Source organism: Periplaneta americana, chromosome 13, assembly GCF_040183065.1.
Source record: "Periplaneta americana isolate PAMFEO1 chromosome 13, P.americana_PAMFEO1_priV1, whole genome shotgun sequence".
Classification (NCBI taxonomy): Eukaryota; Metazoa; Arthropoda; class Insecta; order Blattodea; family Blattidae; genus Periplaneta; species Periplaneta americana.
Window position 1 is genome coordinate 34,343,830 of NC_091129.1, and position 72,089 is coordinate 34,415,918.

Here is a 72,089-nt window from a genome sequence, read left to right on the forward strand (position 1 = left end):
CTTACCACCTTATTCTCAAACACCCTTAACCTATGTTCCTCTCTCAAAGTGAGAGTCCAAGTTTGACAACCATACAGAACAACCGGTAATATAACTGTTTTATAAATTCTCTCTTTCAGATTTTTTGACAGCAGACTGGATGATAAAAGCTTCTCAACCGAATAATAACAGGCATTTCCCATATTTATTCTGTGTTTAATTTCCTCCCGAGTGTCATTTATATTTGGTACTGTTGCTCCAAGATTTTGAACTTGTCCACCTCTTCAAAAGATAAATTTCCAATTTTTATATTTCCAAATATTAACACAGAAAAAAAAAGCAACAACTACATGCGATTGTTAATAGGGTTGCGTGAATGTGTTAACATTCTCTTTTATAAAGAAATCAACTTGTGCTAGCGGCGTTGGAAAGGTCTTGTAAAATAAATCGGCAATGAGAGCTATATTATTCGTTGAACTGACTGTTAGTTCCGGTGAAAATGCCAATAAAATTATTTTACGTTATCGGATTTTATATACAGGGATATTAACTTGATTTATTCTTCATTTTCTTTCGACTTCGTAGTCAATAAATGGTAATGACTAGGCCTGAGAAATATAAGGCGTTGTACTACCAGTGCGCTTCGTGCGTCTCTGACTTTGAGTACGTCTCAGAGTTTGGATGAGTTAACGCAGTGTCTTTCGTTCGTTTGAAGTCATGCTTATCATCACGGTAAAGCCTTGGTTTCTCTGAACCGACGCATGCGACGTGCGAGATGCTAGGCCGCCGCTGCGAACCATCTTCGCAATGACGCTGCGAGGCTTGTGGTTTCTCAGGCTGCCAGATCGCGTGGATCAGTCGCTGAGCGCATGGTGGATCTCTTCACCTGTTTGCTAATGCTAGAAGAGGAAAATAATTATGAAGAGGAAATGATCCTGATCCTGCATTCTTTTTGGTGAAGACAATAATATCTTCAAGAATAGGAAAAGCAAGGGTGCTTACAATATTCTTGTAAACCTCCATCTGATTGATAGAGAAACAAAATTCAAAATTTATTTTGGAGTCTCAAGGAACCTCTTCTATAGAATTTTGTATTTAATTAACCCATTAAAGCCCAAATTATTTCTATTTAAAAAAATTAAAAGAATGTATCTATTTCATAAATTTAATCCATAAGATGTCAAGAATATATTTTGTTTCTTCTGCCGTGCACCAAGTAGTTGAATATCACCCTGTCTATAAATAGACCGCTGGGCACTTATGATATCTGCGTATTCATTTGCAATAAAGTAAATATATTTATTTATATTTTATATTTTATAACCAGACACATTTACACCAATATAAATAAATTAATGATGGTTTTAGTATTTAATGCAACACTACAATGCTGCAGCAATAATGAAATACACTTATTTTAGTAATGTCTGTCTTTACCGAGTGTGGTAAGGCTTAAATCATCTTTGACAGAGAGTTACATCACACTTTTTGCGGAATGTTACTGGTCTGCATTTACACGATTCCATCAGGCAGTGTTTCTGAGAGGGTCGTTTTGCCATGAACTGACCTCTATTATCAAACCTCATATCAAATTTCACTATCGAGGTGATGAAATAGGGCGCCCCATTCTCTTGCAATTCGAAAACATCTTGAGATATTGAACAGCCGAGTATCATCGGAATTCAAGTACTATATTCATATCCAACTTTCTGACAACAATTTTTTTCCACGGATTAAAGGGCATATTTGCCTGCTAACCAGTTATCATCCTCCAATCAACCTTTGTACTTACTGTAGTTCTCTATTATCTGTGATCAACACCGTGGATTAACGGTTAGCGCGTCTGGTCGCGAAACCAGGTGGCCCAGATTCGATTCCCGGTCGGGGAAATTTACCTGGTTAAGGTTTTTCCGGGATTTTCCCTCAACCAAATATGAGCAAATGCTAGGTAACTGTCGGTGCTGGACTCTGGACTCATTTCACCGGCATTATCACCTTCATCTCATTCAGACGCTAAATAGCCTAAGCTATTCATAAATCGTCCTAAAATAAACTAACCTACTTCTTCCGGCTGCGAAACGAATCACGTGGAAGGGCGTTGTAATATTTTCTATTTAGCTTTAATATTGCTATATGATAGCTCAGCACACATCAGGGAGGTTTAAACTCGGTTGCTTGATGGGGACATCTGAAAATTTCGACCGAGGTTAAACCTTCCTGAGATATGATTGCCGGTTTTTTTTTTCACATTTTCTACAGATTTACGTTTCCCTATGCTATTCTACTATTAGATTCACGGTTATTTGCATCCAGTAGACACTATCTCCCTACTCCATCATCATCATCGTCATCATAATCACTATCCTCATTATTAATTATCTTGGATTAGGCCTTCTCGTCTGTTCCGCTTCATACTGAACGCTGATTAAAAGCTGGTCTCTCCACCGCTTCCGACGTTTTGCCTGAAAATTTAGAGTATTTGAAAATATCCTCAGACTAGGGCATTAGTCCCTCAATGAGTGAGTTTCGTGGTGGGACTGTTACCTTAAGGCCTCTAAACCTGCCTGCTTCTCTATCTAGTTATGGCCCCATAGCCAGAGGATTCCGGTTTGTAAGGAACGGAGTGAAACGGACCCACGCTCTCATTCTCTCCCGTTTGCTATAACATTGAACAATAAGAATTTTGCTCCGACTTAAAACAATGTGTTCCTTATGGTTTTGTGTGCGCTGAATCTGAAAATGCATCTCTTTCCTTCGTATCACATAAGGGTTTTAAGACATACTATGATTTCACTTTTCGATAAGCCTTGTCCTAGGAAACATGTGGCGCGGGTTGGAGGTTGTAAACCAAAACTAAAGCTAATGCATTTTATGAGTTTATAACTTATTTCCGGTTTCTTATGGTTGTTGGCATTTTATTATGTACTCCTAATAAATAAACAGACATTGATTGGTCCCTTCTATTCAGTAAATTTCAGAACAGTTCAACGTGAGGTATACGCAATGAATAAACAAGGGGGTGGTTTTCAATATTTAAAAGAAAGGTTTACCAGTTTGAGTGAAGGTAAATTAAAATAAGGCATTTTCATCGGTTCACAAATTCACAAAGTTATGGCTGACTCTTTGTTTGAGGAAAAACTTTCCATTACAGAAAAATGGCATGACGTGCTTTCAAAGATGTATGCTGAAATTTCCTTGAATTTCTATGGCAGACAACTACATAGAACTTGTGGAAGCCATGCCACGTGCATATGAGAAAATAGCGTGTAATATGTCTCTCAAAATACACTTTTTACATTATCATCTGAATTTCTTTTCTCCTAACTTTGGAGCGGTAAGCGAGGAGCATGGGAAAAGAGTTCATCAAGAAATATCTGAAATGGAAAGACGATATAAAGGAAGATCATCATCCAGGATGCTTGGAAACTATTGTTGGTTCGTTGTAAAAGACAGTATCGGGTCTATTTGTAAACAGAAGTGATCCAGAAAATTCGTTTAATAGTTCAAATTTCAAAATTTTTCTCATTATATGCATGAAATATTTTTATTGTTGTTCTATTTTAAACTATGTAACATCATGTTTGTATCCAGTACACATTTTTCAAATATTATGAGGCGTTTTGAATCCCAATTGTGTTGCCATTTTACCAGAACCAGTGAAAAATTAAAAACAAGTTTTTCATAAAAAAAATTCAATTCATTTTCCGCGGAAAATGGTACGTGATGGGGCAATTTGGATTTTAAATTCAGATTTAGGGTAACATATTAGTAATATTCACCTATTATTGTTTCGGAGCAAGACAAGAAGTAAAAATTTGTTGTTCATTGTAACCACAGATTGCACTGCCCCGGGGACCACGACGTGGACGTGAATGGAGGTTTTCCCTACTCAACATATCTAAATTATAATAATTTTATTTTCCTATATACTTCATTATTTTCTTCATTTATCTTTTTATGTGAACTCTCATATTGATCTTCAACTTCTCACTCCCCTTTTTTCGCCTATGACGAAGATAAAACCATTCTCCGAAACGTTGTGAATTCATTTACAATTAAGCAATGTAAAAATAATCTAATCTACATCTCTCCTATATAACCCACCCTTGTTTCTTCCCTCTAGATGCAAAGCTATTTTCTGAAGCCTCGCAGTGCGCGCTTCGCACAAATTCGGCCGGACGAATCTGTCCGAGGCGACGCAGCGAGACCTCTCTGCGACGCTGCACAGATCGCGCATCTCGCAGCTGTAGAAACCACTCACTATCTCTAGTGTAGTCCAGATTTGTGCGATGCGGGCCTTGCACCTCGCACCTCGCATGCGTCGGTTCAGAAAAACCAACCCCGGAGCTGCGTACCATTTTCGCAATGACGCTGAGAAGCGTGTGGTTTCTCATCCTGCGAGTTCGCGTGAATCAGTTGCTGAGCGCTTCTTATGTCCAATGGATTTCGCCATCTTGCTACTTTTGAAAGAATAAGCCAAAATTATCCTGCATTGTTAGTGGAGAAGACAGTGTTATCTTCATTACACTATTTGTCAACGCTATATGTATCTAATTCTAATATTTTTCTTGTGACGAAATTGGATATAGATAAACTGAAGAACGAAGAGAAAGAAGACAATTTGAAGCAAGTTTTCAAGAGAAAGCCACTAAATTAGAATCCACACCTGAAAATAATAATGAACCTGAAAATAATAATGAGTACTGGACTCGTTTAAAAAGCTGTAAACCAGGGTTGTCAACGCGCCTGCACTGCAAGCTCTCAAGAACCTGCAAAAAATTTCCTTAAGAGCGATGATTGCACTTTATCTTGCTGAAATGTGAATCTTGTTGGATTTGTATTGCTTGCAGTATGAGCACGTAATATAGGCGATTTAACATCCCTGCTGTAAACAGATAACAGATTGGTTGGGTCAGGCTGAGAAGAAGCTACCTACTAAAATATGCACTGGAACGAATTGTGAACGAGAAAAGAAGTTCGGAGCAGAACCAATTATCAGATGATACACACCATAGGCATAAGATATTTGAAACATATGTGGAGACTAAGAGGAAGGCAGAAAATATGGAAGCTTGAACAATGCTAGATTTGCAATGAAAGATCTGCCATTGGGAAAAAAAACTGTCAGTGAATGAATACGGTTTTACTGCTACATGCACAGTATTTGCGATCAGTAGATTGTCTTTTTCTACTCTACCTAGGCAATCTAATTTCAATTTTTTTCGAGATACGTTAGTATTTTCTCCATATATCCGTTCTTGTGAACCCTCATGTTCGTTTTTCATCTCTTACATATTTTATATTCCGCTCTTTGCAATCTATTGTTGGTTAGTCAAGTAGAACAGGTGTTTGTAACGACTCCGATGAGTAGGCTACTCTTCTCACCTCTTCCTTTTCTCACCTGAATAGGAAGATAGAACCCATCATCGAAAAGTTGTAAATTCCTTTAAATTTAAGGAGTGAAAAAATGTGAATTTACAACTTTTCTTTACCACCCACCATTATTTCTTCTCTCTAGATCCAATGCCATTTGCTGAAGCCTCGCAGTGCGCGCTTCGCACAAATCCGGCCGCGCGATTCGGTCCGAGACGACGCTGCGAGGCCTCTCTGCGAACCTCCGCAGATTGCGCACTTCGCAGCCATAGAAACCACTCACTATCTCTCATGTAGTCCAGATTTGTGCGAGGCGGGCCTCGCACCTCGCACGTCGCATGCGTCGGTTCAGAAAAACCAAGGCTTAAGTTAGTCCTCAGCATTTGGGTGGTTGAAAGCCACTCCTTGGACTTCGAAACACAACTATCTGCCAAAGAAAAATGTAAAGACATGATTTTCTTTGTTAAAGAAAAATTGAACTATTTTAAAGGCACTTTATTTTTGTCTGTAGAAAATACACTTAATATAACATTGTCAAGTATCAGGCTGGCCGTCCACTGGAACCGAATTCGGCCGAATAACAACTCAGCCGTTTACGGTCGTACACGGCCGAATGATCCCACAACAAGAGAATGCATTGGCGCGCGTCCATTACACTCGCCCTATTGGGCCGTTTGCGGCCGAAGACTGTCGAATAACGATTCGATCCAGTTCAGATGGGATTTTCCGGTCTCATTCGGCCGAACAGAGCAATATGTGGTAACTGTTTCCATAAATTTCGCCATGAACGCCGAAAAATTAATTAGATCTTGTTTTTTTTCCATTAAACAAGTGAAATAAAAATTTTAAGGCTTAACAAATTATTATTGTTAATCTACTGCTTACCTTAAGATCACTGACAAACGTTTCTAAGGTGGTAGGCCTACTACTTCTCTGAAATTTGACCATTTTGAAATTTATGGACAAATTACATTTAAAATATATTGAAATGTATCAACATTGATCCGATAGTAATCGAAAAACTTAGCACTATCTTATAAAAGTTTATTGTACCAGAACAATGGAAGGAGTCCATAATTTGACCTATTTTTAAGAAGGGGACAAGACCAACGTAGTAACTTTCGAGGAATACCACTCTGCCACGTTCCGCCTGGCGCCCATGTGCTCCGTGTTCCAAGCAGAACTATTTGCCATCTTGCAAGCAGTGAAATGGTGCATTACCAACGGGATTGACTCATGTATTCACAGCGACTCTCAATCTGCCTTACAAACCATTGACGATAAATACAACTTGCATTCCATAGCCGTCGAAATTAGATCCCTAATACTTAAATTTGAAGGTCGTATTTGCTTAATGTGGGTGCGCGGCCACACAGGTACTGAAGGAAACGAAAGAGCGGATACATTAGCGAAGCAAGCAGCCTCAACCAACTCAGAATATAAATATTCCACCTGTCCTATTTCATACATTAAGCAGAGGATCAAGCACACAATTACACTCAAATGGAATACATACTGGAACTCTAGTGTTAAAGGCTCTGTGACCAAGAAATTATTCTTTCCCAACGTACAAGACAGAATATGTTGCAGTGAGTTCTCAACCGACTTCTTTTTCACTCAATTTATGACCGGCCATGGAAAATTCGGTTCCTACTTTGAAAGATTTAGGATCAAAAGTGCAGAAGAATCTCTGTGCATATGCAAAGAGAATCAGACTGTTGAACATTTGATTCTTCACTGTCGAAAGATAAATACACTTTTTAAGATATCATATTTCGGACTGCACACCCCTTTACCATTTACTTAGGAAAAAATGTTGTTACAAACAATTCACAGAGTTTATACACCACATCCACGCAAGATTGTAGCTATTAATTGTATGTAAATTAATGATGATATGAATCCTAATGCATTATCTAAAACAAGGTGTCTCTCTTTGGGACATAATAATAGTAATAATAACAACAACTATGTTTGTATTATAGATTTTACTATTGTTCAGTATTTGATGACAGATATATAGTTTGTAACCGTAAGTAATTTTATTTTTATTTCTTTACTATCGCAAACCAACTATATAATAGGTGTTTTATTCGTAACTAAGCCAATTTTGTGCATTATCTCTTTACTATTGCTTAAAATTGTGTATACAATCACGAATTTATGTAATATTCTTGCAATTTCTCTACATCTTCCATTATAATTTCTAATTTTATTTAATTTTGTTTTAACTGAAAGTAATTATTGCATAAGGTATTTAGTATTGTTTACTGTCTATTAATTACTGTATTTATATTGTAACTATGACTCAGGCCTACTATTAATTCTTTAAAATTGTGTATTATCTCTACATAAAGCATTTCACATGTAACAAACTACAACCCTAATGTACCAAAGATAAAATAGGGCTTCAATATTTGGATAACAATAATAATAATAATAATAATAATAATAATAATAATAATAATAATAATAATAATAATAATAATAATATTCTTTTGAGAAAGTTAACTCCATATGTAGATGAAACTATTGGGGATCAACAGTGCAGTTTTAGACTAATAGATCGACTATTGATCAGATTCTTTATATTCGACAGATATTGGAGAAAAAAAGGGAGTATAAGGGTACAGTACATCAGTTAGTCGTAGATTTAAAAAAGGCATATGACTCGGTTAAGAGAGAAGTTTTATATAATATCCTTATTGAATTTGGTATTCCCAAGAAACTAGTTCGATTAATTAAAATGTGTCTCAGTGAAACTTACAGCAGAGTCCGTATACGTCAGCCATTAGGAAAGTTCGGGTTAACAGAAAGGGTTTGGAATTGAACGGGTTACATCAGCTTCTTGTCTATGCGGATGACGTGAATATGTTAGGAGAAAATCCACAAACAATTAGGAAAAACACAGAAATTTTACTTCAAGCAAGTAAAGCGACAGATTTAAAAATATATCCCGAAAAGACAAAGTATATGATTATGTCTCGTAACCAGAATTTTGTAGGAAATGGAAATATGAAAATTGGAGATTTATTCTTCGAAGAGGTGGAAAAATTCAAATATCTTGGAGCAATAGTAACAAATATAAATGACACTCGGGAGGTAATTAAACGCGGAATAAATATGGGAAATGCGTGTTATTATTCGGTTGAAAAGCTTTTGTCATCCAGTCTGCTCTCAAAAAATCTGAAACTTAGAATATATAAGGTAGTTATATTACTGGTTGTTCTGTACGATTGTGAATCTTGAACTCTCATTTTGAGAAAGGAACGGAGGTTAAGGGTGTTTGAGAATAAGGTTCTTAGGAAAATATTTGTGGCTAAGAGGGATGAAGTTGCAGGAGAATGGAGATAGTTACACAACGCAGAACTGCACGCTGTATTCCTTACTTGATATAATTAGGAACATTAAATCCAGACGTTTGAGATGGGCAGGGCATGTAGCACGTATGGGCGAATCCAGAAATGCATATAGAATGTTAGTTGGGAGGCCGGAGGGAAAAATACCTTTCGGGAGGCCGAGACGTAAATAGGAGAATAATATTAAAGGATTTGAGGAAGGTTGGATTTGATGATGGAGACTGAATTAATCTTGCACAGGATAGGGACCGATAGCGGGTTTGTATGATAGCGACAGTGAACCTGTGGGTTCCTTAAAAGCCATTTATATACGTATGTACTTTTTAGTAGGTTATTTAACGACGCTGTATCAACTACGAGGTTATTTAGCGTCGATGAAATTGGTGATATCGAGCTGATATCTGGCGAGATAAGCCGAGGATTCGCCATAAATTACCTGGCATTCAACTTACGGTTGGGGAAATCCTCGGAAAAAGCCCAACCAGGTAATCAGCCCAAGCGAGGATCGAACCCGCGCTCAAGCGCAACTTCAGACCGGCAGGCAAGCGCCTTAACCGACTGAGCCACGCCGGTGGATGTATGTATGTATGTATGTATGTATGTATGTATGTATGTATGTATGTATGTATGTATGTATAAGCATGTAGCACGAGGACATACAACTGGTAATTCACGGCCGAAGTGTCGCTCCAATGGACGATCGATCGGCTCTTCTGCCGGTTGTCCGGCATTCGGCGATATATACGGCCTAACAAATATTCGGCCGTTCACGGTGCCAGTGGACGGCTAGGCTCAGTCTTTTCATTCACTATGTTAATATGATGGTGTATTATGTTTTTGTTTTACATAATTTTTAATTTCATGTATTGCTGCAGTGAATAACAAACTACATTTTCAAATTTTCAAAGCTCATATCTAGAGAAACCTCGTTCCACTTCTGCAGAAACAATGGAGGCATATTTGAAATATTTCACAAGCATTATTTATCTCAAAATCTGTATCATTATTACAAATTTCCTCATTTAAAATTAAGTCACAAATTTCGTCTTCGGCATCTTGCTATTATTCTTCTTTACAGGACGTTGAATGTTGCCTGTTACGAATAGCAGTATTCGGTCGTAATGTAACCGATCAACTGAAGTTCACTGCTGAACGAAACACACGGAAATCCCCCACCCCAACCCAAATTACGTACTGGTACCTAAAGTCAGAGGCACATGAAGCGCAATGTAACGGCATGTAATTCTTAGTCCTAACAATGACTATGAAATGGAAACAACCTGGTTTGTATTGTTTTGTTTGATCGTTTTTCAAAACGTGCCATCTTAAAAATGTGAAATACGGTGAAAATAAATTCCTTGAAGCTAACAGTAATTACAAAATATGAAATTGTAATTAATTATCGAAAATTTCTAAGTGCTTTTTATTTAGTTATGTACATATTTTGGACGAGTTTTGCATGGTACCATTATCTTTTTCATTATTCTGGCAAGGGTTAGACTTTTGGGTTAGACTTCAAATGTCAATGTAGGCTATGTCTCTTAGTCATTTCAAATTTCTTTTTCTAGCGGACTATCGGGTAATGATTGATGTCTATACTTTCTATATTATCTTTCTATATTTGTTACTTTTAAATTTTAGTAAAATAGAGTATGCCTTAAATTCTTGGCAAATGCCCTCATTTCTTAATTTGTCTACGAGGGAAAAAACCTTAATTTCCAATTTCTTTCCTCCTCCTTATATGCGACGTCTTTCATTTGATTCGCTTTCATATGGAAAGTTCTTATCCACTTGACAATTAGACTATTTTTTCTTTTCAGTTGCTAAGTATATATAGTAGCTGTAATTAATACCTTACATAATATGCTTGCAACCTGGTTGAGTGGGAGAGAAGGCCTGAAGACCTTGACTGTGCCAGGGAAAATAAAAAAAATATTATTATTATTATTATTATTATTATTATTATTATTATTATTATTCTTTCTACTTGCGTGATTGACAGTTAATTGCACAAACGACTACTCTGTGAACCATGTTTTTAATAAGAATTTTCTGTCGTAGTGATACTACATACAAATCCAAGATATTGACATTTTTTATTCAATTTCGTCCAAAACCGTCTCAAATTACAATAAAACGTGCAGATGCTTCTCTTCATTGAATTCCATAGCCTTAGTAAATCACTGCTGGTTAATCACAGAAAGTGTAGAAAGTCTTCAACGAATGAATTTCGAGCTCCCCATCCTTTCTCATAACCATTGCAGTGCACTTCGCAAGATGAAACTCCAGTCGGGATGGATTGACCCTCAGAGTTAATTTATTCACCGTATAGGTTGCCGAAAACGCTTGGCATTCCGTCGAGGAGTAAGCCTACTTCTTCGTAAGTTCAGTTGGCGCTTAAAAATCCAGCAGACTCGTCTTCAGTACGCAACAGAGAATTCGAAATGTAACCTCATTTCAGAGGAACTGATTTCGTGTTCCTTTCCTTGTATTTATGTTTAATTATTTTCATGAGTAATCTTGCGCCATACAGGAAATTTATAGTAATAGTTCAGATAGGCTGATCAGACGTCCCCAATTTCCGGGGACAGTTCCCGGTTTTGAATTGTTGTAGCCGGGAACCATATGTCCCCATTTTGTCCCCGGAAATTAATTCTGTCCGCAGAAGCTTTGATTTTGTTTCAATAACATTTTACACGTAAATGTTTAAGGATCGTGATGGAACTGCTGCGATTTATGAACATTTCTGAACCCTTCTCAATATCAGACAGAAGAAGCAGCGAGCACAATATGAGATATTCTTCACTGTACGAGAAGAATACATCATCTTTGTCTTTGGTCATCCTAGCATTCGCGTTGAGCAGACGCGTTAGAACTGACGCAGCGTCCATTTCTAAGTAGTTAAAAAATGAGAAATTTTGTGACAAACCAACAGGTGAAAAGTGGTATGATGTTTTTCAACATTAAATTGATTCCGTTTGGAAATCTTCTCAAAATAGTGTCATTAATCATGTGTCTTCCAGGCAGTAATTCATCAGTTGAAATACTTTTCTCCACAATTAACTCAATGTGGACTGATGAAAAGTCAAGAATAAAAGTTGAAACAGTTAAAGCTTTGTTTGACCTACAAGTGAAAACAAATTTTCATTCCTCATTTGAAGAACTCAGTGTGAAGCTATATGGGAATGAACAGATCCTTAAAAATATACTTTCTTCAGACAAGTGCTTGTAAAATATGTGTGTTAGAGTTCAGTGTGTACATTATTATGTGAAAGACTTCCATGCATGCGTCAGTACTGAAATTGAATTCTTAGTGGCTATAATTATCTGTATATAGGAGTTACGTGTGTTTATGCAATTAATTCAAAAAGTTAAGATACTCCACACATTTAGTGCGCAAAGTTCTATCATTTGATCTACTGTTGCATGTATTTTCTCCCACTTTTCAACGGAGAGTGACTAAGTAAGCGTTTGTGGTTTTTCTTGAAATTGCCGATGTCTCCTGCTGGACCATAAAAAATCTGGTCAGCCTAAGTTCAAATCTTTCGTAGAGTGAGATAGGAACAATTTAGATCATTCGAGCCTTGAATGTAAAAGACCAAGACGACTAGAATAATAATGCTGACGGTGATGATATTGATGGTGGTGGTGTAGGCCAAATGATGATGATGACGATGAAATATATTCTGCATGACGGCTTGAGACACAATTACTACTTTGGTTAAAATCACATAAATGAATTAACTTAATAGTTTGAACAAATAACATGTTTGAGAGAAGAAATATAAAATATGCTTTGGAATTTGTAGATTTACATAAGGTCTTTGCTGATGGTAATGTTAAGAGACAGGTTTTGCCTCCTCTACTGTAGAGTTCAAAGCCACTCGGATTGCAGTCTACAATTAACAAGTTTTAATATGCATATAATGCGAAACGAGAGTAACACACTTGAAAACTCTTAAAGCCCATTCACAATGAAAATTAAACATAACCGTAACGTAAACACAGAAGTTTGCGCCCAGGCTACCAAATGGGATCATTCACAATGATTCACATAAGCATTGACATAAACATTAACGTAAGACGTTAACATGAAAGTTTGCAAACTCCAAACTTTCATGCTTGTGCTTACGTGATTTGCAAACAGAACACAATCGTGGAGCGCTGAAGTATACGGCAGAATATGAGGAAATGGCGTCGTTGTTATGTTTCCATGGTTACCAAGAATGTTTGCTATTATATTGTTTATGTTCCCTTCGTGAATGATGGTATGACTTCTTGATTTTACTGTAACGTTAAGTTAACGCTTACGTTATGTGTAATTTTAATTGTGAATGAGCCTTTACTGTTCAGTCAGTTTTCCGAAAGAAATCAAAGTATCTGTCTGAGAGATGGATAAACACTTGACGCAATCAGTTTTCAAAATGATTGAATTTACCGTTGCCTTTTTAATAGGCTATTTAGTTTCATTGGCATTATTAGTGTTATATGATATTTTGGATTCGTCATGAAATTTCCTGAAACTCGCCTTACAGTTACGAAAGATAGAGATGAATAGAGATAGCTTATTGTGTCCCGTGAAGGGCAAAGACCTCCTGCTAGAGAGAAAGCTCTAACTTCTCCAAGGCAGTAAACTTATCCGCGTTAGAAGTTGTACTTGATTTTGTATTGAACTTTAATAATTGTAGTGAACTTTAGTTCATGATATTGTCTGATTGTCTTTGTACAGTTTTATTTCCTACACACTGCTCACAAGGGAACCGTCCCAGGTTGTGTAGCTGAAATTTAATGAAAATGAATATTTAAGCTAATTTTCGTTCGTTGGCAAATGTAGTGTTAGTCGTTCGTTTCGCTTTTTTCTCGTTTACGAAATATAGCCTAATGACTTGAAAATCGATGTTACTTATACCGCTTCTTGCCCGCACTCGGATCCTCATAGTTCCTCGACACCGTATCACAGCACTCGTATTAATGCTCTAGTCAATTTTTTTCTCCTAATTCACATTAATACAGTACTCTCGCTGAAATACAAATACAATTTAAAATATTACTCATCTTAAATATGAGTGTGTATTGCAAAAATCTTGTAGTTTTTGGAGGGATGATTTGTATTTTAATTGCCTTACCATGTAAAGTATTGTCTACGCCTTCAAAAGAAAATATAGTGTCATCTATCTGACCACTCCATGAATCCAGAAGTAGTAGTGTCTTTCTTAACATCCGGAAGAAATACATTTGTTAACCATCTTTTTTTACTTGGTTATTTAACGACGCTGTATCAACTACGAGGTTATTTAGCATTGATTGGTTTGGTGATAGCGAGATGAGGCCGAGGATTTGCCATATATTACCTGACATTTACCTTACGGTTGGGGAAAACCTCGGACCAAGTGGGAATCGAAACCGCGCCTGAGCGCAACTCTGGATCGACAGGCAAGTGCCTTAGCCGACTGAGTTAAGCCGGTAGCTCTTAACCATCTTCTCACGTGATATTTTTGTCAGTTTATCGGAACTACTTGCGTCGAACACGACCTTAAATGACATATCATTGTCTACACGTTGTTTCACTTTCGGTCAAATTCCCCTTTCGATTTTTGAAAGCATAGTATGTACAGTCATGTTCCTAGACTTCCAGCTGCATACCTACGAATTTCGATGGTATATGAATGAGTGAAAAATGCCGTGAATTGCACTAATACTTTATTAATGTGAGTTAAGAGAAAACAAATAGACTAGAACATTAATGCGAGAGCTGTGATACGGTGTTCCGGAGCTATGAGGATCCGAGTGCGCGCAAGAAGCGGTATAAGTAGCAATGATTTTCAAGTCAATACATTTTTTAAACGAGGAAAAAGCGAAACGACCTGGGACAGTTCCCTTGTCAGATGACTCTCGAGGTGTTTCAATTCACTTCTTCTTCTTGCTACTCAGGACCACTGTTGGCCTTCTCGCTCCTTGAATAAGTCCACCCATCTTCGCTTAGGTCTACCCTGAAGCCGTTTGCCTGCACGGGGGTCTCACATGGTAGTCTTGTAAGTCCATCTGTTGTCCCTCAGTCTTGTGAGGTGGCCTTCCCCTTTGTTTTTTTTTATTTTAGTAGGTTATTTTATGAGGTTTTATCAACATCTTAGGTTATTTAGCGTCTGAATGAGATAAAGTGATAATGGCGGTGAAATGAGTTCGGGGTCCAGCACCGAAAGTTACCGAGCATTTGTCCATATTAGGTTGAAGGAAAATCCCAGAAAAAATCTCAACCAGGTAACTTGTCTCTACTGGGAATCCAACCCGGGCCACCTGGTTTCGCGGCCAGACGCGCTAAACGTTACTCACACGAGTGGACGCCTTCCCTTTAAAAAGCTAGGAAAAAAATTCAACAAGTAAGGTAAACCATATATTAATTGACAACCTTATAATGATTGGCCAAGTGAAAGTTATTTTTCAATTTCACGCTTATTTGTAAACGTATTTCTTGTTTTTCATTATGTGTAGCAGTATTGGTTTTCGTTTGCGGTTACAATTCGTTTTTCTTTCACAAGATATAAGTAGGCCTACTAGTAGCAATGATGGATTGTATATATTGGTGTGCACATTTTCTTGAATTTGAAGATGTGTCTTAAGATTTTGTTAAGGAACAGCATACGACTTCATCATTTTCAGAAAATGTTATTTTCTTGCACAATAAATTGCTTTGCGTAGTCATTGAAACAGTTATTTAAATCAATGTAGAAATTTTACGCGATAGGTAATAGAGTTTACTGAAACTATTGCATTTACTAGTAGTAATAACTAGAGCATCCCATATTATGCTTTATTTTTTCATAATTATGCTTTATCTTTTTTTTTTCAAATTATGCTTTATTTTAATTTTTTTAGCATAAATAATACATAATAATATCTTCTATACCAATAAACTTAAGTCAAATACTGTTTATGTATAACATCAAACTGATTTTTTTTGTCACTAATGTTAGATTGCAGGATAGTTATTAACCCTTCTACTACCGTGGGGTCAATGGTGACCCCAGACATTAAACAAATCGTTCGTTCGTATCTCCTTCAAAAATATTTATATTTTTTGCCCCTTTTTGACTTTTATTTATTTTAGGTTAATGACAGTCCTGTAAAATATTCCTCGTCTACCATTTTCAGTTTCCGAAATATTGATTTAATTACATCTAGTACCTCGGGGTCAGCATTGATCCCAAAACGACATTTTGTGTGGTTTATAATTTATTGCGGACAAACCACTCGTTATTAACTCTTATGCTACCTAGTGGCATATTATGACAATCTTTAGTCCATTTCTTAATTTTTTCGGTAAGATTTCACTAATACTTCAGCAATTAACTGCCTTTGTTTTGCGGTCTGAGCGACTACATTACGGCTGCTGTAGGTCTAAATCTGTCCGATCATGAAGTATGAAAATTTTGTTGGAACAAAATGATGCGATTGTAATGCTACGTTGTTGACGAACGATGACCAGAACCTTTCTGATGACGATGGCGAGGTTGACGCCATCGAAAGTCTTGTAGATGGTGATGCCTCGAGTACAGCTCGACCAAGTTAAGTCTACGAGCCGAGAGAGGAAGTTGGAGACAGTTCTGTAGGGAAAGGAGGCGGTAACGAGAGGAGACCAGTACAGTCTCATATGCCAGGAAAGTTTTCCTACTGCGCTTCAGTTCATAGAGCGGTAACAATTTAAGACGCTTTGAAATAGACTGTACTTCTACTTCTGCTTGACTGTGAGGTTTGGCGTTCTGATTGGCAAGCGTGGGTGTAGGAGAGAAAGTTGCATGAGGGGGGAGGCAGCGTAACTGTTGCCTTTATCTGAAGACAAGGACAACAAATGCGTGCGCTCCGTAGTGTATTTTAAACGATATGCACACGTTGAAATCTGAGCGTCAAGTGACCTATGTGGCAACTGTGTTTTACCTCTACATTCCATCCCGATATCTCCACTCGCAGACTTGACTTCGACGAGCAGTAGTTATTGTGCATCAAGTATTGAGTCCTCTTCTGACAGTGTGGATGAACATTTTGACTGCTGCTGTGCAACTCATTTTCAAGTCATGGTCACTGGCGTAGCCCAGGCGGTAGCGCATTTGCCTGCTGATTCGGAGTTGCGCTCGGGCGTCGGTTCGATTCCCGCTTGCGCTGATAATCTGGTCTTTCCGAGGTTTTCCGCACCCCTAAAGCGAATGTCATGTAATATATGCCGAATCCTCTGTCTCATCTCGCCAAATATCATTTCGCTATCACCAGTTCCATCGACGATAGATAACCCAGTAATTGAATAATTTCAAGGGAAAAACAGTTCCGGGCCGGGTAACGAACCCGGGACCTTTGGCTAAAGGCACCAAAGTTCTACCAACTGAACTACCCAGGAATTCAATTGAGTCGGTGTCTGGTAGAGTTACTGGGTAGCTCAGTTGGTAGAGCGTTGGTGCATTTAGCCAAAGGTCCCGGGTTCGATACCTGGTCCCGGAACAATTTTTCCCTTGGAATTATTCAAATCATCTTCACAAGGAGCTATACCTGAAAGCTAGGTTTGCATAATACACGTCACTGTTCGTTAACAGAAAACTACAAGAAGTGACACAGAGTTTGTGTGCACTCAGTGTTGGTTATTTAACATTTGTCAGCCCACTTTGAGGTCTGTGGATATAAATGGTGTCTGGTAGAGTACCTGGGTATATCAGATGGTAGAGCGTTGGTGCGTTTAGCCAAAGGTCCCGGGTTCGATACTCGGCCCCGGAACAATTTTTCCCTTGAAAGTATTCAAATCAGCTTCACAAGGAGCTATACCTGAAAGCTGGATTTGCAACCCAGTAGTTGATACAGATCGTTAAATAATCTAGTACAAAAAATAAGTCATACCCTTACTGTATAATATCCTAAAATAGAATAAAGCCTTCTAGTTTATCAACGCTAGCGCGTGTCCCTATCACTAGGTGCTCTCGGGTTCAATTCTCAGTGTTGACTGAAATAATAATAGCGGTGGATAAAATCGGAAGATTAGGACTTTTATCGGTGCACTTCTGCTCAAGTTGTGCAAAGATTACATGTCAAGACCGTTTGATATGCAAACAATATAGTAATTGATTGGAGAAATGCTTCGAAGCACATATGAAAAAGTTTGAAATATGTATTACCTCTCTACACATCAATATCAATAATTGTATAAAAATGTTAATATTGTAGTTAAATAATTATTTTATGCAAAAATTATGATGAAAGGAATGGTAAAGACTAATTTTGTGCATAAATGTAGTATTGAAAATGTATTTTATTTATTTACTTATCTTTTCAATTTTTTTTAATACTGGGGTCAGCATTGAACCCCATGGTATTCAGTGTCACAAAAATGTCTGGTATTACAAGGGTTAAGTTTATAAAAGAATACACTGTAAGCAATCTAGTCAAGAAATTAATGAAAATATAGTCATCCTTTCACTGTCACTCGCACTCTCCAGATGAACAACACACTCTTGAAGATGATTTTGATTAGTTGCAAGTTGTGAGACTGTAGATTTTCTCCTGTCTGACATGACCGTTTAGAGTTCAAAATCCAACTCAACTCTCAACTGAAGCAGATGATGGAGGAACAATAATTGCCTTCATTGCCAGCTGATTTAGGATAGGCATCTTGGTGGAATGTTTCTGCCAGAAGGATAAGGCAGAAGTTGAAGACAAATTTTCTCCATGTACCATTGCTGCATATGTTGATATTTCTTCCACTCGAACATCAGTGGCAGAGAAACTTTTCAGTTCACCTGAAGTAAAAACCGAAGAAACCTGCTCAGGAACAGCTAATGTTGGATCTGAATTTTGAACTTCCTTCCAGATATTTATAGCAAGATGACGTTCATTCATATATCCTGCCAATTTTTTACACGTTGCACCTGAACTTTGAACCATCTCAAGAACTGATGATAGAAGAGGCCAGACCTTTCTTGCATCCTGATTATCTGATTCCAAAACCTGTACTTGATTGCAGAGTCCGTCAGAAATTTAGATATAGCTCTGAGTTGAAGTACAAGTTCTTTGTTTTCAACCAGTCGCTTTAAGTTTGTTACAGCAGCACTGCCTTCACCATCTTCCAAATAAATGCAATGTTTGACTGCATTGAAATTGATGCAATGATATTTTCCTGCCTTAAGCCATTTCTCCCAACGAGTTATTACAGGAACTCGAGGTAGATTTTTAGTAGGTTATTTTACGACGCTTTATCAACATCTTTGGTTATTTAGCGTTTGAATGAGATGAAGGTGATAATGCCGGTGAAATGAGTCCGGGGTCCAGCACCGAAAGTTACTCAGCATTTGCTCATATTGAGTTGAGGGAAAACCCCGGAAAAAACCTCAACCAGGTAACTTGCTCCGACCGGGAATCGAACCCGAGCCACCTGGTTTCGCGGCCAGACGCGCTAGCCGTTACTCCACAGGTGTGGACACTGGAGGTAGAACAAATGTTCCTGCGTCTTTTAGGCAGTCCAGACATCTGTCCCTTCTTGCTGGAGTTTCGCTAAAGGAGCCTTAACAGCTGCATTGAATTCATCAACAATTTTAGTGAAAATCAAATGTCTTCAGCACAAAGATGCAATACATGAGTCCCACATGTTGAATGTAAAAGTTGATGTGCAACTTCAGCCAGTCGCCTGCAAGCAGAAAGCATATATGGTGCATTGTCTGATATTAAAACAATAAAATTGCTTCTTTGAACACCAATAAGATCTAGTGTATGAAATACTAAATTTACTCTAATACCGGTATCGCAGTGTTAAACAATTTTGGTTTTCATAAGACGGGGCTTTTTATTCACAACACCCAGTGAAGCAACAAGAACATTCACCACCTTACGATTCTTTATTTTCATCATCAACCACTAGATAGACAGAATTTCCACTAGATAGACAGAATTTCTCTCACATTTTGACTTAGTTTCCTGAAAGTCGTTTTCAGCACACTTTGCAAGACAGCTTCTTAGAGTGGTTTTACTGGGAGCCGGCTGCGTACATGTAGCTGTTGCTATCCACTGACGAAATCGTTGGTTACGAAAGACATTCAATGGAATACCAGCAGAAATGAATGCTTCCACAAGATCTTTCATATTATCCTTGGATTTTTTCATACGTTGCCATACTTGAAGTATCGTACTGGCAGGACCACCTGAAGTTGAAGCCTGCCTGTTTTCGATATCTATCCTTAAAACTTTTCATATGTTTCTGCACAATGGATTTTTTTTTTTCGAAATTAATAGGCCCTACACTTAGAACATAAGGTACACAAAAGTTTCCCCTCTTCAGTTACAAATTGTCTGTAGGAAACTTACGAAACCTTTGTATCGCAGTTACAGATGTTTTCGGCATGCTGGAATCAAGTAGATGTGAACCCTCATGATTCAGAATGTGAATTGGCCATAAAACCGTTAACTTGTACTCTGTAATGTTATTTTAATTGTTGTCCTGTTCCTTACAGAACTACAAATATAACTGTAGTTAAGAATTTAAAATATAACTTAAATTCTTAAGTTTGAAATTTCCAATGTTGAAAAAGTAGGTTCTCGTTGTTAATGTGAGTATTTTTAATATCAATTGTTGGTCACAGTTATAAATAGTGCATTGAAGAAGGCAGTTCATTTTTCAAGAATTGTGATCTATTTTAAAAATTATGCTTTTATGCTTTATTTTTAAAAATTATGCTTTATTGTGCGTTTAACATTTGTTTCATCGAGACAGTTTGATAACCTAAATCATGTTTGGGTAGCAACCATATGTCTAAAGCACTGTTATGCTTTTTATGCTTTTGGGTTGCATTAGTAATAACTAATGATATAATAAACTAGTATTTTCTAAAAACAGGGTCCATAATACTCGGAATAGCTTCACCGAATCTTGGATTTCAGTACAGTGAATTCAACTACATTGATATACAGTCAGAACTATGGACATTACTTTTGGGCAGTGAAGTATCTTCAGTATATCCTCGCTATCTGCGTATCTACATCTGTTTTTCTACATATGTATTTGTTATAAATGTCACATTTTATACATGCTTCTTCATTAGTTATATCTTACGTAAGTAATCGACTAGTACACTAATTTGATTCTGTTATGTATTAGGCCTAACATTCTTTCATTTTTCTCTTACATGATCTGATCGCGGATATTTTCTCGTGTCTATATATTTCCAGGACAATTGACTATGTGCTAATTGAATTCAGCGAGGCGTGACAAGTACATTAGAGACACGAACAATTCTGATGTGAGACAGACCTGTTACAGATGTGCTTTTAATCTTCGTTAGTTCCTTTGTATCCCTTACGGAAGGAAGGGGATATTATTGCTTTTATGTTGAGCACAGGTGTAGCTTAGCAAGGGAGTCTACTAGGGGCAATAGTGCACTTGTTAATGGACTTTATTACCGTTAAGTAGCTTCCATCAACGACAACGTGGGGCTTCCCTTCCCTCCAGCCTTAGGTTGCAACTCTCCCCCACATTTTGCGGAGCGACATTTTGCAATTCCTGAACAGTTCAACATTTTAACAGCTCGGAAGCACTTCACCTTTCAGAATTTTCATTATAACAGGAAATGTACTTATCAGTTTCTCTTATTTGGGGAATTAGAGGAAATGTGGTATGCAAAGAAATTCTGTAACAAGTTTTTTTTATGAATCTTCAAAAGTGAGAGAAATCTGAGGCTGTGATTTCGAATCCTTCTAGGGCATCGGTGTTTCTCCTTTGTAAATATGGTGCCTAGATAGTCATAGTTCCATGGACGTCATAAAATGCGAGGTTCGCTGGTTCAAACCCTGTCAAATAAAGAAATTATAACGCTTGGCTTTTTTCACATCTTAAAGCTTCAATGCTAACGCAAGATCTATGGGATACAATAAATGAAGTGACAATGAAAAAATGTTGGTGAAATTCTTAACATGACTTCATTCGAAAGGGAAATAAAGCTGGGGTCTCATGGTGGAAATTTAGAGCACGTCTTTGATAGAGAATTACAAGCAGGGTTACCAACTTTTCTTGAAGAAAATACGGGAGATTAAGTAATCGACAAATTTTCACATATAAAATTGACAGATTATTCCGGTCAGTTACTAAAAGCAACTTTATTCTACACTTCGCCAGCTAGGCTTAAATTAAGACTATTTTGAGACAGATTTTGTCTCGCGTAATATTTGAAGTCAACTACAGTTTTCAGCTCTGATTTGATAGATGTGTAATGCTCCTGTTTCGAACATCTGTCAATTATTCATGAGGTGAAACACCCTCTTTGAATGAGTATTTCCACTTGATATGCTTAAAACAAAACTAGCCGTTTTTCCAAACTTATAACATTAAAAATATGGTATTGATTTTAAACGGGTGAACACTAAAACCCATTCTTGGCAAGCATTACTTTCTGTAAAGACTGTACATTTCAATGCATATCTTGAACAACAAAATTTATCATATATACAATCATCATTCACGACAAAATGAAGTGTTTAAAATAATGATTTTTATATTATGCAAAAATAAGAGAAAAATGCTCGAAGGGAAGGAAAATAAGGAAGCCGGGAGACTGTTGAAAATTAGGGGCAAATAGGGAGATCCCGGGAAATACAGAAGGGTTGGCAACCCTAATTACAGGTAACATTCGTCCCCCATATCTCACCAACGTTGAAATTTGAAGGTAGTACACTGGGCTGCAAAAGAAATGTCTAGTCGAAGTCGTTATCGATTTGAAATATCGTGTTAAGAGGACTTCGAGGACAATAGAAATAGAGATACACAGAAGGCATTACATATTATTATAAACTCTATTATTAGTTTGTTATCATTACATCATTCAGCGTGTTCATGTAAGTTCTTAATAAACTGTAAATTTTATATTTATATTTATAATAAAATTGATACTTTTTTGTTAATACAATATGAAACGTAACTGACCGTATAGGCCTCCATATATATATATATATATATATATATATATATATATATCGATTGCAACAATGACAGCATCCACGATTAATAAGGTAAGGCTAGGGCAGTCATGTCAATTGATGCCCATAGGAGCAAGCGCGCGCTTTAGAGCTCAGGAGAGCCTGAGCGCTTTAAAGCAGAAAGGAAGGAGACAGACGAAAGAGGCAGTATATGCCGCTTGGTCGAGTTATATTCAGGGTGACCAGCACTGATTCAATAGATAAAGGAAAGAGAACTTAGTAAAACTGTATCCATGTTAATTTTTTTATTTGTCTGAGAAGTATAAGTGCATTATAAGAATGTAAATTTTAATTTTAATGCTCATTTTTCACAAGTTTGATTTTTTAATTCAAAAGAAATATTTTCTCAACTCTTTTTATAGAAAAGTGAAATTTTCAGATATAGGTCTATTTATTTAGTAGCCTTACGAATGTTATCGTAAATCTAATATACCGTATATACATATTACTGAAGATAGTTATTGAAAATTTTGAAAATATTCGCATGGAAATTGTTTGTAGGGAAATGAATTAACAAAGCAACTGCTGTTACATCATAAGCAAAAGATACGTGCCCATGTATTGTAAAAATGTCAGCTCTATAGCTTCAGCAGATTTCGAGAAAATAATTTAATATTCTGATGATAGGAAGTTGCTCACCAATATCACCTTAAAAGCATAATGCGATAAGAGTTTTGTTATGGAATATTAGTTATACTTATAACATATACAGCACCTAGGTAACTTTGCTTTATACTGTAATATTGTTTTGATTGGTTTATTGATTACTTTTGTAAGGCTAAAGGTACCATCAAAATCAATTCCAACTTATCATGTATACTCAATCTCTTTTTTTTTTTGGGATATAACTTTATGAATGATGTGTTTCATCCATTTAGTACAGTATAATTGTAGTATTATGGAATTTTTGTGAATATTCCTTCTTAACTCTTTATTATGTTATCAACATTTAAAACACAACTGCAATATTAAGAAATTGGTATTAGTACTTTCGTTTGATAGACAATGTAGATAATATCAAACAGAAAGAAGCCATATGAAAATAACGACATAAAATTTCACGTTCCGTCTGAAGTTTGTGCACCACTGTTTTTTTAATCCAACAGGCCGCTTATTCATATACACAACGCTTCCTCTTTCCATTCTAACGCTTGATGACCGCGCACGACGTCAAGGTCAGAAAAATGCGCTTGCTTTGACATCACTGAGCTAGGGAATAGCATATGAACTGTAGTTTCACGATTTTCGTGTCGTATTCTTAGTAATGTTGTAAAATAAATATATTATTATATGAATAATTTAAAATCAGTTCATAGTAAATAGTAATGTGAACGATAAAAGTCGTATTTATAAGTTTTTAAAAAACTAATCTCAGGAAAATAGCTTTCCACTTCGCCATGTTTACTAAAGTCCTCGGAAAACGATATAATTTCGCATCGGCATTTCTTTTGCAGCTCAGTGTACAAGGCCTTCATGTCAGTGACATAATACTGCGTGTGGCTAATTCCACTGTACACCTAAGCCATATCGTATTACTGTATAAGAGGCCTTCAAGTCGGATATATATGCAGAAATAAGCACTGAAATAAATAAATATATACATACATACATACATACATACATACATACATACATACATACATACATACATACATACATACATACATACATACATACATTTAAACATTTTGTGCTAGAAAGTACATAATTACTGCTCAGCAAGTATATTAAACTTCAAAGAAATATAAAACGAAAACATTCGTAACACGTTTCTGAGGCACTGTTCTCTACTCTACCGTCAGGCGAAGAACCCTGTAGAGCAGGGATGAGACGATATTAGCTCCCAATCATGGTAGAAGAGCTCGACCTTGATCATGAGCGCATAGCGCATCCACTACATAGCGTCGTAACGTAGATATCAGGGATGCACATGCAGCGAATAAAGGCAGGAATTATTACAATAACTTGCGTTACAAAATTTCTGGCTATGTAATAGGGCTAATTACTCAGTTATTTAATATACATGTACATATATGAACAAATCGCAAGAAATAGGAAAAGTTAATTTTATGTAAACCATTTTATTGTTAAGAGCAATTATTTACTATGGAAATACTTCACTTCATTGGTTAGGAGAAGCTAATAGGGTCTACCTGCTCGACGTGTGTGATCTCTAAGTACTTTTGAGTATTTGTTGAAAAAATAATAATGACAATATTGATTGAAATAGAGTATATTGATTGTGTGATTGTGAAAATGTAGTCCTTACTCTCCAGTCGTGATTATGTAATGAGTTTTCTTAGAGTGATTTGTGAGATGCACGTAACACGAAAAAACAAATTGATTAAATTAAGATATTGAGAGCCATCGTAATTTTTGGGGCCAATCATTTAAGGAGATATGTATGACTTTTAAAACTTCCACAATTTTGGCCAAAATTTGTGAAATTTGAACTATATAAACTGATCTATAATAATATCATCTGTACAAAATTTGGTGCAATTAGGTCTAATAGTTTTGAAATTATATTTTTAAGTATATTTTATACTGACGTTACTAAAAAAGCTCCTTGCATTAAAGCTTTCAAAATGTTTAGTTCATATTTGTTCAAATTCTTGAAAATAGTTATTGGAATAAAAGTGAATTAGTTTTTTGAGCTTAGTAATAGTATAAGTTAAAGTGCAATTAAAGATAAAATATTATTTCTAAATTAAAGAAACTCGTAGTCTAATAAAAGTAAATATCCAGAAACAAGCAACAAATAAAACATCAACAATACATTTAAAATAAAGAAATAAAAGGAATCTAGATACAATCTACTGACACAAATGTAAATTAATTTACCTTCGATGTCAATTCCGAAATCAATTTATTTCTTTCTTCTCCTGAATAATGCCTATATATATATTTTTTTCATGTTGCGTCTCATAATGCCGTTTATGTTGCTTTCTTTTTTGCAAATGATATTTTTTTTTATACAACAAACACTGAACTTCATCACCATGCTCGAAGCATAAATATTGTATCTTCCACTCTTCCTTGAAAGCTTTAAACGCTTCCGTTCGTCATTATGCGCTGTGTTCTAAGATCTGTACATCCTTTAGCAATGTTTACAGGTAAAAGAGCTCCGCGCGCGCAGAGGGCATAAAAGAGCTCTCGCTCGAAATTATTAGTCACCATCGCAAGATTGCTGTAGAGCAATCAAACAGTTTTTTTTGTGTAATGCTTGTAACATTAGGGATGAGATTACAGGAGAATAAAGGTTGTTACACAGTGCAGAACTGCACGCATTGCATTTCTCACCTGACATAATTAGGAACATTAAATCCGGACGTTTGAGTTGTTCAGGGCATGTAACACGAATTAATAAGTTCATAAACTCATATAGAGTGAACGGACGAAAAGCTCTTGGAGATAGAAAAAAAGAAGATTGAAATTCTCGAAAAAGAGAGTGAGACAGAACGTAATGGTGACCATCACTTTTTCTAGAGTCTTTTAACTTGTATGGCTCAAATTCCTTTAATCCGCAAACTAAGGCTAAGAAGCAGGATGTTGGAAGACCTTGGGAGGAAAGACCTTTGGGGAGGTCGAGATGTAGATGGGAGGATAATATTAAATTAGATTTCACGGAGGTAGGTTATGATGGTAGGGATTAGATTAATCTTGCTCAGGATAGGGACCGATGGTGGGCTTATGTGAGAACGGAAATAAACCCCTAGATTCTTTAAAAGTAAGTAAATTCATGTAACATTACTTTGAAGAACTTGCATGTGAAACTTAGTAGACAAAACCTAATATTTTTTTAATGTAAATGAAAACACTTTAATTAAATAAACTTAAATACATAACAAACCTAGTCATTAGTTGACTGACTTTAAAAAATATATAAAATAAACACACAAATTAAATATTGTAACCTATATCCTCTTTTACTTGTAATCTACATAAATGGTCTCATACAGCGATGAAGATAGGTCTTGATGGAGGAATAAACATCTTAGAAAATATATGGTTGGACATATTATTGTACGCTGATGACTAGGTAATTATAGCCAGATCTGAAGAGCAGTATACAATTTGCAGAGAACAGCAGAAAAATTTTACGTGAAAATATCCCCTAAGTTATTTCAAAGGAGTGTATCAATGAGAAGTAAGATCTACATTAACAATACTATAATTAAGTACGTAAATATATTAAATTATTTAGGCTGTGCAATATAATATCTGGAAGAAAAAGATATGTCATTAAAAATTTCAAAATTTATTAAAATTACTGGTGTAATAAATGAAATATTTAAACCATCACAAGTTTAACTATATACCAGACTTAATATCTGTACGAAGTTTAGCTCGTTCAGTCTTAGGTTATGGTAGTGAAGCAGGGACACACAGAAAAATAGATGGAGGACTAGAGGACGATTGACATTGCTGAATTACGTTTCATGAGACGGACAGCAGGATATATACCTTTTTAGACCATCAAAGAAATGAAGACTCCAGAAACTGAAAGTTTAACTAATTTTGCAATACATTCATAGTTATAGAACTGAATGGAAATATCATGTGGATAGAATGAAAAACTTTAGATTTTCCAAACCAAATGATCGTGGAAGGCCTAAAAGAAGACGGTTAGAGATCGTAACGGGCCAATGAGACCCAATACTTGCACGTCGATGACGATGATGTTGATAATTAAATACTTTTCTACATACAGGGCTTTTCAAAAAGTAAGATTAACTGGCATGGAGTTGATTAAGGATGGTATTTAGAGCACAAACGTACTCTGCCATAATAGTCTATTTGCTACCGTTTCACAGATACAGAAAGTCAAATATTTCACATGAATTTACAATATTCATATTAATGTTCTTTGGAATAGGGTCTCTTTGATATTCAGTACTCTTTATTGGAGAAAATAATGCTAAAAATGATCTTGTTTGTATGCAAGGAGACCTGAGCGCGTTCTATAATAGCGATGTGCGTAGTTTGGAATAGTCCATTCTGTTCTCTGATATCCGCTACAGCTATATTAATTCTATACATCTTGATTACACAACTTTTAACACTGTATCACTTCGGAAAATGTATGATAAGACTTTCTTGTATTAAATTCTAACGTACCTTGTTTACATGTTTCGACCTTTTATGGGTCATCCTCAGAACTGGTCGTTGTTGGTCTTGGCGCCTCTTGTTTTGTTTCCTGTGAGGGTGTGTTCGTATGATATAATGTAGAATAGAGTGTGTGTGTTCTGAAATTGAGTTGTGTGTTTTCGTGTGTCCGTATATTTCATATTGTTCTAGTGTGTTTAGTTTCTGGTTTTTCGGTTGGATGTGTAGTATTTCCATGTCTGCGTTGATGTCCCTGTGGGTGTGGTTAGTATTTGTGATGTGTTCTCCATATGTGGAGGTGTTTTGTAATTTTGTTATGGCTGTGATATGTTCTTTGTAACGTGTTTGAAATGATCTGCCTGTCTGTCCTATGTAGAAGTTGTTGCAGGTGTTACATTTGAGGTTGTATACGCCTGTGTGGTTGTATTTGTGTTGTTTGTGTGTTGAGATGGTTTTGTAGAGTGTTATTTGTTCTGTATGCGATGTTGTAATTTAATTTCACACTAACATACGAAAACAAAAACACACATAAAATTGCAACCTCATTCAAGAAATTAAATTGCAACATCGCATACGGAACAAATAACACTCTACAAAAATATCTCAACACACAAACAACACAAACAAACAAATGCAACCATACAGGCGTATATAAACTCAAATGTAATACTTGCAACAACTTCTAAATAGGACAGACAGGCAGGTCATTTCAAACACGTTACAAAGAACACATCACAGCCATAACAAAATTACAAAACACTTCTACATATGCAGAACACATCAAAAATGCTAACCACACCCACACAGACATCAATACAGGTATGGAAATACTACACATCCAACCAAAAAGCCAGAAACTAAACACACTAAAACAATATGAAATATACAGACACACGAAAACACACCCCAACGAAATTATCAACACACAACTCAATTTCAGAACACACACACACACACACTTTGACTCTACATTATATCACACGAACACACCCTCACAGGAAACAAAACAAGAGGCGCCAATACCAACAACGACCAGCTCTGAGGATGACCCATAAAAGGTCGAAACATGTAAACAAGGTACGTTAGAATTTAACACAAGAAAGTCTTATCATACATATTCCGAAATATATTAATTCGTTTCAATAGAACGTCTCTGTAGATAATCTCTCTAGCGTACAGCTTTTTATTTCATACAGCTCCATAAAAATATATCGAGGGGCGTTAAATCAGAGGAACGCACCAACCAAGCCACACGACCACCTCCCTCAGTCTATCGCTTTCGTCCAACCAATGCTGTACGGGGAATGTGAAATGCACCGATGCGCCATACAGTTGATATAGTCGGAGGCACCGATTTTGGCAGATGACCTCGATGACATTTCCAGTAGGAGAGCCAATATTGTTTGTGTAAGCTGCGGGAATGAGATGCGATAACATTCTGAGTCATTCATATTTTCATAACAGCAGCTCATATCAATTATCCTTATTATGAAACACACCACGGTACAGTCCTACTCAAAGAATGCCTTTAATAAATGTAAATGACTTCCGTTCGCAATGATTTTACAATACGTCTCCTACATTTTCTAAATTAAATTAATTCTTAATTAAAAGGAAAAAGCATTGCATTGCGCATATATATATATATATATATATATATATATATATATATATATCCTACCCTTACCAGATCAATATACAACATCTGTCCAGTAATAATCTAGGGATCGTCTACTGGTGGTGCGACAATTCAAGTTAATAAAATTACGATTCTTCTTAATAATCAAAATATAATTTGGTTAACTGGATAAAATTGCATGCTGCGGAAGTTAGATTTATATAAGAGTATAATTAATAGAATTGTAATGGATATTACAAGGGCAATAATTTCTTCACACGCACATTGTGAATAGAACAAAGAAGAAAGCATTTTAAAATATTCGAAATCGTACAAAATCCATCTGCCAAAATCCCTGGCGCGACCTATACCACATAACTTCGTTTACATCAGAATTCAGGACCAAACTTAGAGCGTGCCAACTTTAGCTAGTAATGTTCAACTACGCAAATTGTAGTGAAATTCAAATGAAATGTTTGACCTGCTGTATCTGTGAAACGTCAGGAAATAAACTGTTATGCCACTGTACTGCTGCCTTCTGAGCTAAATAAACTCAGTAAAAAAACGCTTATTGAGATCCTCGTGAGTAAAAGTGTTCCCTCGATGTTAGTGAAGTAATCAAATTATTTAATAAGCTCCCTATAAACATTCAACTACTTCCTGTTGAAAGTTATAAAACAAAATTGTACAGTTGGTTAATTAAAAACCCACTTTACTCAATAAATGAGTTCTTTGAAATTGACGTACATTTTTAAACAATGCAGTTTTAAATGTTATGGTTGTTGTTTCTTATTTTTTTTATAATGAGATTTTAAATGAAACCTAGTGGTAAATCAATTTACATTTAAATTTCAATGTATTAATGAAGAGAGCAAATTGCACTACCTTATGTTGCATTTTTAAAGTTTATTATTAGCCTCTGTTTGTAGTATTCTTAATTAGTTATTAAACATATGACAATTAGTACTTGATACTTTCTTTTATCTAGTAAATATAGTACTTTTAACTTTATATTATGTAAATTGATAAATATCTACATTGTTTTTATAATTAAATTTTTATTTTGTGTATCTATGAAATGTATTGCAGTAAGATTGTAACATTTGACAATGTCTATAGTGAAGTTTTCCATTCAATGACAATAAAGATTATTATTATTATTGTTATTATTATTATTATTATTATTATTATTATTATTATTATTATTATTATTATTATTATTATTATTATACTCTTACGTCAAAAATAACACCATGAATCACCTCTTCGCCTGTTGACCTTACCGTTTGAATCACTCTGTATGACAAAACTAGTCACTCGTTTGGATCTCTATTACAAAAAGTAACAATATACAGGGACATCATTTTATTTTTACTAACATTTCTAATATTAACCTGGCTATACCTTTGGATCAACGATTAACAACCGGAAACACCGTTTGCTACCCCCTTCCAAGACTGGAGTTTGATGAACTGGCATAATATACAAACAAATCACTTTACTAGGTATAGGAGGGAAGAAAAGTAGTTCATCCATTTACGTAAACTAGGAAATATCACGCTTTTGAGTTTGATAATTTTCATTAGGTTTTTGTTTAATCAAAATACAGTACAGTATTAACAATGAGTGTTTTACTCACGAACTGAGCTGTCCATGCGGACGTATTCATTAAGCAGTGTATATTATACTGTCTAGAGCACATTAGCGTACACTATAGATAGAGAATAAAGTTAAATTGAAAAATAATCATAATATGGATATTTAAACACATTTCTGAAAATGGTGGCCGTTCATTTCGATGCAGGCTTCAGTTCTAATGTGCATATTATCGCACTATAGATTATTGTAACTAATCCCAATTACGAATTTCGTCCTTCGTACTAATAACTCATGTTGAAATAATTCTGTACCTACTCTATAAAAGAGTACTTAATGTACTGTAAATTCAATCTGCACTTCTGCCCGATCCGAAAAGATAAAATTACTCAGACATGCTATCTACTGTCAGTCCAAGTGGTTATGTCGCAGGGTCGTAGAAAGGGGGGAAATCACGTGACATTTAATTACTTAACGAGGCCCTTTTATTTAAGTTATTTTAAACAGTTGTATAATTTAACGCAGACGTCCAATTCCCAACAGAAATTAATGTTCTCAGAAAAGAGTTCAGACAGCCCAGCCACTAGCCTTTACAGAGAGGCGAATAGAAGCAGGTGGAGGAAACCGGGATGCGACGTAGGCAAACGGACGACAGTACCTGTGCGAAACAGATTCAATATTGAAAGGTCTTTCGTCACTGAAAACGCAAACATATTTTTGGAACGTACTGTTTACTATAGCCGTAAGGCTACTATGACTGTATATGCGCTCTTGGATCTGTGAGGACGGTTGAACTTCATTAGTAGAAGGGGTGGGACTGAAGTACTTTCAAAAACTCAGGTACAATACAAATTGAAGTAAAAATAAAATGATGTCCCTGTACAATCTGAATAAATAAAACGAGAAGCTTTTGCGACGTTCACTCAGACAAGCGCGACCACTGTTGTTTTGATATTATGACTCAGAGCGTTGTTACGCCGAATTCTGGTTATACTATACACTTATTTACTTACTTACAATGGTTTTTAAGGAACTCGCAGGTTCATTGCCGCCCTCACATGAGCCCGCCATCGGCCCCTATCCTGTGCAAGATTAATCCAGTCTCTATCATCATATTCCACTTCCCTCAAATCTATTTTAATATTATTCTCCCATATACGTCTCGGCCTTCTCAAAGGTCTTTTTCCCTCCGGCCTCCCAACTAATACTCTATTTGCATTTCTGGATTCGCAGGTCATTCACTGCTAACCCAGCATTCTCTAGTCTTTCCTATTTTCTGCCTTCCTCGTTGCCTCCGCATATGATTCATATATCTTAATGTCGCCTATCATCTGATATCTTCTTTTGCCCCGAACTCTTCTCCCGTTCACCATTCCTTCCAGTGCATCCTTCAGTAGGCAGTTTCTTCTCAACCAGTGACCCAGCCATTTCCTTTTCTTCTTTCTGATCAGTTACAGCATCATTCTTTCTTCACCCACTCTTTGAACCACAACTTCGTTTCTTACTCTGTCCATTTCACACGCTTCATCCTTCTCCATATCCACATTTAGAATGCTTTTATTCGCTTCTTTTCACTTTGTCGTAATGTCCATGTTTCTGCCCATACAATGCTACACTTCACACAAAGCACTTCACTAATCTCTTCCTTAGTTCTTTCTCCAGAGGTCCGCAGAAGATGCTTCTTTTTCTATTAAAAGCTTCCTTTGCCATTGCTATTCTACGTTTGACTACTTGGCAGCAGCTCATGTTACTGCTTATAGTACATCCCAAGTGTTTGAAACTGTCCACTTGCTCTACTGCCTCCTTTAGAATTCGCGAATTTACATACTTTACTTTTCTTCCTATGACCATGGTCTTCTTCTTTTTGACATTTATCTTAATCCCATACTGCTCACGGCTGTCATTAGCTCCATTAGCTTATCCTTTAGTATCATTTCCTCCTCTGCTAGCAACGCTATATCATCGGTAAATCTTATACACTTTATTCTTCTTCTTCCTAATATCACTCCTCCTATGTTCTGGAAAAAGTTCTTCACTAAATCCTCCAAGTAGATGTTGAACAGAGTAGGTGATAAAAGGCATCCTTGTCGTACTCCTCTCCCTGTTTCACTGCCTTCTGACACTTCTCCTATCTTAACTTTGACTCGTTTCATATAAATATTACGAACAGCCTCCTATCTTTCCAATCCACGCCAATCATACTCGTATATTGGACCTTAAAAATAACACACCTTGTTGAAAGTGTAGGATATAGGCTGAGTCATTACTTTAAATTTTGCTGGATTGTCGAGGTCTAAGGCATATCGGGCATCGTTATCTCGGGAGATATGTTGTCTATCGAGATATTTCAGGAAATTAAACCCAGTAGCATTGCAAATCTGGTACAGCTCGAGCAAGTAACGATTACCGAATAACAGTGGTGGCGTTACCACACTTTAGTATATACAGTTACGAAGCTTGGGATGATTTTTTGCATTTCTCGCGATAGTTGCTAGCCGCTTGGAGCGCTGTGAGTAGTAGGAACAATAGACTGTGTCACTGCCATCTTAATCTAATACGGGCCGTAAGACAGACCATGTGACTCGCTTAACCCGATCACGAAAGGCGACGTTTCAACCATATAAATTAGTTGGAATGCATAAAGAGTAACATAATATGTTTCTCTAAAATGTAGTGTAATTGCATTAATAAAATTTAAAACAATGATTATGATACACTTCAGATATAATTAACTTGCGAGTTAAGGTGTAACATTATTTTTGGTGTGAAAATTACGTTGTTTGTATGTGTAACACCTGCCTTTATTTTGATTAAATATCGCGAAATTCTTGTACATTCATTTATGCACGATTCAATAATTTTCAGTTGCACCGCATGGATATTTAGCTATGTTGAACTTATAGGTTATGTTTGCTGTACGAGTTGCCCCTTTCTGTCTGATTTTAGTAGTCTCTAATGCCCTGCAATTACATGTATGTTATGCCATATGGAATTTATAGGCTATGTTTATAATATTTAACTTATATTCCTATATTCGCAATTATACATTATAATTAAACATAATGTTATGTATCATATTCCGTACATTCAATTTGTCTGAATTTTAATACTACAATTGGGTACTGAATTATTGTATTTATCTACTACCTAGGAGACGAAGTAACACAATTGTACGTACTACATTAGTGTCGTAGGAGTGGTATGGTAAATTTTCTGTAAAGGAAGGTAGATGTGCTAAATTAAAATCACAATATAAATTCTTTTTTATTATACCTCAAAATAGCTTCAATTCTAAACTTAAAATGTTGTGCGAACAGATTATGTTGACATGTAAAATTCTCTTGACATTAAAATAACACAATTTTGTAATTATTTGTGCAACATATTCAACAAGAAGTAAACGGAACTTATGGACACATTACACTAAAAACTTAGCTATGATACGCAATAAAGTTATAATATAATCATACACTGAAATAGAAAACCCTTACATACATATTATAGCCCGGTCTAGATCGAAAAGGCATTGACTGTGCCCTATTTCGCATTGTTGTGAAAAGTTGTATAAACTATGAAATGTTCGTTATCGGTTGTAATAACACATGGCTAAAATACAATAATTTGAATAATAATGTGGTACAAGGAGACGTTTGTAGCACTATAAATTGTAAGAAAAAGAGGTCATAGTTATCCTTCTTCCGAAAGATCCAGGAAGGTGAGTTTATAATAATATAATATATATATATATATTTTTTATGAAAATAATATATAAACCTTATGTATTTCATATTTCGATAGTATTTTCAAAAGAACACGATATCGAAAGTACAATACATTTTATCGTCTGCTAGGCAAAGGGTCTGTGATGAGGCGATAGTAGCGATCCTGGTGGTTAGCAACTATCTATGGATACATATTTAGTAAGTATTGAGCTTCGTGACTGTATATACTAGACTGTGGCGTTACTGTCTGTTTTGACGTGTGTATGTAGACATGCCGAGAACGAGAGGTGCGATCCGATGGAAGTACGGCCTTTTCCAAGAAGATGAACAGATGGTGACATCGCCTGTGGAAATGAAGAGCGTGGCAAGAGAAAAATTCGAAACGAATTAAACGCGCAACTTTATGTTTACGAATAAAATGATACTCTGCGAGGGAAACGCTCCATCATTACATAATAAAATAAACGCACTTCGAATAAGGCATGTATTCACATGAAGTGAGGCTGAAACTAAAACCGTAATATAACTATCACATGCAAGACTGGTTCTATCGATGTCGTTTCTCTTCCGACTGTACTCTTGAATATCATTCAAGTTATCTCGTGACCTTTCCTGTCGCCCGCTCTTCCTTATCGAAATGTTTCGTTCGCATTCTTGACGTCGGTAATCCTTGCTTGCGAGACCTATAACACATTATGATCTTATGGGTTGATTTCCAATTTATGGGATGCACAATGGGCCATTTTCGCCTAAATGCTACGTAGTAGTATACACGCTTAATGTACAAGAAGAAGAAGAAGAAGAAGAAGAAGAAGAAGAAGAAGAGAACGGTACCGCCGTTAACATATATTAAAGATAGGTCATGATTCCATCATCTCAGCAATGTACTTTTTCGTCTATGATAGCAATGTTTTTAATATGCTACGTCAGCCTATAAAACTGAATACCCCCTCGGAAAAAGGGATATGGTACATGGTTTCCCTATGTACTTAGACCAGGGCTGGGCACATTACGTGATTCTGAGAAATGAGCGCTGTGTGCTTTAAAAAGCGGTTCTTCCGAGCGCTGTGACGTATGCATACTGTACGTCATTCAGAGTCGGTGCAGTGGTTGACTCTGCAGTTATGATGGCGAACTTTGAAGACGGAGCTTCCGCTCATACACTAAAGCGGCCCGCTACTCCCAATGCTTTTAATGTCTCATCGGAGGAGGAGTTCTTTTTCGTAGAGAGCAGTGGATTAGCAGAGTGTTTAATTTGTCATAAAACACTCCAACTGATTAAGAAGTTCAATATCCAACGGCATTATTCTTTACAACATGCTACTGAATATGAAAAATATGTTGGTAATGAACGCTATACATTAATACAACTTAGAGAAAATGTTTCTCAGGTACATTACATTAGAGTATCTATTTGATATTTACATTGCATTATAAGTTATTAAACATTTAGTAATATATAATTTTAAATTATACAAGTATTATGTTATATCATACTATAATATAATTTATGATAAATCATATCATATCATATCATATCATATCATATCATATCATATCATATAATAGTACATTATGCAACGAGCCTATAATGATAGTAATTAAGAAGTGAGTATGGATGTTTATGAAACGAGCGCAAGCGAGTTTCATAATTTTCATACGAGCTTCTTAATTCCCATTATATGCGAGTTTCATACGACTTTTTATGCTCGACCATATTTCTAACTTGAAATTATTTCATTTTATTTGTATCTAACTGACCTTGAGCAATACCTCGTAAATTGTGAGATGTGCGCAGACGCGAAAGTATTGATTTTTTCCGAGGAAGAGATGTCCACATTGACCTTGATAGCGTATAAGAACCTACAGAGTAAACTAAATATTAACTTTGATATAACATTGAAATTAAATTAGACATTAAAAAACGAGATGACAAATTGCATTTATTTGAATATTATTTACAATTAACGCTAATTATATTATAGTAACAGAACATAACCTTCTGCGACAGTATTGGATTTCCAGCCTCCGTGACTTTTCGCTAATTCTCTTTCGATTGCATATCCGAGAATAATCGATACTTGCGGTTTTATAACGGTACAAAGCTAACTTGTCATTGGCTGAGGTTTTATAACGGTACAAAGCTGACTTGTCATTGGCTGAACACCTGTACTTTAATGAGCAGGTGTACTTTAATGACATGCATTAAAGGACTGCTACCAGGTGTATAATTAATACATTTCGGCATGGTCGAGCGTAAAGTTACATATTACATTATTGTAATCCTTTATCACGTATGTTTATAGTATTAATACCCTACCATTATGTCTGATTGTAATCCTTTATGTCTATATTATTAATAGCCTACCATTATGTAATTGTTATAGCACTATGCGTATGGGTTATGTAAATAAGCCTAATGATTTGTGTGTGTGCAAAGAGCAAAGTTTATTCCGTTAAATTAATAAGAGTGTTATAAAGTCTGTAATGTACAATGGATTCGTGTAATATCCTTATAAACTATTATGTACTGACAGACTGAACGAATAGAACAACCGTGGCTCTTGTTATATTAATGCAGGGAAGGTAGCTGTAATGTGAGTCCGCCACTACGTGAGCGTTCTGCTCTGGCTTGCCTTGCGGAGCGAGAGCCGCTCTCATGCCCGGCCCTGACTTAGACCCTTATTCCGGGGGGTCTTCAATTATTGTCTTTGCATTACCCTTTCATTTATTAATTTATGATGGAGAATTAGGGAAGTCACAAGAAGGGAAATTGAGACTTTTGTAAAAATTTGCTGTACACCATGTTTATCCACTGGAAATTGAACTTGAGCTCGAGACTTCTGCGTGAGCATTTGACACTACTTCATATTACTCTCTCGTCTGGACGCGGCAATACAAAATCAAGAAAATATTAAACCGAATAACATATATAGCTGATTATTGAAATTAATTGAACCTAAAAGATATAGGCTGTACAAAAAAAGTATCTTTGAAGATTCTTTTTTGTTAAATTGCGCTTCTTTGTGCTGCTTTGTTCAGGTGTGTTTCCTTCTTTACAATGGCAACAGCTGAGGAGAAAATTCTTGCAGCGTCTGTTCCCTAGGGCCTCCTAAACAGCTATACAATGCATTAGCTACTCCCTCCCCCTCATTCCTTGCACATGTGTGTTATTGAAGCTGAGGTCACTACTCGATCCGGAAGTTCTCTGACGCAGAAGTTGCTTTCTAGTTCTCTTTAACAGGATTAATATTGGACGAACTTGGGGAGCAAGGGACACAAGAAAAGAGTTTAGACTTCTTTATCCGTGAGAGTTTCGCTACTGTGCATTTTATCGGATGTTTGTAAGGAAGCTGACGAAGAATAGAAGTTATAATCGTATACCAGCGGTGACCAAAACTCGAACTGCAGTGATTACACGCGACAGACAGCCTATGAAATAAGGGGTCCAAGGAAAAGTGGTGGTTCTTGTATTAACGTCTTGATCACTCCCGCGGATAAAAATGCCAAGCTTTGCTGTATCAGTAATGTCACTGCTGTCATCAAGAGCCAGTGAATAATATACGATTTTCCTTGCTTCTTTTTTTAACCTTCCTCTTCAATATAATCAGGAATTTTCTAAATAATTCTCTCGATACTTGGTCGAGAATTTCGTAGTTCTTCAAAATTAAAAACTTCTTATGGACAAGTTATTTAAGCTATTTTAATCATTACCCTTTTGAGAAATTCTGTTCTATTAAAAGGCTTTAGATTATGAGCTATTTCAAACTCCATTAGGTAGCTGACTTCCTTACATTTATTTATCTCATCTCTCTCTTCCTGGCTATGATTTAAGTCATGTCAATTCCTGGCGTTTAACAGTTCGTTGGCACATAATATTGAATCAGTTTTTCTACAATATTATTATTCATCTTGATTACACAACGTTTAACACTGTATCACTTGGGAATATGTATGATAAGTCTTTGTGTTAAATTTTAACATACCTTGTTAACATGTTTCGACCTATTTTGGGTCAATATGAAATATACAGGCACATGAAAACAAACCCCAACGATATTCTCAACACACAACTCAATTTCAAAACACATACACCCTTTGACTCTACACTAAGAACGCACCCACACAGGAAACAAGAGGCGCCAACGCCAACAACGACCAGTTCTGAAGATGACCCAAAATAGGTCGAAACATGTTAACAAGGTACGTTAAAATTTAACACAAGAAAGATTTTCATACATATTCCGAATATTATTATTAAATGAATAAGTAATAAACAGTTACCCTCATCTAAAGATGAAGAAGATTAAAATTGAGATAAAACGTAATAATTTTATCCTTCTAGGGAGATGATCTAAAAATACCAATATTCATGCACGTACAGAAAAATATATTATAGAAACATATACTTAGTGGTCAGTAATAATAATAATAATAATAATAATAATAATGATAATAATAATACATTATTCAGCGTGGCAATTAATGTTTCTATATACTCCTAATTGAACCATTGAGCAAAATAAACATATTACTTTTGTCCAATAGAACAACAAAAAATTATCCTTATCATTCTTTACGAAACCACCTCTTAGTGCTTGTAGAGACAGAGTTTGTAGAGCGACATGATATCGCCACTGCTAGCCTTCAGTACTTGAATGAAACACACAGTAATGTACAGGAAACTCCTCGTACCCTTTTGAATGTCTGTGATTACACGATGTAATCACGACACCCGCTTTGGTCACCGCTGTCGTATACACACAGATATACAGACAGATCTATAAGTCGCTCCACAGTAGTGGAATAAGCGAGAACCCGCTAGATACGAGGAATGTAGTGGTAACCCTGGTTATATGTAGGCGTGTTAGCATTCAGCGGAATGAATCATTCACGAATGAGTACAAATCTCCCTTGGTATTGGAACAGTGGCGGACTGGTGAGAATGAATGTAGAGGAAAGCTTAAAAAGAGAGAGAAAACCAAATACAGTATTAATAAATAATGAGGAGCAACCAAATAATAATAATAATAATAATAATAATAATAATAATAATAATAATAATAATAATAATAAATGAACTTACCAATTTAAATAAGATGCTGAAAATGTCCTCCATTCTGCGGAAGGCATAGCTCCACACGTTTTATTTTGTTATCAAACATTTTAATTAAAGTTTCTTTTGTCACTGAATTGAATCGGTCATTTGTAAAACCACATGAGTCCACATTTTTACGAAAATAAGTCTTCGGTGCTATAGGAAGCACTATGGGTAGACGCATCATTTCCAGTCAAAACAGCATGAGTCCGATCATTATTAAGCATTCTATAAGATCTTAAATATTGACAATTAATATTTGAGGAGAAAAATTCGCTCCGGCGCCGGGGATCGAACCCGCGTCCTTGGTTTTACGTACCAAGCGCTCTGACCACTGAGCTACGCCGAATTCAATCCACAGCACCGGATCAAACGTTCCTCCTTCAGTGTTTCCCTTTGTGCCTGACTCCAAGTTAGGCATATGTGTTGACGTATATGTCTAGTGTCAATTGCCATTATACTAGGAGCGCACTCAGTTGAGTGACTTATTTGTCCGGGATTCCGCAGTTATGATGCAGTCAGAGTGCTTGGTAGGTAAAGCCAAGGACCCGGGTTCGATCCCCGGCGCCGGAGCGAATTTTTCTCCTCAAATATTAATTGTCAACATTACAGAGATTATTCTGTAGGACAAATGAATAAATCCATAATAATAAAATATTGAGTTCTATCAAAATCACACAAGTCTCGACTCATGTAGCTTTAACGCTTAAAACCATGATGCAGTCATGACGCATTTGCTATCCTGCACTTCTTTGTCAAGTTGGACAGTGAGTTTAGTTCCAAGAGTTCAGTAGAAGAAAAAATAATCAACAGTGTTCTATGAAAGTACCAGATAGAATAGACATTTTTAATAAAACTACATCATTTGAAAGCAAAAATGAACAAGATGTGTACCGGTGTACCTTCAAGGACTTGTAGAAGTGCATGATATGAAGAGAAAAAGTGCTCGAAGAAAGATCCCAAAGCAAGAAACACTGTCTTTTATGAAGGGATAATATGCAATTTATGTTATTTTCTTATTGTGAACTAAAGATATGTCTGTACTCATACATTGTCCTTAAAGGAGCAGTCCGCGATAAAATTAAGTTGGCTTTAATCAAACACGTTTTTCAATCTAAGAAGAATGTAATTTGCCGCATGTCAATGCGAGGCATGGTTCTTGAGTTACTGACTCCGCGCAAATACTTATGACGTCACAGCCACTGAACTGGTGTGATTGCGTAGCAGACCGAGAACATCGGCGAGTGCAGCACAGCGCTGTGTATTAAAATAAATAATCTTCTCTCGCCGTAGTAAACGTGAACAGAATTTCTGATTGTGATTGTGTGAAGTCATGTTTTGCTTTTCATTTAATCATAAAACCAGCACATACCAATGTTGTGGTTTTATGTAGACGAATTTTTTTTTTATATGAACGATTTTGGGGCAGAAGAAGATGTTAGATAATAGACGACATTAAGATATATGGATCATATGAGGAGACAAAGAAGAAGGCAGAAAATGGGAAAGGGTCAAGAATTCTGGGATTGCAGTAAAGGACCTACCCTTGGGCAGAACATTATTAATGAATGGATACTTCTAATATCACATTAATAAATTTGGCCCATACAGCAGTGCAATACTTAGGGCGCTGGACTCAGAATCCTGTATATACCCGATTTATAACTTGTGTTGGACAGACCCGTGGTCCAGGTAACACGGGTGTTTCTTCCGGGAGGTTCGGTTTGCCTGTGACACCCCAACAAAACTACATCATCATATCATCTCATTACTAGGGAACGAAGTCTGGACACCTAACATTGCCTAGAGCACTGGCTATAGGATGACATTAATTGTTTACTTTACCTTCAATTTCGTATGCAAAATGAAAGACGTCGCGTGAATGGAGCTCTGTTCATTCGAAGTTCAATGAGTGAGGGTTTTGTATTTTTTACTGTATTCTAATATGTTGTTTCGACACAGCATGCCAATTTTCTGTTTAAGAAGTAAGCATTTCGTAAGGAGTTCAGTTGTGATCTAGTGAAGGTGCTTTGAAGTTGTATTGAAATGACTCTAATAAAATCTGCAACTTTGCCTGTACTTGTAGAAGACTTGAGTTGATTATTTTTCAGTCAAGGACGAAAATATACAGTATTATGTGTAAAATATGTAAGTTAGACATAAAAGTTAATAAGCGTCATTGTTTACAAAACTATTGTAACTCTAAAAAAAAAAAACACATCGAACATGTGATATTGTTTATTGATTCGATTTTGAATCAGTCCGCTTTTTATTATGACTTGACTGATGCTGATATGTGCAAATATTCCGTTCCATAAACTTGAAAATCACATTTTAAACACTTCATTTGAAAGTATGTGTAGTAAATTTCCGAATCCAACGACCAAGTGTATACAATACTTACCTTCGTGTTATGAAATAACTTTAAATTCTACTATATGATCAGCTGTTGGAACAATAAAAGGGGTACTGAAACTGAAGAGTGTTGTTCGAAAAATACTGCATATTGGAAACTATGTTTTTTTAAGTATTTTTGTTCTAAAACAAAGATGGACAAACTTAATCTACAGAAAGAGCAAGTAAAAAACCGAAAATTTGGGAGGCATTAATGTTCTACTCGTTAATTTCGTGTTATGCAATAATAAGCCTGTTTGCCTTATATAGCCCTCTTTTTTCAGATTACAAAATGGATATTGGTTTTTAGATATAAATGTATTATCCTTTACATTATTCTGAAAATGTGTTTAATTTATTCACGAGTTCATCTCAATATTTTATGTGCCTTTCCTGATTTTTTAAAAATTGATATTGAAAAAAAAAATGTTAGGCCCTATTTGTTTTAGTCGCCTGACTATACAAAGTAAAGTTTTGATTCAAGCATAGCAGTTCTCAGTACAAGCCCTGATCACGTATATAACAGATTGGCCATCGTTATGTTAAACACGGTAGCGTGTAGACGAGAACAATCACCAGGATCGCCACCGTCGATTTAAAGCAAACGCTAGATGGAAGTACAGTTGCTCCATGCAATTCAAATGGGAGTTATGACGTCGCTACTGTCTACTGCCGCTAAATGGCAGTATAGTAAACTTGATAAAAGTTGTTGCCGTCAAACCTATAAGGCTGAGCAATCTTTATATAGTGATGAGAAGTACAAGTCACGTACCACCCTGGAATGGAATGGAATGGGCACTTTGGTACAACACTACAACCTGTTACAATTTATTGCGCTAACTCTCAAACTAAGTAAGTAACTAAGTAAATGAATAAATAAGCAAGTAAATAAACAAGTAAATAATATATGTATTAATGAAGAAATAAGTAAATAATATATTAAAGAAGAAATAAGTGAATAAATAAGCAAATAAGTAAATACTTATCGAACATACTAAAAGAACTGAAATATTTTATATTAGACTACCTAATGGTGGGGTGTGATTTGAAGACCTGTAATTTTGTCGCTGTGATTGGTTTGTCACTGGTTCAGACTGTGACTATAGTTCGAAAATCACAGCTCCAAGAAATCGCCATCTCCGTCCACTGTGTGACTCCATAGCGAAGATGGCGACAGATGCCGACTGTAATGATATGCTCCAAAAGAATCCAAGTTCGACACATCCGTTGATTCATCAAACTAAATAGGAAAATATTCATTTAATTTAGAGATGGGAACGATATATCGGTTTCTACGAAATACCGATATTTTCGCTTCGATATAGCGATATATCAATATCGAAATTTTGATTCAATATATCGTATATTATATCGGTTTTCTCATAAATTTATCGATTTTTTTGTGGAATTATCATTATCAACAACAACAAAATCCACAATAGACAACTCCGATAATTCCCGAGAGATGGCGTTACTGAAGGTAGACAGTTACAGCCTCACTCAATACCTTGTTCTAATTGGCTGGACTGGAATTCGAATTCAAACTGCTTAATATGCACCACCAAATTCAAAATGCATCGTGTGCGAACGTGAGACAGACGGGAGGTTTATCTACTACTGTTTTAATATTGTTATTAATGTTCTCCAAGGCAGGAGAGCAACTCCCACCCTGAAAGGGAACCGTCTGACCTCAAAACGGGTATCATAACTTTTATTTCTATATTCTGAAATGGAAAGAGGAACAAAGATTTAATACCGATGTGACATTTTTTTACGTTAGGATTTCTATGCACAACCTAGTGCTGACATTCTGTTTTCTTATTATATCTTTTAGTGAATAAAAATTATATCTCTATAATCATCACCATTGTTGTTTGGAATGTTGGAGTGTACCGGTAACAATAACTTGCAATGGGGACTTACTATAGAAGGATTGTATCAAATCAACTGTGAAGTTTGTTAATACTTGTAACATTCTAAGTTCTGTTTACTTATACTTAAAAATGATTACGTTGTTAGGTAGAAAAGAGCATTAGACGTATATCTGTGTCCTAGATTGAATCCTATACAACATTAGAATAATTGAATCATTTTCCAATAATCTAATACTCAACCATGTAGAGTTTACTTAACTCCTTTCCACTATATCATTTAAGCTCCCTTGCCTCCACCATAATTTTGATTTAGGTTAGGACCTACATCATATGGTATTGAAAATGTATTGTTTATTGTTACAATTTTACATTTATGCTTTTGACTGTTATGATGTTAATTTCAATGGTAAAAAGAAATATTAAAATTTAAGTAATTTGATTGTAATATAGTACGAGTAAATGTACGCCTGAAAATGCAATTTGCTTGCGGAATAGCGATATATCGATAATCTTCCGATATATCGATATATTTTCTCCAAAATATATCGTTTATCGAAATTATGTTTGCAATATATTGTAATATCAATATATCGGTATTAAATTTATTTCCTCCATCACTAATTTAATTTCACCTTTTCAATTATCAGATGGCGAACATCGCCAGCCATCTCATTGATTCGCTGACACAATATCGTGGAAAGCGGATAGGTTTTATTTTATTTTATTTATTTATTTTTTGCTTCTTTCTGGCTTATTAAAACATTAACCATGACAGAAGTAGGAAGTATGAAGTTCGCTGTCGTATAGGTTGTACAGGGACATAATTTTATTTATATTTCGATTTTTATTGTACCTGAGGCTTTGAATGTACTTCACTCCCACCCCCTCTACTAGTAAACTTCCAACCGTACTCCACACAGAACCAAGGCCGCGTATGCAGTCAAAGTCGCCTGTTAAACAGTACTGAGTTGGTGAGTATAGTACGTTCCAGAAATATGTTCTCATTTTCCAGCGACGAAAGAGCTTTCAATATTGAATCATATTTTCGCACAGGTACTGTCGTCCGTTTACTAACGTCGCATCCTGCTTTCCCCCATCCGCTTCTGCTCGTCTCTATGTAAAGACTAGTGGCTGAGCTGTCTTAGCTCTTTTCTGAAAACATTAATTTCTGTTGGGAATTGGACGTTTACGCAATATTATACAACTGTTTAAAATAACTTAAATAAAAGGGCGGCGTTGATTACTCCTCTTTCTACGACCCTGCGACAAAACCACTGGGACGGAGAGTAGATAGCATGTCTGAGTAATTTATTTCATCTTTTCGGATCGGGCAGAAGTGAAGATTGAATTTACAGTAGGCTTACGTAAGGTACTCTTTTATAGAGTAGGTACAGAATTATTCCAACATGAGTTACTAGTACTAAGGATGAAACTGCTAATTGGAATTCCGTACAGTAGTCTCTAGTGCGATAATAAGTACAAAAAAACTGAAGCCTGTATCGTAATGAACGGCCACCATTTTTAAAAATGTGTTTAAATGTCCATATTATGATTATTTTTCAATTTAACTTCATTCTCTATATTGTAAGCTAATGTGCTGTAGACAGTATAATATACACTGCATAATGAATACGTCCGAATGGATAGCTCAGTTCGTGAGTAAAAACACTTATTGTTAATATAGTACTGTATTTTGATTGAACAAAAACCTAATGAAAATTATCAAACTAAAAATCGCGATATTTCCTAGTTTACGTAAATGGATGAACTACTTTTCTTCATTCCTATACCTAGTAAAGTGATTTGTTTGTATTTTACGCCAGTGTCATCGAACTTCAATCGTGGAAGGGGGTAGCAACCGTTAATGCAAAGGTATAGCCAAGTTAATATTAGAAATGTTAGTAAAAACAAAATGATGTTCCTGTACAATATTACCTACAAGAAACAACCCCGCATTTATTCGCATGGTAGAACTCATTTGCACGACCCATTTACCCACGCAGGACCAAGTGTGTCTGACATCAAAACTCCACTGTGATTTGTTGACAGAAAAACTAGGTTTTGGCATATGATTTAGACACGATACGAGAAAAAATGAATATTTCAAATTTCAGCCACTATAACGACTGTAGTGCCATAACGACGCGAAAGTGAACATAAAGACATTTTTAATGGAAAAGTTTGTTTTAGAGCTCTCTATCTACCGTCTTCTTTCGAAACATAATGAGCCACTGTGTGTATTATACGAGTAGTGTGGTATCAATTTCTAGCATCAGTTCTAAAGACAGAAGGATATTAATATATAATATATGAACTTATCCGTCGTCGTCGTCGTCCTCGTCGTCGTCATCATCATCATCATCATCATCATCATCATCATATACCACGAATTATTTCTCAGTAGATTCTTTTGAAACTCACTCAGTAATCTTATCAGAGATTTTGCTTATTGTCTGTGATCTTTTAGTTTATATCTAGAACATTATGTTTTTGTTTATTCTCATTGACGAGTTTGTAAACAACTGGTTTTTTCAGTTATTTATTATCCATTTCGTTCATAATAATGTACAGGGACATCATTTTATTTTTACTAACATTTCTAACATTAACCTGGCTATACCTTTGAATCTGCGGTTGAGAAGCGTAAACACCGTTTGCTACCCCCTTCCACGACCGGAGCTCGATGATACTGACGTAATATACAAACAAATCACTTTACTAGGTATAGGAGGGAAGAAAAGTAGTTCATTCATTTAGGTAAACTAGGAAATATCGCGATTTTGAGTTTGATAATTTTCATTAGGGTTTTGTTTAATCAAAATACAGTACACTATTAACAATGAGTGATTTTACTCACGAACTGAGCTATCCATTCGGACGTATTCATTATGCAGTGTATATTATACTGTCTACGGCACATTAGCGTACAATATAGAGAATGAAGTTAAATTGAAAAATAATCATAATATGGATATTTAAACACATTTCTGAAAATGGTGGCCGTTCATTTCGATGCAGGCTTCAGTTCTAATGTGCATATTATCGCACTATAGATTATTGTAACTAATCCCAATTACGAGTTTCGTCCTTCGTACTAATAACTCATATTGAAATAATTCTGTACCTACTCTATAAAAGAGTACTTAATGTACTGTAAATTCAATCTTCACTTCTGCCCGATCCGAAAAGATAAAATTACTCAGACATGCTATCTACTGTCCGTCTAAGTGGTTATGCCGTAGGGTCGTAGAAAGGGAGGAAATCACGTGACATTTAATTACTTAACGAGGCCCTTTTATTTAAGTTATTTTAAACAGTTGTATAATATTACGTAGACGTTCCATTCCTAACAGAAATTAATGTTCTCAGAAAAGAGCTAAGACAGCCTAGCCACTAGCTAGCGAATAAAAGCTGGTGGGGGAAACCGGGATACAACGTAGGTAAATGGACTACAGTACCTGTGCGAAAATGTTTCAATATTGAAAGCTCTTTCGTCACTGGAAAACGCGAACATTTTTTGGAACATACTGTTTACTATGACCGTAAGGCTACTATGACTGTATATGCGGTCTTGGATCTGTGTGGAGGACTGTTGAACTTCATTAGTAGAAAGGGTGGGAGTGAAGTACATTCAAGAACTCAGGTACAATAAAAATTGAAGTAAAAATAAAATGATATCCCTGTATTATAAAACGATAAGATGTGTTTTGCAGCAAGGATGGATAGTGAATTAGACTAATTAAAATTTGTATAATTAATAGAAAATCCAGTGCTGTTAAAGAAATTAAACATTATTGAAGTTAAAAGAAAGCAATTAAAAGTACGAGAAAGACTCTCATCAGAGAAGTGTGAACTAAATGTATCTCAAATTTGAAACAAATTGAATTGCATAAAAACAACAATAAATGCTGTCCAAAACATATTTCAATTTTATTATAACTCACTCTCTAGGCACAAATCTATTGTACACTGGATTCCATTAATGCCATCTCGTTTCTTAGTCTGACTGACAACGAAAACTGCGTCTTCTACCTCCACTGTTACTGATTACGTGCGGGTTGACTGGCCTGAATTTTTATTCCGACTTTCAGTCATGTTCATACTAGAGTAGCAGCTATACACTTAGGACTAGTTTGTGATGTATTAAAACATTTCGGACAATATTACTAGTAGAAATGGCTATCTATATGTCTGTTATATACATCTTACTTGCATTAGCAGTGGGAAGAGAATTAAATACCTACTGACTGTAAACAAACTTTAAAACGTGACGGCATTTGTGACATTAAAAACCAGAACCTGTAAATTGTTCTTTGGCATTAGATGTTGCTTGTAGGTTGATGTTGTGCAAATCCTTTCTGTTGACACCATGTGGATCGGGTTTTACGATCAGAACATGAGTGGAATCTATAGCATCTATGGTTAAAAGGAAATAATACTTATTTTGTCCCTTGTTTTTCTCAAATTCTAATCTTCAACAGAAGATGGTTATCTAATCTACAACCTGGTTTTTCTTGTTACAACATCCAATATTCTTGAAACAATCAAGGAAAGAGTTGTCTGATGAATTCCTATGTCTTCTCCTACTTCACTATAAAATCCTGGATCTTCGATATAATGAAGAAAAATTTTCATTTTTTTCATCAATGGTTAAGACGCCAACTCGTTTCAAGACTACCTCCAAGTAAATTGTGAGTTATACAGTCTTCATTGTTTTTATCAAATGTATAGGTTCCTATATTCAACTTCACGTGATGTTCTGCGAACTTTACAAAACTTTTTCCGCCGATTAACTTTCATAAATTCTGCCATCGGAGAACACATTGAAGTTTCCTACTAAGGTACCTCTGTTTTCAAAGCACATACCACATATTTTTATTCAGCTAAAAAACAAGGCAGACGGTCTGCAGGAAAACAGGTGCTTCTTGACGTAGTTGGTACTTCATGTCTAAGCACATACTGTGTGTTTTATTCTTATGAAATGAAGTACAAGCTCTAAAAACTTATAAAAGAAGTAGGCGCTCAAGTTTATTCATGCCACCAATTGTAAAACCATTCCAACACTTCCATTTTGAAAATTAGAATTAGAACTAACCCGTAGAATCCCTGTAGGGCAAGGGTCTCTTGGCTGGTAAGGTGGCTGTTCTGGCATTCCCGCGTAGCCAGTTCGGGAAAGATCCTCATTCTTTTGATGCTGCATCTATCAGTAGTCTCCGCTCTCGGCGGTCCTTGGCTGTTGTCCAGTTGGATCCAAAGTGAAGTTTCAGATCATCCGCCCATCTTTTTCTCTGTCGGCCTACGCTCTTTTGTCCGGTTCTTGGGTCCCAGGCTATTGTTTTGTGCGCCCATCTGTTGTGGTCCTTCTTCATGACGTGGCCCGCCCACTTCCATTTGATGTAGGTAGCTGATGTTGCTGCGTCCTTGATGCCTGTCATCTTCCTCAGGTCTTCGTTGCGGATTCTATCATGGAGGCTGACGCTAAGATTCTTCCTCTCTATTTTTCTTTGGCATGTTCCTAACATTTTTCTTTCTCTGTCTGTTAGAGCCCAGGTTTGGGCTCCATATAGTAGGAGAGGAAGGATCCAGCTGTCCAGTATATCTTTTTCATTCTTATACTGTATTCTTGGCTTGTGAGGATAAATCTCAGACTCCAGAATTTTGACCATGCTGCCCAAATGCGTCTCTGGACTTCTTTGCGGGTAGCGTTGTTGAATGTCACTATTTGTCCTAGGTAGGTGTATTCAGTGACGTATTCTAGTTCTCTGTATTTTGAAAATGGCAGGGAGTAAATGAGAAACGCTTCAGTGGTGCTACATTTTGCCTAGAAACGCAGTTGAGGAGGCTGAAAAACGCTATTACAGAGTCTGCAGGTCGGCTGAGCTGAAAAACGCAAGTGTGTAAGGAGCTTAAGTGATTGGTGAATAATATGTAGTGTAAGTAATGAAAACTGTACAAAAACTCATCTAAAAGCTATTACCAGACAGAAACGTTAGCTGTTTAAAGTAAACAATAAGCATTATTTACAGTCGAATAACAATTCCATTATATAATTGTTATTAAAAATACGACCAAATATTTGAATTAGCATTACCAGGCAGAGTAGTAAACGACTTGGAAATTTTAAGTTCAACAGACAGTTGAAAATATAAGATTATAATTTTTTTTTTGAAGTCCAAACTAATATGATTCATAATTATTATGAATTTTGTTATTTGATTAATATTCTTTTTTTGTTGTTGTTTTTTCTCATAAGACGCAGTAGTAAGGCTGTGTGCAATTAATACACAAAATACGAGAGTAATATATGTTTCAAATGCTTGTTATTTTCTTTAATTTAACTTACTAAGTTCTGAAATGAAATCGCATTTTTCAATAATATCGCCATTGCAAAATTTCTAATAAGTTTTATGGTCTGAATATCTAATAGCAGTCTTACTAATAAAATCTCTATATACAGACGTTTAACTGTCTTATACTTATACAATGAGTAGCACGTTTATGCCTCGTGTTTAAATTCCTTACTAATAATCACTACATACGTCGTGAATAATAGTATAACGCTACGGTACGTCATAGTTTCGTCATTACTTCGTTACGAAAGATAATAGAATATCTGAGGTTCTCTATTGCATCCGGTAGAGCGCTCTAGTGTGCCGTGTTGAGCAGAGTCCGTGGATATTTAAATTTCACATCAGTCTAATCTTAATACGGTTTCTAGATTCTACAGTCTTTGTATTTTCACATTGAGCGAAAGAATACAATCTTGTCTCAAGAATGAATTCAGAACTTTCATAAATATATTATGTCATTCTTGCAAATAGCAATTACGATTAAATTCAGAAATGCTTGGTTTGAAAGGGGGAAGATGGTAAAAATTTGACACTGATCCTAATTGGTACCTGATTTTCATTTGCTTTATGTAGAAATATCATTGCTGAAACAACTTAAATTCTAGATTACTTTTATAAAAATATATGGGGCCCAAATTTTGAAAAAATGAATATCAAAATACAGTCATTCATTAACCTCAAAATGTATGCTCGCTTAGGTAGCGGATCGCTCCTTTTTATATGAGCTGTTCAGAGCAGAAGTGGTGTAAGTCAAAAATGGGTAATGAGGGTTAAAGTAAACATTCTGTAAAATACTGTGCAAAGTAGCAATTAATATTGAATTTATTTAAACTATTAGTAGTCGGTGAATTGCACGAAGGACATATTAATTGCTACTTTGCGCTTTTTTTTACAGAATTTTTATTTTAAACCTCATTACCCAATTTTGACTTACACCACTTCTGCTTTGAACGACTCATATTTATAGTCACTGGTTTCCTTTTTCCTTATTTCTTTCACCTTGTCACAGAGAAAACAAATGTGCGCTTTTTTCAGTTCTCTGTGAACAGTTCTGAACACAGCAGCAGTGCATTTTTTCGCACTTAATTATTTCCCTATACAACTGTATACTGCATAGCGCGCAGGACTAACAATGGCGGATTTGTCGGCATTTGCCGGCTCAAAGGATTGCTGTACTCTGGATATCCACGGACTCTGGTGTTGTGTATCGATAGTACAACTGGCTCTGATCGATTACCATACTATATTTGGGTCAAAGAGTACAGGTACAGCAATATTATTCTAATGATTTTGTGCTCTTTGGTTTGTTCTTCTGTGGTTACAAGGCAACCATCATCATAAAATGACATTCGATACGAACAGTTGTTAGAGGGGCTTCCATTTTTTCTCTATATACAACGCTTAAACAAGGGTGTTCGTCAGTGGCGGCTCCTGCGTATTTCTTAAGAGGAGGAAAGAAGGTAACAGGACGAAATGATACCTTCTTGAATGAAACATGCTACAAATCAGCCAACATGCATACATGTAAGACCAGGTAGTGTTGGGGTTCGCCTTCCCTTCTGTATAGCAATAATCTGTTCTTGTAAACTGAGTTTCCTAAATTTTCCAAAATATATCATGTTTTCACTTCCATTCATTGTTGAATAATTGCATAAATTAATAATTACAAGGAAATTCACCTCGCAGCATTTTTCGAGCACACTACAGCATCACACGTGTTGGAAGAGACTATAGCAACTAACACGTAATCGGAACCACGGAAATGGGAATGGGAAATAATCTGAGAAAAGTGAGCACACTGCACCCACCCACGTGGTCTGTGTTGCCACATGTACATTTTACAAGTTCAGTATCACATGCTTTTTAAGAATATCAGTTATTGTAAAGTCATACTACCATTATTGTTCAAAGTTGCCGGTGGCCAATTTTTTACGTTAAAAATAATGTAGTTTGGAGTACCACTTTCAATTTAAAATATATTTGTACAAAACTTACAACTTGGCTGTTGCCCTGTCTAGTACACAATGAATGGAAGTGAATTTTAGGGGCCAAAAGATCTGCGATACTAAGGTAGAGCTACTTCCTCTTTGTTTTATATAAACCCGACTTTAACTTTCAAATATCCTTGAAAGTTTCAAACCATGAATAGTAGCCTATATAAAGTGCAATTAATAAATTTTTTTATTTATAATTTTAAAAAAAAGTTTATATGGTGTCTTTCATAGCGTTGCGTTAAAACTGTTTTTATTGTGCCTCGCCCTAGATGTGTTGTAAAATGCAAGATCGTTAGATGGCAGCGGTAGCGAGCTTGCTGCACGACCAGTCGGTTTCTATTTCCCGCCCATGCGCTGATTCGGAGGAGGATCTCCTCCCTCTCCGTTCATTTATTCGCTTTAAAACTCTGCTTCTTTCTCTGGCCGCTAGTCGCTGTTGTCTATGTGTGCTTTCTGCAGTAAAGGAGGAATGGATTGGCTTTCCTCCACACAAACAATCTCGCATCTTTCTGACAGTTTTCTAGCAGCACATGAGCGCGCATCATTTAAAACTCGATCAACCGAGGTTTGCTTATAGCTGTGAACTTAAAAATTATCGAATCTTCCTTGAATTTCAAGGCACATATTTTATTAGGTATTTACTTTTAAAAGAAGAAAAATGTGAGGAGGACGTTCCTCCCTTCCCTCCCCCGAGGAACTGCCACTGGTTTTCGTGTATATAACTACTGCAAAGCAATTCCCATTGTATAGTTATAGCCTGTTTATTCATCCATTGCTTACATAATGCATGGTTTATTAGTAAAGTTTTCTGTCTCAACTCTGCGTAAGTCTCGTATAAAAACTATACACGGTTTATTAGTAAGACTGTAGAACAATATCTTAAATTATTAATTTTATAATTGGATTTAATAAGCTAATATTTTAGATATTAAAAAGTAGGAAATTTTGACAATTTCATTCGCCTTATTGTAGCATATTCATGCATTCGCATCTGCTTAGATATTAAGGAATTTGTTGCTTTGAGTTTTGGCTAACTTGTTTCACCCATTATGGTCATTAGTGTGGAAAACTTTAACAGTGCCAGAAAGACATCTTTTTTGTTGTATAATCTTGTCACGTTTTCAGACCACTGGATGGATATAAAAGGTCAGCCAAGTCAGCAAATTGCTGACCATGTTTCACTCCCCTTCCACACCCGCACAGAGGGTCGTTGCTCTCGTAAGCTGCCTTTAACCCTGCTTTCAGAATACACTTGCACCCCGCCGTCAAAAACAATGGAAGGTGTTATCAAATCGTTTCGTTACAAATGGTATTCACATATCATGAATGAATACACACTGTAATCGCAAAATTATACGAGGCATAGATTCACTGCTACAAGATGTTTCACAAGTTGGAACTACGAGTATATGAATAATTTTATGATATTTATATGCTATTGCAATTGATGTATTCCTTCGTGCCTCAGGTGGTAGGTCTAGTGTTCTTGGTAATAGATTCAGGAGTTCCAAGTTCTATTCTTGAATACATTTGAAAATATTGTGTGACACAGCGTCATTTAATGGAATGCATTGTTTATCTTTATATTTTGTGTAAGCCAGGGTATTACAACAATGCTTAGTAACTGTGCGGCAACTGACGTATCGCTGCTGTAGGTTTGTTACCAGTTTGTGGTTACATTTCGGACCTACCAGCTTTCGTGTATAATGCGCTAGTCACTGGAAATACCTCATGACTTCCGCTCTTCCGCATTGGCACGATAATCTCCGAGATTTGGAGTTGATTGCGTAACCATTTCTATTATTATTGTTGCTGCTAATGCTATTGCTGCTGTCATTGTTACTGATGCTATTGCTGCTACTATTAGTATTACTGCTATTGCTATTATTATTGTTATTCCTGCTTTTATTGCTATTGCTGCTGCTGCTTTTGTTGTTGCTCTTATTATTCCTATTCCTGTTATTATTGCTATTGCTGTTGCTATTGCTGCTGCTCTTGTTGCTGTTATTATTGGTATTCCTGGAGCTATTGCTGCTCCTTTTATTATTGTTGTTATTATTGCTATTCCTGTTGCTATTACTATTGCTGCTGCTATAGCTGCTGCTGTTATTATTCCTGCTGCTGTTATTATTGCTATTGCTGTTATTATTGCCATTCCTGGAGCTATTGCTGCTGCTGTTATTATTATTGTTATTATTGCTATTCCTGTTGCTATTACTATTGCTGCTGCTATAGCTGCTGCTGTTATTATTCCTGCTGCTGTTATTATTGCTATTGCTGTTATTATTGCCATTCCTGGAGCTATTGCTATTGCTGCTGCTGTTATTATTATTGTTATTATTATTGCTATTCCTGTTGCTATTACTATTGCTGCTGCTATAGCTGCTGCTGTTATTATTCCTGCTGCTGTTATTATTGCTATTGCTGTTATTATTGCCATTCCTGGAGCTATTGCTATTGCTGCTGCTGTTATTATTATTGTTATTATTATTGCTATTCCTGTTGCTATTACTATTGCTGCTGCTATAGCTGCTGCTGTTATTATTCCTGCTGCTGTTATTATTGCTATTGCTGTTATTATTGCCATTCCTGGAGCTATTGCTATTGCTGCTGCTGTTATTATTATTGTTATTATTATTGCTATTCCTGTTGCTATTACTATTGCTGCTGCTATAGCTGCTGCTGTTATTATTCCTGCTGCTGTTATTATTGCTATTGCTGTTATTATTGCCATTCCTGGAGCTATTGCTATTGCTGCTGCTGTTATTATTATTGTTATTATTATTGCTATTCCTGTTGCTATTACTATTGCTGCTGCTATAGCTGCTGCTGTTATTATTCCTGCTGCTGTTATTATTGCTATTGCTGTTATTATTGCCATTCCTGGAGCTATTGCTATTGCTGCTGCTGTTATTATTATTGTTATTATTATTGCTATTCCTGTTGCTATTACTATTGCTGCTGCTATAGCTGCTGCTGTTATTATTCCTGCTGCTGTTATTATTGCTATTGCTGTTATTGTGGTTGCTGTTATTATTGCCATTGCTGCTACTCTTGTTGTTGCTGTTGTTATTGCCATTGCTTCTGCTCTTGTTGTTGCTGTTATTATTGATTTTGCTGCTGCTCTTGTTGTTGCTGTTATTTTTGCTATTCCTGGAGCTATTGCTGCTCCTGTTATTATTGTTATTATTGCCATTCCTGTTGCTATTGCCATTGCTGATGCTATTGCTGCTGCTGTTATTATTGCTATTGCTGTTATTATTGCTATTCCTGGAGCTATTGCTGCTCCTGTTATTGTTGTTATTATTATTGCTATTCCTGGAGCTATTGCTGCTCCTTTTATTATTGTTGTTATTATTGCTATTCCTGTTGCTATTGCTGCTGCTATAGCTGCTTCAGTTATTATTCATGCTTGTGTTATTATTGCTATTTTTGTTATTATTGCTATTGCTGCTCCTGTTATTGTTATTATTGCTATTCCTGGAGCTATTGCTGCTCTTGTTATTATTGTTGTTATTATTGCTATTCTTGTTGCTATTGCTGCTGCTATAGCTGCTGCTGTTATTATTCCTGCTTGTGTTATTATTGCTATTGTTGTTATTATTGCTATTGCTGCTCATGTTATTGTTATTATTGCTATTCCTGGAGCTATTGCTGCTCTTGTTTTTATTGTTGTTATTATTGCTACTCCTGTTGCTGTTGCTGCTGTTATTATTCCTGCTGGTGTTATTATTGCTATTGTTGTTATTATTGCTATTGCTGCTATTATTGCTGTTGCTGCTGTTATTGCTATTGCTGCTGTTATTGCTATTGCTACTATTGCTACTGTTGTTATTGCTGCTACTATTGCTGCAGCTAGTTACCTTCAGACAAGATACAAATCTCGACAAGCCTGTTGCTGCGACATGGTTTCCAGTAGAGATGAACAAAACTAACTGCCGCTCTCGCTCGCTGTGTTCGCTGCATTTGTCTCTCGAGGCTCGTCTCGTAACTCTGTGCGCTTCGAGTCTCGCTCATCATTCGCGAAATAGCATTTGATCGAAGTGGAAAGATTTCGTAACTTTGAATAACATACATAATTGAAATAAATAACATTAGAGATGTTTAATTGATACAAAAAGACAAAAGAAAGCAGTAACACAGTTAACAAAATGTTCTGGTTCTAGTAACAGATATTACGTATGGTTATATAAATAAAAAATCTAAACTAAATTTGAATTTCCAAGAAACATAAAACATAGCGTTAGATATAACGTTTTGTTTTATTTGAGTTTGTATACTCGATCTCAAACGAAAACGAATTTCCTAGCCTTTTAATAAGGGTCTAGTAATTAACTTTAGATTGGGGAACGGACTACTACACTGAAAGGTAGAGATGGTGTTTCAAATAGGCAACTTGATTGTTTGTACATATATAATAGTTGCCAAAACAGATAAGAGTTCAGTCTGGTATAAACAGTGACTATTCAAGGCTGCTTGACGTTCGAGAGTTGATCACTCCCGAAGTCCCGCTGTCTTGGAAAGTTTGCATGCAAGCAGTCAACGACAGGCAATACTGTCGTGTGGGTTTTCGGCTTTGCGGGCGTTGTTAGTCTTGCATTCTCGCTCGTTGTTCATCTCTACTGTTGTTGTTCTTGTTTATTGACATTTCTGGCTTTGAGCCAGAGGCCGATTTAGGGTCTTATACGAGCAGGACGCCCTCTCCAGCCATTGTACATAAATAACCATATAAATATATTTACACATATGAAACTATTTCTGGCATAAGTGCCAGTAGGTGTGTGAGTGCAGTGACTGATTCCTTTTATTTTGTGTAGGTCTAATTTGTTAATTTACTATATTTGTAGGGGACTAGTTAGTATTAATATAATATGCATATGGTACATATCAGGAATGGTGAACGGGAGTAGAGTTCGGGGTAAAAGTATCACCTCATAGACAACGTTAATGTATTATTATGGGGAGATTAAGAGGAAAGAAAGAATTTGGGAAGAATGAAAAATGCTGGGTTTGCAGTTAAAGACCCTGCTCTTGGGCAGAACACTATGTATGTATGTATGTATGTATGTATGTATGTATGTATGTATGTATGTATGTATGTATGTATGTATGCATGCATATTTACGTACATACATATTTTTTGTTGAGATTTTTAAGTTTCCCCTTCCGGTGGCAGAAGCATCTGAATGGTTATGGAGACTTTCATGGGGTAGAGTTATTTTATTGATCTGCCTCTCTGTTGCTGTCGTGTGTCCTCTCAGACAGTATTCAAATTTCCAACACGTGTTTGCGGTTTTGTTTGTGTGTTTTAGTTTGGTGGTTGGGGCTGGTGGCAGTTGTAGAGGAGTTTCTCCAGTGTTGTTCTGTTGTATGTGTTCGGTGGATTTGCGAAGATGTGTTGAGTATATATATGCGATTTACTGCCGAATGTGTGTATTTCCTGTTTATGTTGTTTAGATGTGTGAAGAGTGGCTTTGTTTTTGTCGTAGTGTAAACTGTGTTGTTTCTGGTGCGTCTGTACAGGTGGAAGATTTGGCAGAGAATTCTTCTTTCGCGGGCTTCGAATTTTGATTGGGTCGTTGGAGGGGCTTGTGTGAGGAAAATGGAGGGATGTATGCACTAGAGACCTGCAAAACTGCGCACACAACCGGTTTAGATTCGACCGGTCGGAGCTCAACCGGCTACGATGAACATCGGGCCGAATAACTCGGTTGTCGAGCGATTACGCCTCATGTATTGCAGAGTAGATAGAACATCAGGCGCATTTACATGAAACTAACGTTTTTCGAGTACACAACCGGAGTAACAAGGAAATTTACGTTGTCTTATTGAAGAAAAAAGTGTTTGCATGTATTCTTACAGTTCATTCGACACTATAACACATATATTTTCTTTATTATTCTGAACTTTTAGAGTTTTACTAATGAAAGTTGCTTATAGATATGTTAAACAATGTCATAGCTTTTCACAGAACAAGACGTGCACAAGCCATGTATATTTTTCTTACCAATAAACGCTATATAGTTTTTCTATATCAGTGTTAAACAGTATACGTCATAACTTCATCATTTGATTATGTCGTAACTCTTTCTCGTCACATATTGACTGAATCTTGTTCGATTTGTATAACCCAATGATCGATATTATATAAGTTCATGTAATATCGCGAATTATTTAGAACACAAATCTCACACAGAAAGAAATGGTGAGGTGGAAGAAAATACAATCTCCAAATAACACCAGGTACATTTCAACATACAATAACTCTTTAACATTTTCGCAGTAGGCTATACAAACAGAGTAATAATATTGAAGGATATTTATTTTGTTTAATTACAAAAAATATGTTTGCTTCAAATAGGAATACATATAATTTGACACTTTAACACATTTATTTTTGTATTTCGAACTTGCAGTAATTTGACTAGTAACAAATAAATGAACAATGGACACAGTGACATCAAAGGAAATAGACGTAGTGTATAATGTGAAATATCATAATGTAAACATATTGAAAAATATAATTACAATTCATTATAAAACAAAATAGGAAATAAGTACATAAGTCCATTATGACGTTTGTACTTTAAACTAAAAAAAATGTATAGGCCTACCTCTAAAACAATAGTTGCATGCTTTTTAATTATTCTAATCAGTTGCAATATTATTTATTAAGAAATCAATTTAAAAAGATAAACAGTAATGTTATTTTCAACAATACGATTACTTTAGCTCCCAATGGGGTTGTTGTTCTGTACAAAATAAGTATAATATACACATTTCTAAACTACGAATAACAAAAGAATAGCAAGGTTTAGAAAAAAATCATTCTGTATAGAAAAGATCTACTTCAGAGAAAATAAGTGTCATTCAAAGAACTATTTTATTACACACGTGCTAATATCAACTATTTGATGTTCACAATTATTATTAGGGCCTATTATCATAGACTACATGATCAGAGTTGACTTCTTGTGTTTATGTATTAATAAATCTGTTTTACTAGTCTAAAGTTACGCTCGGTGGAAACACTTATTCATGGAATGGCCAATATTCGTTTCACAAGTGTTGCTGGAGAGGCTAGAGTTGTTTGGTGATCTTTCCATCAATTTAGTATGTAGAAAATGAAATGAGCATAATGTGTAATGTGAGATATAATAAGTAAATAAATCCAAAATAGAATTACAATTAATCACAAAACATAAAATTAAATAATTATTAACTCTAAATGCATAACTCCAAAACAGTAGCTATTCATATACAGGGTAGAAGTGAAATAACCCTGCAGATTATACGGGGCGATAAGGTTCACTTAAATGAATGTAAAACCTATATTACGTTTATGACTCTAGTCATAGTAAACATACTAAAAGCATTGGTTGTAGTAGGTTTCAGAAGATATAAAGTTATTTTTTGTTTTAGTTTTAGTATTGATCGAGTTTACTGTTTTTTAAGTGTGTCATAATTGTAATATTATAATTCAGTTTTCTAGTGTAAGCAAAAATTACAACCTTGGTAATTTGTGGATACCGAAAGTTTTTTTTCTGCAATTTACGCTTTACAACGTCTGTAGTTTCACGCTGCATGCTGTTTGTTCCTCTTGATGATCCGCAGCTATAATATCTGGATGGTTCATTGTGATCTTCATTTTATACGCCACAGCCGTCCACCCACAGAGAGATCGAATCAACTCGAATACACGTTAAACCGAATACTGAGGCAGTACGCAAGCAGATGTACTTCGCATACTGCCTATAAAGCCAGGCGTTCAGTAGCGCTATGTAAGTTCCTTCGATTTTCAGCCTGTTTTGCAGGACTCTAGTATGCATAGGGATCGAACCAATCCTTTGTATAGGTGGAGGAGTATTGTAGTTTCCACTGTAGCGACCGAGCCGCCAGATATGGAAACTCGGTAGCAGCAATCATTCCTTTCTCTTCTCACCCGAGAAAGGTTTCCAATCAGGCTGTAGCGTGATTATGGAAGCTGAAGAAGCAATGGGTTTTCTATTCTTGGGACTACTGATGGCCAGGAAGAGAATATACAGGAGATATATTTGTATGATATTTATTCGCTCTTATATATTTGTAAGTAACATACAGGAAGCAGAGGACACGATATACTAGAGACCCTTAAAATATGCCTGCAGATATTTCGTCTTGATATCACCCAGATCGCTGTATAAGCCAAGCTAGCCGAACTATGGTCTCTATTCTGGCTCGTTGCTTAAAATTTTTACAGATTACTATTATTACTCCCAGATTAGTGTTTTCCTCTGTTAAAGCTGTACAGAGATAGGGTTCACATCACAAAGTTTTTGTCATTTATTCCACAAACATACTCATAATACGTAATTGGAATAACTGGAAGGTTTCAGCATGGGTTCTCAAAATCCATTCTCATTTTTATCGTAGTTTTGAAAATACATTGATAAACCCATCTTTTTTGTTTTAAAGGGCGCCAGTAACATTGTCCGCTGACTTGTTACAGGCATGTTAAAACCGGAATTTGTTTTAAATGGGCAGTGGCAAACGACATACACCGTTTTAAAACTATTCAATTGGTAGTCATGACTGACTGAGTTCAGCTGAAAATACAGGAAATATTACAAAAGACTGCTGTTTCTGAAGGAAGAAGGAACAAATAAAGAAATGAGATACTCACTTTTGTAATGCGTACCCTATTTCACTTTGAGTATATACATGACAGAGTTGGATACATCGAAGTATCTAGTGATATCAATGAATTAGTAAGCCAAATATTGTTCATGCGAGAATCTGTTCACCAACAAGCCCAGTCTATCCAGCAAGAAAAATGTCTATGTATGTATGTATGTATGTATGTATGTATGTATGTATGTATGTATGTATGTATGTATGTATGTATGTATGTATGTATGTATTTATACTGCCAATGGAGAGGCCTAAATACCCGGTGGTAGTGGTAACTAATTACATTCTAATTACACTGAATAATGACAATTAATAATCAACAGAATTAACAATAAATACAATTCATAATAATAATAATAATAATAATAATAATAATAATAATAATAATAATTATTATTATTATTATTATTATATAGTATAACAAGGAGCATCATAAATTAAATGAAGCACGATCACTTAAAATAACATTTAAAGTAAATCTAATTTGTATCTTAACCCTAAGTTCGAACTAAAACCCATGAGTATGATATGTTCATACATGCACAAGTAGCTTTCAGCACTACACTCATTTCGCTGTCAACTCACTGACTGCACCGGTACTACGACACATTTCATTGGTACTATCCTGATGTCACTAACACTTCAAAAACATTTCATTGTTCAAATACTTTGCTCTACCACTATAAACTATAAAACTTCACTGACATAAACACACTTCACTGACACAACACACTTCACTGATACAACAATTCAAAAAACAAAACATCAATTACACCCTTTCAATAGTGTGCATAACATATTACCATCTATTAGTAAAGTCCTTAAACCTATTTTAAAACACATTTTTGGTTATTGGTAAAGCCTTTAGTAAGTCTGCAGGTAAAGCATTCCAGTCCCTGATAATACGATTTAGAAAATAAAACTTTCTAGTGTCCGTCCTCTGTCTTCTTTCCCTCAATTTATGTGAGTGGTCTCAATTTATGTGAGTGCAAGACTTGGAAAGAATGAAGCAGTACATCCCAAGTGGACATACGGCATTTTATGATGAACTTTTCAGCTGGCTTACAGATAATAATGCAAGGTACGATGACTGGAAAACAGTACATCCCAAGTGAAAAGATTTATTTCTCATCATTCATGATATTTTTTCTATTTTTTCATTTATAATTTATTATTATACATTCTTTTTGTTGATTGTGTATAATTTCGAGTAAAATAATTTAAGAATAGGACGAAATATCTGTATCTTATTTGATTTTACTTGTTACAAAATTGATATTTTTAAAAGGGCCGCTTTTTTCATATTTTAAATTTCAATAACACCTCAAGTATTCGAGTAATGCGTAGGCCTATAATTTTTTTAATAAATAACAAATATAACCTAGACTATCAGTTCACATGTCAGGAATTATAATATATTTCCAGACAGTTTTCCTTTTACATACGTAGTTTTTCAATTTTCCACAAATTTACTTTTCCTGAAAAAAATCCGATTCATTTAGACTCCACGAGATTTTAATTTGTGTCTCCGGAATAGAAAATAACGAATTAAGAGTTAATTACACCTCTAAGTAATGAATTACACGAAGCTGAATAAAATTTGTACTAGGAAGAAGTTAATTTGTGGTTCAGCGAAGACAATGGAAGCGGATGGTCCGCTATGTTGTTCATCGCAAGAAAGAAAAATCACTGTTCATTATTAGCCTTTCAAGTGATGAACAGCTAGACTTCACTTAATAGTCCGAGATATATGTAGTATTTAATCCCGAAACTTTTTATTGCTATTGTAGAGGGGTGGCTATACGAATATAAAATCCGCAGAGACGCGCAATATGTATCTCATGAAGGGTCCGGACACAAAAAGTTTGCGGATCACTGCGTTCCAGCACCAACAATCACCAGTATCAGAATATTTGCTTGTAACTTATATACTGGTTATAAAACTGTCAAGAATAAATCTACTTCTTCCGGGAATATATTCCGTAACTCCAGGATGTGGAACTCATAATAGTACAGGGTGAGCCGTTTGAGAAGATATAAAATAAAAACGTGATAAAATGAGAACTGTTGATATTGTTATGCTCCAGGGCTAAAGAGCGCCCTGTAGCATGATTTCCTGTGGAGTATTAAATTTGAAACAGGAACAGTGTCAGCGGAATACACGGTTAAGACGCGCAATGCAATCCCAGCTTGCGAAGTAAATAGATGCTTAGCCAGCGTTATAGAGTTTGTCGCGCGTGCGGTAAATCACTGGCTACGATAAAAGTATTCTTACGCCACAGATCATTGCTGGACTAATCGCATTGGTCCAGTAGAACAAAGCATGCATTTTAATTGGTTAAATTATATCATGCATTGTTCGAACTCTTTTCTTGCGCGTAGTCTCATCAAAGCGACTTATCGCTATATTGCATTGAATCGAATTAAATGTAAGAGATATTTGATTAAGACGACATCTGTAAGCACGTGAAATCAAAAGGCCATCTCACTGTGGATGGCGTGGTCGGTACCCCGGGCGGGAAACCGATAACGAAATATAAAAAGTGTTGGTGAGGAGATTCGGTAGTTAGTCGAGACTGACGGAGTGTTAATCGAGAGACTTGGAAGTGAAAGACGGTAGCTGTATGGCGTCAGTGTCAGCCCACGAAATACGGTATCTTGTAAGTAACTTTCATGTACATTTTGTAAATTCATAATAAATCAAGTAGAGTTTTCAATTGCAATCAATTCAGACTAGTTTAGTAACCATTTAGTTATCCTATAGTATCCTGAGAGCCCCAGGTCTTCCAGTAAAATTCGTTTCCATTGTTGAATAAAATGGTGGTGTCAGAAATCCTGATAAGTATGAGCAGAAGTCGAACGCAGTAGCCATCCGGTTAGCAAATAATGCGACAGTTAAATAACAGTGAACAACAAATTTTTACTTATTGTCTTGCTCCGAAATAAAAATAGGTGAATATTACTAATATGTGTGCCCTAAATCTTAATTTAAAAATTCAAATTGTCCCATCACGCAGGCCTACCATTTTCTGGGGAAAATTAGTTGAATTTTTTTTATGAAATTTTATTTTTTATTTTTTACTGCTACTGATAAAATTACAACATAGGAGTGATTCCAAATGCCTCATAATACTTGAAAAATGTGTACTGGATACAAAAATGACGTTACATAGTTTAAAATAGAAAAACACAACAACAATAACAATATTTCATATGTATAATGACAAAAATCTCGGAATTTGAACTTACCATTTAAAAGAATTTTCTGCATGATTTCCGTTTATAATTAGACCCGGGTTTGTCTTTTACTACGAACCAACAATAGTCTCCAAGCATGCTGGATGATGATCTTCGTTTATATCGCCTTTCCATTTCAGATATTTCTTGATGAAATCTTTCCCCAAGATCGTCGCTTACCGCTCCAAGATTAGGAGGAATGAAATCCAAAGAAAAAGTGTATTTTGAGATACATATTACACCCCATTTTCTCATATGTTTCCACATCTTCGATATAGTTGTCTGCCCTAGAATTTTTAAGGAAATTTGAGAAAACATTTTTGAAAGCGCGCCATACCATTTTTTGTAACGGAATGTTTATCCTCAAACAGTCAGCCATAACTTTGTGAATTTGTGGACTGATGAAAATGCCCTCTTTTAATTTGTCTTCACTCAAACTGGTAAACTTTTTTTAAATACTGAAAACCACACCCTGGTTTGTTCATTGCATAGACCTCACTTTGAAGTGTTATGAAATTTACTGAATAGTAGGTATCAATGTCTGTTTATTTATTAGAATTTCAAAAGAACACGCCAACAATCATAAGAAATCGGAAATAGATAATAAACTCATAAAATGCATTCGCTTTTGTTTTGGTTTACAACCCCCAACTGGCGCCAGATGTTTCCTGGGGGAGTGCTTGCTTATCGAAAAGTGAAATGATAGTAATTATATCTTAAAACCTCACGTGATACGAAGAAAAGAGATGTACTTTCGGATTCAGCGCACACCAAACCATAAAGGGACAGACTGTTTTAAGTCGGAGCAAAATTATTGTTGTTCAGTGTAATTTGTAAATGTATTCTAGGAGAATAGGAGTGTTGTCCAAATTAGACCTCGACGTATCCACCATTGCGAACACGACACAGTTCATACCTCGAGGCTAATTCCTCCCATGTCTGACCTAACCTCACGAGATGACTTTTTCAAAAGCGGAGAAAATCTTTGCTCTGAGAACATGAGATATCGTCAGAAAATACCCATCTATTCAAGAAGCCCTCTTCTCTCTCCATACGATCGCACACAATGGGTGTCAATGTGAAGCTTTGCTCGTGATCAACCTCACGTAGTGCCTGAACACGTTGCATTCGGTAGGGGTAGAGTTATAGATATTTTCTAACGGTACGTTGACATGTTGTGTATGGCATAGCCATCTCTGCAGACAGCCGTCTGAGACTTTTCTTGGGACTTGCTCTCATAACAACGCTGACAGCAGCTTCGGTTTCAGGAACACGTTTACGGCCACCAGTTTGTTGCATAGTAACAGACCCAATTCCTTTAAACGTCCGAACCATAACATTATCGACTTATAACTCGGAGCCCTCCGAACACCATACTCTCGTTGAAACCGTCGTGAAAAGAGATGTTACACTTTCAAATATAGCAAACCACAAGACATATTTCGCTTGTTGTTGTACAGTAAACGGCATTTTGCTTATTCGGTCGTTGCTGACAATGAGTAACTTCTTTTCGTTCTCATGCGGTAACAATAATGATACAAAACTTCCGTGCTTCAGTATCACATTGGAACTGAAATGAATTCTACAGCACCCCCATTATACATTTTATAGTCATTTTATTTTATGTCTTCCCAAACGGATCAGACTATATATTAGGGTGGAGTGAAAATACGAAGTTCATGGAATCAAAATGTAATACCAAGGAAAAGTTGTGGGGTGGTATCATAAAGAACAATGCAAAATATATTTTCTCTAGGTTAATATTTAGAGGTGCCCCAAGAGCTTTATATTTTGAAATTTTCACAAAATTTTGAGGTTCAGATTTTTTAGCGAGAGAATATTCTCCAATGATTTATTCTGAAGAGGATACCAAGAACATGTTAAAAAATACATGTTAAAAGACTCTGCATATTTTTGGTCCCCTGTTGTTTCATCTTGAAGTGTCAGAAAAACCTCAATATATAAGAAAATTGGAAATAATCACAAAATTCTTAGGTATGATGTAAATAATATAATAAAATTAATGGAAATTTATTCTTCTTCTGTTGCAGGATATTTAAATCAGAATATCTCTAATTAATACAAGAAATCTGACCTTCTACCCTGTATTCGCAATGTCAGCAGGACTGAACCCATCACAATTACCTACCTATCATGACGTAATAAAATATTACCTATGGGTCAAAAATGAATAAAAATCTGACTTCAAATCAAAAGAATCTACTGTTGGAGAGATTTCTGAAAGAGTTGCTAACAAAACTAAGAGAGTCCAGGTAAAGGCATAAATTCCGAAAGTCAGTCATACAAGAATATTACAACTGATTCGTGCTTACCATGATCAATACGCAAACTTAATGAAGTCTTGTAAGAAACGACATAGTGACGATAACTAAAATGAAGACATTGCAAAATTCAAATAAACAAAATAACCATTTGATATATGCAGCTGCAAATGAAAAAAAATTTAATACTGTAGGCCTAATTATGATAAAGACCGCCGTGTTTCCAAAACAAGAAAGAATATTTTATTAGCGCAAAGAATAGAAAGAAAGAAGGATAATAATTGGACCTGTTGATTTAGTTACCACTCAGAAAGAAATGAAAAAGAAAACAAGAATAAATTCTAATTAAAAAAATAAACGAGCTGAAATGAAATTTTTGACATATTTTATGTAAAATACTATATATTTTGTCTCTTTGGATCCTCTTAAAATACTGTATACTGCAACCCCAATTTAGAGTCTTCCAAATAAAGTTTAAATATGTGCTTTTACAGCAATTCATTAGCTATGTAATGAAAAACAAAATAATAGAATAAATAGGCTATACAAAGAGGAAAATAAAAAAAATTTTAAGAAACTTCAAAGCCCTTGGGGCACCTCAAAAATTAAATATAGATACTCCTTATTTTTCACATTTCTAAGTTAAGTGAAAATACAGATTTTTGCAACTATTATATTTAGAAAACAGATAAAAAACAATTTCATGTATAGATTCACTCCACCCTGATGTATATTCCCTGTTTTCGATTTAGCGTACTAGGTAATTCAGAATGTAGGTTTTGAAGTGGCAGTGGTGTTCCAAACAAGTAAAAAACATGACGCGTTTCTCCCTTTTCTCCACTTCGTTTCATCCCTGAACTAATTTTTGCTTCGTCGTGCGTGACTACATTGCAATGACTCTAACTGGAACCCTTGCAACTCCACTTCAGTTCGCCTATAGAATTAGCAAGGGAGATTTGTCTGTCATATCAACTGTGTGGGGGAATTTTTCCACTTTAAACTTGCTGTTTTGCATGCAATGGAACATATGAGCCTTATAAAGCATGGCCATGTATTATTGAACTGATTCAGTTAAATAATTTGAATTGTAAGAGAAATGACCTATTTTACAGTATAAAGGCCAACCTAAGACAAATTAAAACATTAATGACGTAGGGCTAGGATTCGTATGCAAATGGATACTTTACTGGTCAGTTGAAACTCATGCGAAAACATTTTATACATATTTTAGACATCTGTGATGAATATGCAAAGTAAGTTAATCATGCATATTTTTGCATGTTTCAGGCATTGCTACATATAATGGACTTTTGTGTATATATTGAAGCATATTTTGAAGGTTTTGTTGCATGAAGCTCCCAGATTTGTATATTAAAATAATAATAATAATTTTTTTATTTTTAGGTTCTCAGCATTTCATACTTTTTGTTGATATTACTCAATGGCTGGAAATTCGTTGCATATGAAGGATAACTGTAAAAAACCAAAACAACCAATCCCTGCTTTTGTTCTATTAATTTATTGATATGTCTAGCACGTAGCACTGTTGCATTAGCTGTTATAGCTCCGGATTAAAGAATTTGAAAAAAAAAATCATATCTCGAAAACTAGGCTTCCTTCGGATGTAGAAATTTATAGGAAGGTTTCTTACTTCAAATAGAAGGTATGGGGTAACAATCGTCGTCAAAATCTATTATCGCTTGGTGAGCTTCCTTGTTAGTTAGAGTTCCAGCTGTCCGACAGTCAAGTGCGTGATTTTGTAATATTTAGTGTGCTGTTTCTGTGAGTTATATTTATTAGTTGGATTATTTCGTGTAGTCTCAATAAGGAATTGATTTGTTTTATATATATATATATATATATATATATATATATATATATGTTTCACTGTGGTTTTTTTCTCTCTCTCTTTTCATATCTTACATTTATTTTATTTTTATTATTTTTGTGAAATTTGGTTTGAAGCTAGATTAGTTGTAATTGTGATAATTAATGATAACGGTAGTAGTAGTAGTAGTAATAATAATAATAATAATAATAATAATAATAATAATAATAATAATAATAATAATAATAATAATAATAATAACTGTTGTTTTACTATTTTATTATTAGTAGTATTATTTTTGTTTTCTTTGAAGATTCAAACTGTGCATAGTTACAGCACGAATGGCCGTACGGCTCGTGCGAAGGATCTTGTGTACATGAGTTTGTATAATTTATTATGCATCAACAAATGCACTTATCTATCTATCTATGTTTGTTCCTGATACCTACTGAAAATTATTGAAAGTAGTAGAATCCCTAACAGAACACATTTCTCACATACAAGGGTCCATTGGTGAGGTTGTCAAGGCAAAACTAGACATGGTGCTATCAGAAAACCCTGGTTAAAGCATTATGTTCAAAGTAATGAAGGTCTTGTACCAAGAAACTTTGCCTTGCTTGAACCTGGATCTTACAAAATCACAATTTGTGTACTAAAATTTTGTTCAATAACCTCACGTGATGTTCAAAGATCATTTTTAGCATTCAAAAATATCTTTTTAGATAACAGACAAAGCGTCACCACAGAGAGCCTTGAAAAGTTGTTAAGGCTGGTTCACAATAAACCGGGAACGGAAACGATAACAAGAACGAGAAAGGAAATATTGTTAAAAGAAATGTATTTAAATGTGAGCATTCACAATAGTTAATTGTGAATGCTTTAATTGTTTTTCGGCTAGAAAAAGTAAGATAAACAAAGAAATCTTATTGATGTTGTTTAGTCTACTGTCCGCAGACAGGTTTGAACCTCATAAGTAACACCAATAAGGCATCACTCTTGAGGGAACTAGGCCAGGATATAATAGGGTAGGGTGGCCAGTTTCTTGCCCCCTCCAATGAATACATCGCCGATTAGCTACATATTCACTAATCAGACTTCAGATGCATACAAACGATTGTTCTTCCTATGACACATATCATCAAATAGATGGACTGCTGATATAATAGATATACATATCAGCCAGAACCTCAATCAGAGGTAAAAATCTTATTATGCATATTTATTGTCTTATTATTATTGGTAACATACATATGTTCGAAAATATTCTTGTTGCTCCATTCTTTAAGCCGCATGAAGAAATTTCTACCATTTACCTTTAAAAAGATTCTTATTCAGACGCTTGTGATGCCCCTTTTTGATTATTGTGATTCGTTGCTGACAGATGTAACCCATAACCTGATTGCGGATCTATGGAGAAAGAACTAAGGAGGAGACTGGTAAAGTGCTTTGTGTGAAGTGTAGCATTATATGGGGCAGAAACATGGACATTATGACGAAGTGAAGAGCAGCGACTAGAAGCATTTGAAATGTGGATATGGAGAAGGATGTAGCGCGTGAAATGGACAGACAGAATAAGAAACGAAGTTGTTTTGGAAAGAGTGGGTGAAGAAAGAATGATGCTGAAACTGATCAGAAACAGGAGAAGGAATTGGCTGGGTCATTGGTTGAGAAGAAACTGTCTTCTGAAAGTTGCACTGGGAGGAATGGTGAACGAGAGAAAAGTTCGATGCAGAAGAAGATATCGCATGATAGACGACATTAAGATATATGGATTATTATGAAGAGACAAAGAGGAAGGCAGAAAATAGAAAAGACTGGAGAATGCTGCGTTTGCAGTGAAAGAACTCTCTTGGGCAGAACACTATAAATGAACGACCCTGAGAGATTACAGCTCATTGTCTATGTATAAGATTAATCTGCAATACGCTGAAATTTGATCGTGTAACACCATCCCTGGAACTTATATCATGGGTTTGCTTGAAGGAATGAAGAATCATGCATTCATTGAAACTGCCACGACTATTTAAACTTTTGCATACCTCTACTCTCACTTACCTGGCAGCACGTTTTCAATTTCTCAAAGAGCACGCAATCCATATCAAGCCCTTATTTCTATCCCTCCTCATCGAACGTCATTATAATCATCCTCCTATACAGTGTCATTCATTACCTCGTCTATGAAATTCTCTACCTAGTAACATCAGGGATTGCCGGAGACTATCGAAATTCAAAATTAAGTTAGAAACTTATTTCTTGTCTAATGAAATCTATTATTAATAAGGTACAAGACGTGTTGTTTATAGCGTTTGTCTAATCGTTTATAAGGTAATTGTATTTATTGTTTGTATTATTACTTGTCCTTCCCCGTTTAGTTATTTAAATTATTAATGTTAATATTAATGTAGATCTTAAGTTTTGTTTAATCGTATACTTATTTAACACTTTTAACGTTTTTTGTTCTTTTTTGTTTTATATTACTGTAGTTGTAAGTGTTCTTGTTTTGTGTCTAAGTTTTGTGTAATCGAACGTTACTAAATAGTTTTTTCGATGCTGTTCAAAAATGCTGTATGTGTTAAAGGAAGTGGAAGTGAAATAACCCTGCAGATAGAAAGGGACGGTAGGGTACATTTAAATGAATAGAAAACCTATATTACGTTTCGTGATTAAATGCACCGTTAATTAGAAAATTGAGTTTGACGTTTCAGCAGTCCGGCAACATCGCTGCTAACACACTCTACTAGTAATACAGATGTGAGAGATTAACGAACTCGGTATGTCCTACTCGCAATAGTTACCGAATAAGAGGTTGTTAACATTTGGGGAAAAACATTTTTTTTTCTGAAAAAAAAAAAAACTTTCCACCAATATGATATTATAATTTTTTGTTACACACAACATAAATTATTCGCTCTTAAAATCTGCAAGGTTGTTACGCTTCACCCTGTGTATTCCTGGTGGAGTAACTCTACCAGGATAAATAAATAAATAAATAAATAAATAAATAAATAAATAAATAAATAAATAAATAAATAAATAAATAAATAAATAAGTAAGTAAATAAGTAAATAAGTAAATGAATAAAAATTAATGAATGAATGACTGAATGAATGAATGAATAAATAAATAAATAAATAAATAAATAAGTGAAGAAATAAATGAATAAATTAATGAATAAATAAAAGAATAAATAAATGAATAAATAAAAGAATAAATAATTATTACGGTTATTATTATTATTATTATTATTATTATTATTATTATTATTATTTATTTGTGCATATGAATCCTGGCCCTATGTAATGAGGCACGAAACATCGCTTTCCTGCCATTGATTACTTTAATGTCCAATTATAATATAATGTCATGAATTATGGCTTGTATTTCTTAGTATTTTGTAAATCCATGAGTTTATGCAATTTTATGTCATTTACAGGTATGTGTACGTATAATGGGGCCAGTACGACGACGGAGAACTACAATCTGTGAGTGTAATGGAAATTATAGCTAAGATAAAAATGAAATAGGAAATATTAAATAAGTCAAATCAAAACATGATGTACCTACTATCAAAATAATGACTACATTTGCAGTCGAAGTAAAGCTTTATCGATTCT